Genomic DNA, 72,089 nt, shown 5'->3' on the forward strand with positions numbered 1-72,089 from the left:
AACCCTAGCATATTCCATGTGCCTTATTTCCTATGGCACTTGAAACAAGGTGGGTAGGATACCTGCCATGTTTGTGATAGAGTAACTAATCTTCCAAACTCTAAATAATACCCATTCACTATTACTTCACAACAAAACATAATTCTAATCCTGAATGCTGCTATAAATTATTTGGAAATCAAAATCCTGTCACTTAATCTTATTGTTCCAGTCACCCAAACCCTAATACTAAACCTAATCATTATCTTTTACCTGGCCATAATCTTAACCGCATTATGAACTTTTCCTAAATTCAAATCCTGATAGTAATCTTACTATTCTGCCTATTCCGGTTTTAAAGCTTAGCCTAATCCTTAACCTTAACCTGATTTTAAGCCTAATGCTAAAACTACACTACATGTTTTCGAAATCAAATGCTATCACTTACATTACTGTTCCCACTATCACAACCCTAACTTAAAACCTTATACAAAAACCTAGTTCTAAACCTAGTACTAATCCTAGGACCTACTCTGAATATCTTGAGTCCACATTCTAAGGCTTAATCTTAAAAGTTCTATTAATGCAACTCTAAACCCAACCAATTCCTAATTCAAACCCTAAATCTTTTCCTGAAATCGACTCTAAATTGACCCAAAGAAAAATGTAAGCATGGGCGAATTTTGCGAATTCGCAATCTGCGAATTTGCGGATTTGCGAATTCACAATCCGCAAAATTCGCGAATTTTTTTATTTTTGCGTGTTCGCGGGTGTTCACAAGGCGCTTTGCGTTTTCGCAGAGGTTTTTTTTTTTGCCTGGTTAATCACTGCCACCCTCTCGTTTTTTATGCCCATCTGCCCTCTGTACCACTCGTTTCTGTGCCCTTCTGCCCTCTGCCCCACTCATTTTTTGTCCCCTTCTGCCCTCTGTCCCACTTTTGTGCCCTTCTGCCCTCAGCCCCACTTAGAATGGCGCCGGCAAGCTGCCAGCGCCATTCTAAAATAGCTACAAATAGCTTCAACAAGAAGCACTGATAAATAAAGTAAAGCAGGTGCTTGAGTTGAAGGTCAAATTAAGTTACACAAACATTAATCACCCCAAGTTTGAGGTGATTAATGATTGTGTAACTGAATTTGAGCAGCACCTGCTTTACTTTATCTATTAGAGCTTCCTGTTGAAGCTGACTTTTGTAACTATTTTAGAATGGCTCTGGCAGCTTGCCGGCGCCATTCTAAAAGAGTTACAAAAGTCATCTTGAACTTTTGACCCAATCCATTCCGCTCGCGGATTTTGCGGGAAATGCGCGAATCTCGCGGATTGCGAATTTACCGAAAATCTGCAAAATCCGCGAGCGGAACAGATTTTCCGCCCATGCTTAGAAAAATCCTAAAACTGAAAGCTAATAATAACATTACTCCAAACCAAACTTTATAGCAAACATTTACCCATAACCTAAGAATGATCCTAATCATAATTCCTGCACAAAGGTCATTGTTAAAAGAGCAGAAGGCAATAGTGAAAGGAAATACCTGATGCGGAAACACCAAATGTTTTGTGTTTGATTTTACTCATGTGCTATATTACAATTCTATTCAAGGTTCTAAAATCAGAATGAGGGACAATGTGATAACACTGCAGGCTTTGCCAAGTTCAAAGCTGCAAAACATACGATATTGCAGTTTTGGTCAAAAAAAGTTTCACCTGACCACTTGACAAAATTAATAAGGAGAAGAAACTCATAGTTATAAAATATATATGCCATAGTTGTAATCTCTGTTTGTGCACAAACAACACTTTGGAAATGAGTAGGGATAACATTTTTGCAAGTATGCATTTATGCCTGCAGGTACACTTACCTATTTAGGCACGCTTAATCAAAGCAGTGTCAATCTCAATAAAGGAGTACTTGGATTTAAGAAAAAAATTGTATTCAAATGTGGGCCAGCTCTTGCAAGAATACATTTTCAAACTTCATTCATAAAGAATGTGTGCATTTGTTGTGTGTAATCAGTCAGCTATGTTATAACCCACACCTGGAGCAAACAGGAGATGAAAGACAAAATAGATCTAAAGATACACAGAGAATATTCATTAGGATTCTTGAGCGTGGCAGGAGGCGCTAAGTCATTTGAGGCATGGTCGTAAGGGGGTAATGATTCCCTTCCCCTTCCTCAGTGATTCTAATAAATGGTGCACTACTCAATACAGATCTGCTATAATTTTCTGTTTGACGTATGTATTTGTAATAATACAAATTCTTAACCAGAAATTAGATTCAAATGGTTAAATCTATGCATTGAGTTAAAATCTCATTGTATAGACCCCGTAACTATTAGAAAATTTGCTTCCCTGTGCAAAATCATTATAACATAAAAAAGTGATATTTTCTCAAGACATTTATGTTGCACAGTCGCGATAACATAGATTTTACAATGACACTGAGGTAATAAATGTGTATTTTTTTTATTATTACACTTGTTCCAAATAATGTATGTTACTGCCAATTTATTTTCACTTGCATGACAAATACATAATTACTTTTACTAGAAATCAGTGAAGATGAAATAACTTCAAACATGAGATCTGGACAGATCATTCTGCCTTCTTGATTTTTCACAGGTGAAATTAGAATACATTTAGCCATTTTTGGTAGGTGGTGAGCGAGGAGGAACAAAATACAGGATAACAAGTTCATCTAATTTACGGATTTTTCTCTGCTGTAGTTGCAGCTGATGGATATCTTAAATGTATGAAGAGCTGGAGGAGAGGGGTGTTACCTCCCTATACAGTGACAGATGGTTATTTGTTATTCTACCTTAGTGGAATCTGCTGCTTTAGCCTGGGAAAGTAACAGCATTTGCTGACGTCTGTAATGTATATACAGAGTGCAACATAATACAAAACAATGACATAACACAAAATAAAATAGCACATAAAACATATTAGGGCTTAACAAAACAATCAAACCAAAATGTAACATAACAACCACAGTACAAGGCCACAGTACAAGGCAGGATCAAAACAATGCAATAATGTAAAACAAAAACACAACAGGATAAAAAGCAACATGCTGAATCACTCCAAAACAAAATGGAACTCAATTAGACAAAATAAAAACACACCAACACAACTGACTAATACAGCTTAAAAACACAACACAATATTTCTGAAAAAAACAACAATAGCACAACACAAATGTACTCACTTAAACACAATACTAGCAACATTCAGACACAATAGATACACCAATCACATTCACCAAAGAAATACAAATAATTCACGTTTTCAACAGTACAACAATATGTAACACAACACAACATAAAAAAATGAAAATTACAACCACAACACAACAAGATAACACTAGCCATGAACCATGACATACCATCTCAGTTTAACAACCATGTACATTTCTGTTGTTGTGTTGTTTTGTGTTAGTTTATTATTATATGGTGTTATGTTGTTGGGATGTTGTGTTGGTACTAGCTCTGGTACCAGTGTGTTGCTGTATTGTTGTGTTGCATTTTTCTGTTGCTATTGTATCGTTGGTTTGTTGCATTATGTCTGTCCTGTGTATTACGTTGCTGTGTATATTGCAAAATAAATTGTTGTAAGGTCATGTGTTGGTGCTTAAGTGCGCTGGTGCGTGTTGTCGATACTAGTGATGCAAACCTGAGCAGAGTGGTGATATGGTGTTTTCTTTCCAGTGCAAAATGCTCTTTATGCTAAAATATAGGCTTAAAGTGGTATAAATCATGCTTTGCACTAATTTGCAGTACTTTGTGCTAGTTGCGTCCATAGGTGGTACATAGGTTTTATAGCACTATCACTCATAATGTTTTAACAAAAACACACCTAATAACAATTGTACATAGGGTTCTGCACATAAAACTACTCCTCATCAATGTAGGAGTTACATTTGGAGAAATCTTTTAATTACTTCAAACATTTCCCACATTTCATAAGTGCTTCATTATACAGCACACACATACTGTAGGAAAAGTTTTAAATCTAGTCTAATCATAGCATGTTGAACCTAAAGATTACCCTTCAGATATAGAGACTATGCTAGACTTGTACACTATGTTGCAAAGGGGTATGAATAGCATTAGGCTATATGTTTGAGGTCCGGTGACGGGATGACAAAAGCAGTGCTATATCTTTGTACATATTGTTCTGTGTTGTGTTTTTCCTCTTGTACAATGCAGGACAGTACCTGTGATAGCTGCAATGCATTGCTCAATTATCTCAAAAACCTGCCCCAAATTCTCAACCTCAATATTGATTGTGATATCTAGAGAGCACTTATTTGTATAGCTCATGACATTGAACAAAGAATATTATATGAGCTGCCTGTTAGGGCTTCATTATGATACCGGTGGGACCGCAACTGACAGACCGGCGGTGGCAGTCCCACATACAGGCCATTGGTCCGACTGCTGCATTACAATGCAGGTGGTCGAACCGCAGTGGTTGGGGGAAAGACCGCCACCTCCAGCAGGATCAATTATCCCGTTGATGCAGCGGTCGGACTCGTATCTCTACAATGGGGCGGTGCCTGTGCAGGTTCCATCGTAGGCATTACAATGTACCTTTCTGACTGCCTTTTCATGGTGGTCCAACCGCCATGAAAAGGCAGCCGGAAAATGACTTTGGGGGCTCCAAGCAGGGCCCCTATCCCCCATGGAGGCACTTGTAGGCCCCCTCACACATCCATTCACTATTTGACAGGCACCACATGGTGCCTGGCACACAGTCCATGGATATACACAAAGGGACTTTTTCCACTGTGACTTGTGCTGTGGCCCTTTTCCTGGGCCTCAAGACAAAAAACAGCTGAAAAGGGCACTTTTCCCACTGTTAGCCTGGTGGTAAAATCCTAATTGGGTAGTGGGACCACCACCTGATTATCGCACAGTCACCTGCCTACTGCGATGGCGATCGGTGGTCCGACCCCGACCGCCGTCATAATGAGGGCCTTAGTTTTGATGTTAGATAAAAAAGAAAAATCCTTGTGGATATTAAAAGTAGATCTCTAACACAAATCACTGAACACAGCTCAACAAAACCGCTAAAGAATTTGCCTGCTCGCTTGAACCTGCATTTCCATTATATGTCCCTATGGAACGACTCTGTGTCTTTTTCTTTACATGCAATAAGCAACAACGTGCTAGAAAAATCAACTGTTGAATATAAAGTTTTAATTTTTCTGGGAGTGACATGTAATTCTTTAATGGTAAATCCTGAGCTTATTACAGCCTTTCTAACAAATTCCTCACTCAAGCATATGACTGGGAACTTGATGCTGCCCATTGTGTAAAAGGTGCAATCAAGAAAAGCATGCAGTATGAGACAACCACCTAGTTTTAGCAGTGAAGCCATACTTTTCAGGGCCTTGCCATAGCCTTCTTTATCCTTGTTCAGAAACTCCAGACAAAATTCACTCAAAATGCAGTCAGCTTGAACAGGAAGTCCTGGGGCTACCAAGTGAGGTTCACAAATTTCAGCTTCGGTAACTTGTTTTATGGCTTTTCTTATCTTTTCTTCTTTCTCAAGCCACATTTGCCTGCAAAAAACAGATTCATGCCATAAATATAGTCATGCCATTTTGAATTCATAATTTACACCTGAGTTACTATTTTGCTTATTAAAGCAACTGAGGAGAGTCGCCATGTACTGATTACGGTCTACATCCGACTATAATGTTACCAGATGGGGCTTTTGGAGCCTGGGCCTTAGCTTCATTCCTCTTCCTCCTTCCCCAGTCCGTCCCATCACCATGGCTGACGGTTAGTAAGTACAATCCTTGCTTACAATATCACCAGCTTTCAAATAAACTAGAACATTGGAATGTTGGGAGCTCCATTGAAGACGATGAATTGCTCCAGGCTTCTAATGGCAGGTAAAAGCCTGGAGCAGACAGCATTGCAATGTTTCTCATTCACAGATGTTGCTGTGAACAAAGGCCTCATGGAGCCCAGGAGGATCTAAATCCCCTCGGGCCCACTGAGGCCTTTGTTTTATTTGTTAGAATATTCTGCCATCTAGTGGCGTAATATTCTAATAGCCTTATAGCCCATAGCAGCTGGGCTTTGCTGGCCAGTAAAGGCCTGCCCTCTTGTTAAAGGCCCTTGCCTTCAGCTTGGGCCTTGTAATGCTGGAGCAGGCAATTAATGGCTGGTATAGCCTGCTACAGCAGGCTGTAAGGCTATATTCACAGACTGTCCTTTAAAACCCTGGCTGCTTTCAGGCTACGAAGCACTGCTTTGAAGAACCTACTGCTAACAATGTACCTTCAGGAGGAGAAATTGGTCTTCAGTCATGCACAATTCTGAAGCAAACAATTTTTCCTGCTGAATGCTATGCTTGCACTCATACACAAGCTCCCATACATTGTTGTGGAAGAAGCACCATCGTTGGAACTTGAAATTGTACTTGTCTTCATCATGAAGCCTCATAGATGCAAAGTAGTCATTTGTAGGGAAATCTATCTATCTATCTATCTATCTATCTATCTATCTATCTATCTATCTATCTATCTATCTATCTATCTGAATTCCTTCGAAACGAGTAAACACAAGGCTAAAGACCAAGTGGTCCATTAAGGTCACCAGAAAACTGAGATGGCAACACAGGACCAAAATACATAAAACACAGAATAATTCATAAAATATATAAAATGGATATAAACATGAACCAAAAGAACTGAATAATATTTACAATATATAAGCATATACATTACTCTGTAAAATACATAAAACCGCAATATCAATACCGGACCATAATACGTGTTACCACATATTTTTTCAAAGTACAGCTAAAAAGAGACACTGATTCGAATTAGAAACTTTATATATTGTTTATTTTTCTTTCTTTCTTTTTTTTTTGATGGATAATGGTGAAGGCTGGTGGATTTCAAAAACAATAACTCGCGCCCCCACTATGCTCAATACTGTTGTCAATAATGCCAATTCAGCTGTGATCAGTAATGCTTTAAACATAGTTTTATGTTCTTCAAGACATGAATGGTGCATGGGAATAGCAGTAGAAAATAACAATCAGTTAATACAATCAGGAACGCTGTAGCACACAGAAAATAGAAACAAGCATTTGCAATGCAATAGGGCTCGCATTAGGAAAGTTTGAGCCATTGGTCTTGTAAATGACACATTTTTCATTTATGTGTTGGTTTAGAAAATAGCGAAATTATTAGCTTTGTCATTTACAATGCCAATACTTTTATCTTTTGCAAATGTGACACCTATAGCATTTGTAATGCAGCATGTTTTGTATTTACGTGACTTAGATGTATTGATATTACAAATAACAATGACTTTTAATTTTTTTAAATAATTTATACTTAAATGAAAGTTATTGTAATTTATAATGGCAATAGCTTAAACTTTTGTAAATAACTTTTGTGAAGATGAAGTTCAGTGTATTTTATTGTGACGAAAATCCAAGAACAGAAGTGAAATATTAACATCTTTTTGTGACATTTGTAATAAAGCTTGAAACATTGAGAGAACATATTTGAACCAGTTGTTTTTGAATGGTTGCACAGATTGATAATGGGGTGTTGCTGAGTGATGTTGTGGTGGCGACGAGTGATGCTGTGGCGTTCAGTGATGTTGTGGTAGCGCATAGTGATGTTGTGGTGCACCTGAGTGATGCTGTGGTCCCCCTGAGTGATGCTTTGGTGGTGCGATAGATAGATAGAGTGAGGGCGATAGATAGATAGAGTGAGGGCGATAGATAGAGTGAGGGCGATAAAACCTGTACTGTTCAGCCATCCTTGCTGTCTGTTAACTTGGGTCTCCATGCTAGCAGCTACATCACTAAACACAAACCGCGAAAGAATATAAATCCTTACATCTGCTGCTTCCCGTTCCCAACTCATGCTTTTATCACAGCAGCCAAAAGAAAAAGAAAGCAGAACAGCGATACAGATGGTCCGGTCTCAGCTTTCCCCACCACACTCCATACGTCTAATAACACAGCCGCAAGCATGACTCAGACATGCTCATGTTTATATACATGTTTATTTGAAGGCAAAATGAGATCCAATAATTCTTTTGTGCAATCCACGCACAGCCCCATTAGGCACTGCTAGTCTGCTTTTGATTGGCCAGCACAATTCAGTACGTATTTAGTTACTACTTTGTAGTGCAAAGTAATTCCTACCAACCGAAGAGTGGGAAGTGAAATCAGTAAATTGAAATGCACTAAATAGAATGCATAGTAAAATGAAGTGCAACTCGAACACGACAAGCAGCCATGATTTAATGAAAGAAAAAATAAAACCGATGGGCGACCCGTGCAAAACAAGATACATGGCAAACATGTTTTAATGTTGAAAAAAAATGAGTTGGCTGACCTGCGTGCAACAAGACACGCAGCCGCCATGATTGAATGTTGAAGAAAAACCTAGTTGGGCGGCCCACGTGCAAGTTACAACTTTGTAGTGCAAAGTAATTCCTATCAATCGAACAGACAAGAAAAAGTTCATGTGGGGAAAGGAGGAAGCAGCATAGAGCGCACAAGGATCAGTGCTTGAGAGGGCAGCAGCATAAGGAGGGAGGGTATGCGACGTTTACAACGCAAGCGTTACAACGCTGTACCATTACCACGCGGTCATAACATCGAAAGTTGTTACAACGAATTGCGCTGGGTGGCGCTCAAGGATAGTAAATCATTTAATTTACTATCCCAACACCTTCCCTACTATCCACGGGGACTGGTGTTGGAATAGTAAATAAAATTTTTTTAATTTGCGCTCCCCCCCAACGCAAGTTGTTGTAACGACTTGCGTTGTTACAACCGCGTTGTAATGGAACGCGTTGTAAAAGTATGCGTGGTAATGACGTACATCCGGAGGGAGAGAGCGACCACGGAGGCGGAATAGGCTCGGCTCGCGGACGCAGAAAAAGTGTTGTGGGGAAAGAAAGAGCAGCATGGAGTGTGTGTGAGGGAATATTGGAGGGCTGAAGCAGCAGACAAGAAAGAGATCATGTGGGGAAAGGAGGAAGCAGCTAGAGCTCACAGGGGGCAGTGCTTGAGAGGGCAGCAGCATAGGGAGGGAGAGAGCGACCACGGAGGCGGAGCAAGCTCACTCCCAGACGTGGAAGGTGAAGCAGAATCTTTCGGGTGGCGCATGATGAGGTAGAGGCAGACGCGGGAGCAGGTGGACCAGCACTAAGGAGGCCAGTGAAACCAGTAACAAAAGCAACATTACCTAGGAACATTGGAAATAGTAGAGAGCTAGGCAAAGCTGCAATTTTTTTTTTAACTAAAAGGTGGGGGTTAAATGCTGGTTGCGGGGAAGCTGAGTGCTGAAAGCCAAAGAAAACACAGCTGTGAAAGTGAAAGCGATGGATGGTAATGCGGCCGTGAGACTCGCCCTGTGGTGGGGGAGGGACAGTTGTGAGAGGCGCCATGAGAAAACAAGCTCTCGGATTGCGTGGTGGGGGCGGGGGGAGCAGGGGAGCGGCGTTCCTTTGAAGTCAGAAGGGTGGGAGGGAACGAGCATATGGGGTGTGAGCGAGAAGTGAGGCCGAGCGCGCACTGCCGAAGCTTCGTGCTTGAATGCCTCACATGCACTGGGCATAATCCGCACTCCAAAACTCTCTTGGTAGGATTTGCTGGTGGCCCTCTATATCTCTCGCCAGCAATGCGCAAGCGCATTGGCAGACGAGACCTAAAAAGGAAAGTAAGGCAAGCCCAAAGTCGAACTTTAATATTCATATTGGACCCCAGAGGCCAATCCAGCAACCAATCAAAGACATAAGGCCCTATCCTACAAAACTGGAGTCCACATTTGTCAGAAATATCTTTTTTTTATCTAGATTTCTCATAAGAAGATATTACCCTAACGCAGTAATATCTATAAACTGTTTCTACCAATTAGCTGCTCATGGGGATCTGGTTTAAGTCAAAACCGTGCTGCCTGTATCCTAGCATTGATCATTAAAAAAAAACAATAACCATAAAAACTCTATGGGAACTGGCCCTTCAGTACCAAAAAGAATGAATTGTGGACTAGGATATATTGACCCTTGGATTACTATGGACATTTCCTCAAATACCCTTTTCCAGTAAAGAGCAATCTCACTACATGTTGAAAAAATATGTACTGTATCGGCCATTGACTCACCACACCGTAAGCATTCCGAGCTTGCCCAGCAGCCCTATTTAAACAGTCAATTTGGTGCAATGTAAATGTCTTGAAGAACCTTAAAATGGTGAGCTTTTAACCTGGATATATCCGCACACAGGTTGGGAAGTTGAATTGATTCAATATTACTTCTTATATAATATAAAGTATGATGTGTCAGCAAGACGATCTTCTGTAGAGTAGGCTATCATCCTTTGCAGGATGAAGGTTAGAGTCAGCAGGGCTGCATCCTTGTCAGAGTGCATAGCGTTCAAAGATAAACACAGCAAAACTGCTCCTCTGTTGCTTTTAGTTCAAAGGCAGTTTATAATTGAAAAGCACTGTTCTAATCACACTGTGTCAAAGGTGAAAAGCTGATTGTTAACCTGGAGCCTTAGAACTCTTTCCAACCAAACAACCAAATGCAAAGGCATCAAGTTCAATCTTCCTAGTCAGGGACAGAGTGTACATGCAATGTGATAATAACGCTTAGTAAGAAATGTGCTTCATGCTGAATTATCATGTAATGTGCAAAATTTGTGAAAAGGCGCCATTAGAATAAGATGTCAAGTTAAACATGTGGCTAAAATGGAGACTCCAACGTGGATCCTGTTAAACCTTATAACACCCTGTCCTTTGCCATAGGAGACTTTTTCTCAACTAAAAGCATAAAAATTGCCTAAATGGGTCTAAATAAATTACTGTAAAATGCACTTCAATAACAAAGGCGAATGAAATCCATAATGTCAATAAGAAATCTAAAAGCATGCCACTAATAAAACAAGTAAAAGTCAATTTGGTATAAAATAAGGGGGTGAATTCAAAGTTTAGATTGCGTTTGTTCTTTGTTGATCAGATGCCCGGCCTATAAAGCAATAGTGCTAGACAGCCACAGGGCAGAGTGTAAAAGAAATACGTGTTTTAAAACTATCTCAATAGGTGCAGGCATCTGATATGCATTAAACAAAGAACAAACGCAACATTGGATTACTGTGATAGTTGTGCATCTGTATATCTGTACTCGAGGCTCGCAGCAGTTGCTCTCCAAATATAAATTGCGTGTGCACAGGCCAACTGTTTCTAACAAACATGGTCATATCCAGCCCAATCAGCAGATGCCAATGGCAAGTCAGCCGGCAGTGTAATCATAGTGGAAGAGCTAAAATCCATAAATCCAGGAGCTGAAGCATCCATAGTGAGCATCTAGTAGCACTGGTAGTCTCACAGGACAACACGGAAAATGAGTCCTCAGCGGGCGCACCTACTGAACCATATCCATAGATTAAGCTTGTTGCATTGCAAGACATATGTCCAGTGCACATTCAAAAGGACACAGCAGACAAGTGGAACACGGCTTGCACACAATATAACCATATCAGTCTAAAGGACAAGGACCAGTTGTCATTCAGTTCCTGTCGTAAAGGCACTCCAAAGTACTGTACAGGGTAACAAAGAATCGCAGAGAATAGGAAAAAGGGACAGGAGGGGCACTGCACGTGTTTGGACGAGAATCTTCATTTACCCTAGGGTGACATGCTTCATCATAGGGTCCCTTCCGCACACTGGTACCGCAAGGTACCCAGTGTGAGCTCTGACTTCCCGGTAGGAAAGGAGCACGGATGTTCTATAGCACAAAAACGTATTAATACCTATGGGGCACAGTGCTAGGAGTTTTAAAACTATCTTAATAGGTGCAAAGAACATAGGGGCATATTACCAAGCAATAGCGATAATTATCGCTATTGCTTGGTTTGAGACAAAAATTTACCGCTGAGATGCAGCGATTTTTACCGCAAATAAACCTTGGTATTACCAAGGTTTATCGCAAATGCGATAAAAATCGCCGCAATGCATGAATATCGCTGAAAAGTCAGCGATATTCATGCATTACCGAGCTAATGCTCTTAGCCATGTTATTCACCTCCCATTGGATAACATGGCTAAGAACTGCTCAGGGCAGGTGTTAGCTTTTGGAGATATTCGCGCTTATCGCGAATATCTCCAAAAGTTGGTAATAGGAGATAGCGATGTCAGCGACTGTTTTCAGTCGCTAACATCTTGGCACGCCCACTTTGCATGTCATTAGTGATAAATATCACTGACATGCAAAGTGGGGCCCAAGATGGTCGCTATCTCCTACTAGCTGTCGCTAACTGGTGTTAGCGACAGCTAGGTAATAGGGAGATAATTTTATCTCCGCTTTCTTGGCTTTTAAAGCCAAAAAAGCGGAGATAAACCCCCTTGATAATATGTCCCTTTATTCCTATGCCCTCTCCCGCCAGTGCTCTCTCGGAGCAGGAAATGAAACACGTAAGAGTTCTACGTGTGGAGAGACTCAGTTGATGGTTGAGTCGGATCTTATCCATAGTATCTGGGGCCACCTCACCCACTCAAGAATCTGTTGCTACTCGTCACAGCTGGTCAAGAGTCATGGCCTGAGTATACAAGAAGTAGCACACTAGAGTGATAATATGTATTTCCTTTTATTCGTTGTCCTATATAGCCAAGTGAAATTAATACCTTGGTCCTGAAGAATGCATTGAACACCTCAGTCAAACCCGGCAGAAACATGTTGACATCATACAGGGTGAACATCCATATCCCTATTTTACTAGGCTTTTCATCTCTATCCCTTAGGCATAGGAATAAAGTTGTTTGCACCTATTGAGATAGTTTTAAAACACTTATTTCTTTTGCACTCTGCCCTGTGACTGTCGGGCACTATTGCTTTATACAATAGATGCCCACCGTACGCGACACTAACCAGTATCTTCACGGTCATGTTGTACTTTAGTGTATACTTCTTAGGGCCCCTGTTTTTTTAGTTTTTACTGTCACATTTTTTTGCACTCATTGAATGGTTATCTTGTTGTATATTTGAATGCAAGCACTGCACAGGACTTTTTTCATCTGTATCAATGTTTTTACTGCTGAACCACCATAATGACTTTTTATCCTGACAGCATACAACTGTGCAAAGGTTTTTAATAAGTATGCATAATAAAAATAAACCTGTACCTGAACCCATCAGGGGTAACAAGCGCCATATATATGCAAACCTTTGTCCCTTTTCTATCCCTCTGCTAACCTTCTCAATCCAAATAACTGACTAACATATCCATAACTCAAATTACTTTCATATTTCACTATACTAATTCACCAATAATCCTTTAATGGGTTCCGGAGTAGGGTGCTACTGGCCAAAAATGCCCTTCAACACCCCATTGGGGGTAACAAGCGCTATATCAATGCAAGCCTTTTTTTCTCTTATATCCCTCCGCTATCTTTTTAAATCCAAATAACTGACTAATATCCACCACTAAAATTACTTTCATATTTCACTATACTAATTCACTACTAATCCTTATTGGTTCCGGAGTAGCATGCTACTCGCCAAGAAAGTGTGTCAACACCCCATCAGGGATAAAAAGCTCCATATAAATGCAAACATTTTCCCTCCTTTATCCCTCCACTATCCTTCTCAATCCAAATAACTTACTAATGTCCAATTACTTTCATATTTCACTATACTGATTCAACACTTTATGGGTTCTGGAGTAGCGTGCTACTCATCAAAAAAGCGCTTCGATCCCTCTTCAATACAATACAATACTAGCGATATGCCTCCAAATACATTGAAAACCAAATATTATAAAAAGAATGTAATCACTCCAAATACAGTCTATAACGTGCTAGCAAAGCCAGACCCAATCGCCTTAAAAAGTGTACCACTCCTGTGGTATTTGAAGCATTAACTACTTGGTGCACAAGTTCACCAAAATGCTGCACTAGGTTTGAGCTAGGAGTGGGCGGAATTTGCGTAGTCGCACTATGCAAAGCTCCGCGTAACGGTAAAAAATCTTCTCGAGCACGCAGAGTTCTGCGAACATGTGGAATTGCTTCTTCTGCCCATTCGCGAAGCTTTTTTCCTGTTCGTAAATGCTGTCTGTGTGCTTAGAGGGACATATCCTGCGAACATACATTCTGCAAGCGCGAACAAGCAAAAAATTCTGTGAAGTTGCAGCTCGCAGAATTTTTGGCAATTCCGCGTTCTCCATGGAACGCAAAATTACCCAAATTCAGCAGATTCCGCAAACAGAACAGAATTTACCACCCAGGTCTAGTTTGAGCACAGGAGTGATTGTATTTCAGAGCAAGACCTTGCAACTTAAAGATCAAAAGTTTTATGGGAACATGTTAATGCTACGTCCTTTTGAAGCAATAAGGCTTTGAGTCAGGTTAGCTTATCAAAGTTGATGTTAAAAATAGGAATTGAAGGTCACAAGGTAATGTTCCTAGTCGTGTGTGTTTGGATAAAAATAACATGGTATTACAGCAGGTCACGACTCTGGAAACTGCTACCAGATATGGCACTCCTGGTTTCCTCCCACAACAACCTTGGTCATTTAAGATCAAATAACCTCCATTTAAAAGCAATCTGAACACTGCTGAATCAAGGCAGCGTAGACACCCTTCAGATAAGGCAGACAGAGGAAGAGATTTATGATGAATATAGGCTGAATGCTGCCACAATCTTAGATCTAATTGCTGAGTTAGACCCTATACTGCAGCATCAGACTCGCAAGTCACATGCCATCCCCACTTATGTGGAGGTCCTGCGTTCTCTGCCTCTCCTAGCTTCAAGGACCTCCCAGGAGTAATTGCTGCAGCTGGAGGTGTCTCTCAAAGTGCCCTATTGGGCTTTTTTAACTCTTTCCTAAATGCCATGTGCAGAGGATACACCACCATTTTAGGTACCCCACAACACCACAGGAATTGCTGCAAACTAAATTAGATTTTTATTAGGTTGCACAATTTCTGCATGTCATTGGTTGCATTGATGGGACGCATGTACCCATATGTCCCCCCTCAGTGAATGAGTATATCTACTGAAATCAGAAATCTTACCATTCACTGAATATTCAAGTAATCTGCAATTCAAAAACAATATTCACAGATATAGTGGCTATTTACTCTGGCAGTGCACATGACTCCTACATCTTCCAGCATAGTGGCATACACAGATGTCTACTTGCGAGTGAATTTGGAGAAGGATATTTGCTAGGTAAACGGATGTAATACTGCCTTGCACACCTGTTCGCCATGGTGACACATAGCAGTGACTAATGTATATTTATTTTTCACATTCTGTAGGTGATAGCGCATACGCTGTGAAGTCTTTCATCCTCACTCCATATCTGAATCCTTCTACACAAAGGGAGCAGCGGTACAATGAGGCACACATCTCTACATGCAATGTGATTGCAAGGACATTTGGTGTACTTAAATCAAGGTTTTGGGTCCTCCACAAAACCGGTCGTGCTTTACAGTATAGGCCGGAGACTTGCTGTAAAATAGTCGCCATGTGTGCAGTATTGCACAAATAGCCACTAATAGGGGCATTCCCCTGGAAGACTCTGATAGCGAGCCAGAACTAGACATACAGCCATGACAACCACCTCAAGTGGCATGCAGTACAAATGCAGCAGAGGAGAGACGGAGACGTGTAGAAATCATGCAACATTACTTTTAAGGTGGGTAATCACAAGACAACACAGTATTTGCTCAAAGGTTTATTGTAAGAAGCGTGTGGTTGTCTTAATGCACACATACCATGTGCAGACAAGTGCAGTGACAATTAAATGTAATTGCCTTGGCACTTAAACGTCAGTGTGAACTAGTTACAAGATTCGGGTTACCATACCAGAATTGTACCTGTCCAAATGTCTATTTCATTCTGCCATGCACTCCTGTGGCCGTTTCAGTAGGCTCCGCCACATCCCTCATTGAGCCTTCTGTGCCAGCATTACTCCTGGTACTGTGCCTCCTAGTATTTGTCACAGGTTCCAGTAGGCTGCTAAGGATGGAGACATCTTCACTGTCCCCTATGCATGCATGTTGTTTCCTTTAGTTGCTGCAGTCTGGAGTTGTTCCACTGCATTGGTGACCTGGATGAGGCTCCTGGCCACATCCCTGCAGGAGTGATCATCTCCACTTGCATGCTGATAGCACGCCTGGATAGCTGAGCTGTAGTTGTACTCATCCTATTTATCGCCCTCCTGGTGTAACTGTGCATGTGTCCCATTGAATTGTGTTGCCTCCTGCCATGTGAAGCATGCTCAGCCTGGATGACACTGCACATATTTTGTATAGCTGTTGCAATACTGTCTAGTTTTTGGGTGTTTGCCCTGTGCCCTTTAACTACCGCAGTAGTTAACTCTCTCAGGCAGTCATGTATGTCCCCCATGTGTGTTGCCATTGTCCTCAGTTGACCCTGCATAATCCTCATATTCCTTACTTGCAGGCACTAGACCCTCAGCATCTTGTCCTCAAGCCCACTGCAGGCAGGTGCACCATTGTCCTCTGCAGTCATCAAGCTTGGCGGGGGCCTTCGCCTGCGGAACTGTATTGAACAGAGCCACATTGTTACCTCTGATGGTTGGTGTTTTATGGACAGGCTGCTGTGTGGGAGCTCCTGTTTGGCTCTCTTCATCACTCTCCAAATTAGGCAATAGTTGGACTATTCGCCTGCGTCAAGTGTGAGTAGGTATGGGTGAGGATGGTGGCAGTTCTGGTCCCTCAGCAGGCTGTTCCACTTATTCCTCTGATTCGTGGTCGTCAGCCACATCACTATCCTGTGCTGCATCTGTGATTTTAAACAGTGCAAGTTCAGGTACTTTTTTTTGCACATGTTTGTAATGTAGCACATGCAAAAGTCTAATAAATGTACTTATGTAATGTACAAAGTCTACTTTAGTCACTTCCTTGCTGGACTCTGCTACAGTAAAGCTGTTTTTGTCCCTCCTTGCCTTGCCCTTACATTTGTCCGTATACAACTCCCACAATGCATTTGGGTGTTGCAAGTAAAAAGTGGACTGGACTCTGGTGTGCTACACTAAGCAGGGTATGCATTTGGGGCTCTTTTAGTTACATTTGACATTGAAATATGTTTAGCTGTGGTCCTGCCTTGGGAGGTACCCGCATGTTCAGAGGTGTCGATCTGTGTAATCCCGACGAATGCCTCTGGCTGCAGTGTGGATTCCACCATGTCTTCCAGTGGGGTGTTGAACGTTCAGTAGATGGTCCCCCTCCAGTTTTTTTGCAGCGACTAGCCTTTCTTTAGCTCGGCGGCACAGGTCATACCACCTTTTGTGCCTTTCAGACATTGCATGCTGTGTTACCCCCACAGCTTTGACCTTAGCTTGGATTCCCAGCTAAATATTTCTTTTGACAGACTCAGCAACCTGCAAGGAGTGCTTCCCAAATAGCCGGTCATGGTTCACCACCACTTCCTCAGTGAGGATTTCAAGTTCCTTTACGCTAAATTTTAGCTTTCTCTTCCTGCCTTCTCCTTTATTTTTCTCATTTTCTGTGGCCATGCTGAACAGCCCAAACCCCCACACCTGTGTATGATGTGTCAAGAAGTTGATCTGGTGTAGAGTAGGCTATCATCCATTGCAGGATGAAGGGTAGAGTCAGCAGGGCTGCATCTCCATCGCATCTCTGTCACAGTGCACAGCGCTCCAGGATAATGTCAGCAAAAGTCTCCGTCTGCTACATTTGGCTCAGAGCCAGTATATAGAACAAAAGCACTGTTCTAATTTCACTTTGTCAAAGGTGCAGAGCTGATGCAATGGTTAGTCTTGAGCCTTAGAGCTGTTCCCAAAGGGACAACCAAATACAAGGGCACTGCGTACAATGTTCCTAGCCTTGGACAGAGGTTACATGTAACGTGTTAATAAATCTTACTAAGAAATGTGCTTCATGCAGAATTATTTCTAAGTACATTATTGTATAATGTGCCAAACATATAAAAAGTTGTCATTAGAAAAAGATGTCAAGTTAAACTTGTAGCTAAAATGTAGACTCTGGCGTGACCCCTATTAAATCTTACAATAGGTGGGAATGAGCCTGTCAGACTATGAAGGAAACAATTCCACTAACCTTCAGATTCTGGCCCAGCGAGAGTAATAGATGATAATAGTCAACCAATCCCCCTATGCACTTCTGCGAGCGGGTGAATATTGATACACTTGCTCAAAGTAAGGTATAAAGGAAAAGGGGGGAATTGGATGAGAAAGAAAAAAGACAACTTGCATACTGGTGTTCACGGGAAGACTAAGGAACCTTGATTGTTTCTTCACACGTTTCTAAACAGCCCAACTTTATTTGAGAACGTCTCATTGAATATATTATGCTTCATCTTTCTGGTATTCTGCTCAATTAATTAAACCCTAAATTAAACAATCATTGGGCAGGTGTTCTCCTTATCATGCGTAACATGTAATACAATTTGTCGTGTGTGCTACTTGCATAATTCTCTCTAGCTCAATTCCTCACAATTACTGCAAAGTTACAAGTAAATATGCATAATTGTGTGAGAAGTGTAATCCAGCATTTAGTATTATTTTCCTAGTGCAAAATGCATCCTTGTGTCCAAAATGGGCCTGAGGATGCCTTTTGTGCTAAGAAAATTGCACTAAATTCTACACTACACGTATAACCCCCGAATGTGCCCATTCCGTGTTTGCCAAATCGTAACTCACCCCGTCATTCCACCCCCCCGCCCTACTTCCCACTTGTACCTCCTGCAATCATGTCAGCCAACAATGCCGGTTAAAGTAGTGGTTGTTGTTGGCCGCAGTTTATTAATAATAAAATTGCAATATTAAAATTACAATATTCAATTTTCAATATTACAAACAAATACTGGTTATGCAAGTTCTTCATTTACGAACTGTCCTCATCAATCATACATGAATATTAATAGACCCATGACACCGTCTTGTGAGAAAAAGGTGTCAGTTTTCTCCAGTTCGTAAATGGCACTTTGCAAGCAGTTCCTTGTGAATCCTTATTGTCCCATTGGTTGGTTGCCCACGCCGTCTGCGTGTCGTGGAGGGGAGCTTTTTCCCACTGGAGTTAGGTCCCCAGCTCGCTACCATTTGCGCCCTGCCGTCCGGCTGGGTCTGGGCCGCGAGTGCCATCTCCTCTTGGTACTCCCCTCCTTGCTGCGGCCACGTCACCCTGCCGTGCGGCCTTGAAAAGTGTGTGGCCCTCTTCCTACACACCGCCCGCCGGTGTGTATCCTTAGCCAACCATTGTAGGATATCCACCACGCCGAAGGGAGGCTTACGTCCTTCTGCGGCTCCCCCCATCCTGTTTTTTTTTTTTTTTTTTACTTACAGCCTGCCATCGCCAATGCACCCCACAGGTTATCCCAGAAGACTTACATTCCTCTGTCGGAGAGGTGCACCCCGTCCTGGCCGTACAGCTCTGGACGTCCTGGGTGAATGAGGCCGTGACGGATTGAATCCATGCCGTTCATGGCACAGAACTTGTGCATTGCGATGTTCAGTTTCCTCCTTGCGTTATCCACCGATTTGTGTGTGTCAGCGCCTCTCCAATGTTTTCTGCTGATCATCTCCGGCCAGATCACCGTTGTGGGACCCAACCACGTTGTTGTCGTGGTGCGATCCTTCTGGATGGCCTGCCCCAATACTTTGAGCCCCAGTTTCGTCAGGTCATTGCCGCCGAGGTGGATGATCAGGGCGTCGGGATGCCACACCGAATCTGCCAGTAGGCTGTCCAGGGTTGGCAGCAGCTGCTCCCATCTCATCCCTGGTTGTCCCACCCACCGGATGTACGTCGCTTTGGGTCTGGCTGCCGCTTTGTGCCCCGACCGTCGCCACCATGACTCCATCCTGGACACGAATGAATGTCCCACCACCCAAACCAGCCGCGGGCGTCCCCCTGTCAAGAGAAAATATTCTGTTAAGGTGGCCCGCTGCGCACCCGGGTTTATCTTCTTTCGATGCAGTTATTCATACTTTTTCCTTTTTTTTTTTTGATATAGTTATTGAGCTCCGGTGGCCTCCTGCGCACGGGAGTATTGGCGTGTCGGTGGAAAGTGGGCATTGCCACAGCACCCTGCCGTGCGGCATCCCAAGGTGCTCCCTTTTTTCGTTTCGTGCTCCCCTTTTTTTTTTTTTTTTTTTGGGAACCTTTCCTTCCCTTTTTTTTTTTTTTATATCAGGTGTGGCCGTATGTACGATTTGTAGGCCCTGAATCGCCATCTGCCCACAGCCCGTATCCGATCCTCTGGCATGCCATGCTGCGATGCCGCGGTTGCTGCCCCGATCCTGAAGGAGTGCGGAGTGAAGGCTGCTGGGTGGAAGCCCGCTCTTCCGAGACCTTGGCGCATCACAGCTGTGAATTGGAACCTGCTCAGGCTCCTCCCGTCGCGATGCCTGAAAAGAGGGCCGTCGCCCGCCGGGCGTGCTATCAAGTAATTGAACAAGCAACACACTGCGCAAAGCCCCATCTCGGGGATGCAGTGCAACCTAATTGTTACCCCTTTTCGTGCCTGGTCTGTCTTAGACTGCCTTAATGTAATCTCCACCGCTCTTGCCAAGGGTTTAATGTCCCTGGCCTGGAGGCATCGCTGTGCCGGGTCCATCTTGTTGGGGGCCACTAGCTCGCTTATGCGGAACGCGCCAAAGAAAGCTGTGGTGAATGCGGCTCTAAATAGTAGGAGCTCGTATCTGTCTGAGATGATTCCATCTAAAGCTCTCAGGAGGAGGCCCAGCTTACCAAAATCAATGGGGCGCCTTGCATCTGTATTTTTTCCTTCTACTCTCCTCCACCCCTTCAGGGCTGCCTTGAGATATGGGGAGGCCGTGGGGGCATCTCCCGTATGAAGCCTGGCAAAATGGGAAATGGCTGACAGGTGTGCCTGTGCCCATGACCTTGATTTATTGGCATTGAATGCCCACTGTACAAACTTCTCAACCGCTGTCCGTGTTCCTAATTTGTCATCCAGTGTGCTTATGCCGCCCACGCTCATTACAGTACTTGTGCATCTCTTGTATCTCCTGGTGGCTTCAGGGGTTAGTGAATAGGCCCACCAGTCTGGATAGGTCTACCCCCCCAGGTCCCACAGGTATGTTGGGAAAAGGGTCATATCTCGGTCCGCCCCAGGGACCAGGTCTCTGAATCGCTCCATCTGTGACCGGGACAATGCGTCCTCTGCCATGTTCTCTGCCCCTGGGACGTGGCGTGCTTTCAGCTCCAGATTCCCTTCTAGCTGCAATTTAATGAACTGGCTCATTAGCCTCAATGTGTCTGGGCATCCCGCTGCGCCCCGGTTAATGGCCTGCACCACCCCCTTGTTATCTGACCACAGTGTCAGCTTCATGTTCTTCAACTCCTGCTTCCAGATGGTCAATGCCACTATTATTGGGAAAAGCTCCAGGAACGTGATGTTCCTGGTGACTCCCTGTGCGTGCCATTTGTCTGGCCACTGGCTCGCGCACCATTGATTTCCAAGGATGGCCCTGAACCCCAGGCTCCCTGCTGCATCTGTGAATAGGGCTATCTGCCTGGCTGTCACCCAACCCTCTCTCCAGATCAATAATCCGTTAAATTCCTGCAGGAACTCGTCCCACATCTGGAGGTCCTGCTTCACCCCCGCACCCAACCGAATGCGGTAATGTCTGTGGGTGACTCCCGCTGTTAGCTGTGTCAGGCGCCTGGAGAAGACCCTGGCCGCGGGTATGACCCTGGCCGCGAAGTTCAGCTTGCATATCACCCCCTGTATGACCCGGAGGGTGGCCTTGTTCCGCCTGCGCAACCTGCCCACGTCCTCCCTGAATTCTTTTACCTTTTCCGGGGGCAGCCTGGCTGTCCCTGCCACGGAATTCAGCTCTATCCCTAGGAAAGTTAGTCTTGTGGTTGGGCCTGTTGTCTTATCTGCTGCCAGGGGGACCCCTAAGGTCCTGGCTAGCCTTTCAAATGCCGCCAGAGTGTTGCTGCACGTGGGGGATCCCGCTGGACCTGTGAATAGGAAATCGTCGAGGTAGTGTAGTTTGCCGCCTTCCTGATTGTAATCATGAAGGGCCCATTCTAAAAAGGTTGTGAATTGCTCGAAGTATGCGCACGATATGGCGCAGCTCATGGGCATCGCCTTATCGACAAACAGGTCACCCTCCCACTGAAAACCCAGCAAGTGAAAACTGGATGGGTGGACGGGCAGCAGGCGGAACGCCGATTCAATGTCCACCTTGGCCATGAGGGCGCCCTTCCCCGCCGCTTTTACTAAATCTATTGCGCCATCCACTGTTGCATAACCTACTGAGCAGGCTTCCGGGGGAATTCCATCATTCACTGATGCCCCTTCGGGGAATGAAAGGTGGTGTATCAATCTAAACTAACCCTGCTCTTTCTTGAGGACCACCCCTAGTGGGGAGACCACTATGCCTCTGCGTAGTTCCTTCGGTAGTGGACCCTCAATCCTACCCAGGGCTTTCTCTTTCGCCAGCTTGGTGCATACCACGTGTGGGTGCTGCATCGCTGATTTTAAGTTCCTTGCCCCCTCGAGTGGTAAGGTGCCTTTGAATGGAATGACGAATCCTTTGTCAAAACCTTCTACCAGCACCCTGGCATCCGCCCTGTTCGGGTACTTATTCGCCAACCTGCGCAGCTGTTGTCTGTTGATAGGAGACCTGGCCAGCTGGCACTCTTGAATGTCTACCAGGTCACCTCGTCTACTAGGCCCGGGGCTAGTGCTTTTTGCTTTTCTCTTTTTTGTCCCCTTTGGATTCGCGCTTGCCTCCCCTGCACGCCACTGCCGCGTGCTTGCCCCCACAGCTCGAGCAAGCGTGCTGGAATTTACATGACGAGCCCCACGAGCAATCCCCTGCGTCGTATCTCCAACAAATGGCCTTGGTTTTGTTTGAGGAATGGGATCTCCCTGCGCTCTGCTTCTGGTAAGTTCCGCTCCTGCCCTTCTGGTGGGAACTACGAAAGGAATGGTCATACTTGCCCGCCCAAGATTTTACCTCCTTCGCTGTGAGCATTTTATGGATGAACCCAGATACGTCCTCCTCGTTCCATTCTATCTCTGGATGCCTCTGCATTTTGAGCCTAAAACCCTTGTCGTATTCCAGCCACGCTTCCCCTGGGAACTGCCTATGTGCCAGGTCAATATTAGCCTCATATAGCCAAAGGTCTGCTGCATAGTGGGGGAATTTCTCTACAATGATGCAGGCCATTATTCTGAAGGCATCCAACCAATTTTCAAAATTGCGCTCCTTTCTGCTGCCGCGCCTCTCTCTCCTATCCTCCTCTTTCCTGTCACAGGTGGTGAGGTCTAGCCCCGCGAGTTGAATTTCGAGCAGACAGAATATATCGATAAACTCCTTCCGCCATATTCTTTCTTTAACGGCTAGTGGGATAAGGCATGCTAGGCCGGTGGCCTTTGTTGTCAAAGATGCCGGGCCGGGGGATGGCCTGCTGTATGGATCGGAGGTTATGCCTCCCAGCGCTGGGCTCCCTGCCGCAGATCCGTAACCCCAACCCATGACCGGAGAAATTTGCTCGCCCTGTGCCGGCAGAACCACGTGTTCCTGCTCCCTAGCCTGGTGCGCCCAACCCGGGTCGACCATGTGCCAAGATATGCCTGCCGCCTCATCTGTGCGCTGCTCCCTGGGCCCGCCTGATACCCCATGTCCCGTAGTGTTAAGCAGTGCTGGCGCCAGTGATTTTAAGCATTCCTTAACTATCTCGCTGATATGCTCACCATTCGTGCTGGCCGATGTTTCGCTCTGATCACCATCATCGCGTCGCGGAGGTAGGGTTTTTTGGGGCTCCTTCCTCGGGGGGTTCTTCCTGGAGGACTTCCTTATCGGTGTCTTTTTGCGCCTTTTGGGATCCGATGGGCCTGGTCGACCGGTCTGTTTTCTTTCCCGTTGTCGATGTGGGGCTGCAGCCACTCGCTCCCGTGGATGGCTATGACCTCCCGGATCCTCTTCAGCAACTCGGCCACTTCCCCAGGCTGGCCCTCTGCCATGGCTCCTAGCGTAGCCGACGACGGTTCCTCTGCTCCGCCCAATGCATGGGTTCCGATGAAGACGGGAGGGGTCGTGCTACGCAATCCCGCTTCGCTTCGGCTGCATGACTCCGCCGGGGAATTTCTTTGGTGAGCCTCGTCGCAACTTCAGCCCCGTAGTGGCACACTGCGCACCGCGGGGCGGCTGGTACGATGGTGCGGGGAGAGGGCTTCGGCCCGTCGGTTCTTCTCCCTCGAAGTCCTAGTGTTCCGGAAGGTCCCGTCCTCTGCAAGGCTCTGCCGTCCGATTCTGCAGATCTTCTTGTCGCGCCGCTCTCCCAGCTCCACGAAGAAGTTGTGGCCTAGCTGGGAGAGTCGGCGACTTAAATCCCCCTGACTCTCCTTAGGGGGCTTCGGTGTATCCCCTGATTGGGGGATTTGAATGAGGCGGGAGGGGTGCCATTGGGCGCCTCTTAGGGGCGCCCAGGCAAAAGGTTACTTCCGGCCGGGCAAGCTGGTGCGCTGCCCGCTTCCGCTGGTCTCCGGGTGCTTTCGGCGCCCGGAACAAGTTTCACCACTGGTCGGGGCACCACGTGGGTTATGGCGCCGGCCTTCTAGGGGGTGCGGCAGCCTCTGCGAGAGCAGTAGCCAGCAGCCACTCCCTCTCTTATAGTTTGTAGTGCCTGTGCTCCTGCTGTGAGATTTTTGCCCCAAAATGGCACTTAAGTAATCAAGCTGGATTATTAGTGTAATTTGGGATCAAAAGAGTATTGGGTAATTATTAGAATTACTCCAATTACTCCGGCATAACTAATATCTCTCCCAGGACTAAATATAACATTAAACTATGTCAAAAAATATACCTTTTTGTAGGAAGCTTGTTGCCTTGCAAGTGGGATTGTTTTTAGCAGTTGTTTTGGACAACCTTTGGCTTAGACTCCAGCTCAATAGCTCTCTGACACTCGGAGTCTACTTCGCACAGTTCCAATTCTCTTTAAGTTCCTAAGCACTGAGCTCGTCTTTCTCTTCGAGCCACAATGCTCATTTTGTTGTGTCTTCAATTGAAATAACTGTGTTGCAGTCGCCCAAATTTGTTCCCATCTGATTATGCTATTTCTTATTTTGACTTCTAGGTTGTCGAATAATATTGTGGATGCGTTGGGAAGAGAGTCTGATCTGTACTGAGGAGTGCTGAAGCCACAGATGAAGAACCGGACATGGATTCCTTGGATACTCAGAAGTAAGCATAGAAGATCTGGCTGGCAGCTGCTGAAGGAATGGAGACTGTTGCCAAGCTAGATGAAGTCCACATGGCATAGCCATCATGGAGTTGATTCCAAAATGGTGGCGTCCTGAGTGATTGGGCTTTTTGTGTATCTTTGAGCTCTCTTTGGGCTTTCTGTATGTGGAGAATGGAGCTCCTATTATAACAGATGTGGCACACAAAGCACTTTCCTCCAACAGATGTAGTGCACCAAAAATCTACAACATCTCTATGCTTCTAGGTGAACATAGTGTTCTTTTACATACACAGTTTTTCTAGACATGCTTCTTTGTAGTCCAATCTCCAGGAACATGATGGGGTTTAGCGCTATGTACATAAGCTATAATGTAGGTTGTGACAGAGCTCTGAGGATTCTCTAACCAATGAAATAAAGGTTCCCAAGGCTCACTGTATGTGACATTTAACTTACTGAACCAAATACATGGGACTAATAGCTAAGTCAAATATACCAATCAGGTGTATGCCAATTTCATTATGTTTAAAGGGGATACACAGCACTTTACCACAGGTTAGCAGGAGTAATGTGTACACAAGGCAAAAATCAAGGGAAAATTCACACAAAATATGTTTTTTTCCAACACATGTGAAAGAGAAAAGGGAAGCAAAGAAACAGGACAGGCCGGCTTGAAAACATATAGGAGATGGGATATGTATAGGAAGAATAGAACACCTACCCGAATGGGAAAACATGACATTTTAAGATTCATATACTCATGTAACCTATCTGTTGCATTCCCCTATCATGACTTCATTCAAATTGCGTATTCCTTCATTCCGTTGTTGATGTTTTTATGTTTTATTTGACTGGTCGTCAAATAACTCTTAAGAATTCAGGCTTAGGAATGTTGATGTTTACATATTTCAGGAGATTTGCAGTGAGGGTTTAAATGTCTGACTGGGTATATTAGAGCAGTAAATCAGCTGAATCTAAAAATAGAGTTATGGATCTCCTATAAATGTTCTCAAAACAAGAGGAACAGGGAGCTTGTTTATGCAGGTCCAGCAAACGTACTCCCTAACTGGAATTAAATATGCAAAATTGGTGTGCAGTTCCTTAGAGAGAGTGTGAGTGTTCAGGTCTGTGGAATAGCCTCCTTTTGGAGGAAGTGACCTCACACACCCAGAGGGATGTCATGCTTCATCATATGAGCCTGCTCCTCATCTGGCTATTGCTGCAATGCCCGATGGGCACACGTCAAGAGGCTCTTTGGTGGAGATCTTTTTCATGAAGCCATTTGGTGCGTGGGTGTACAGAATGAAGTGAGTAGTGTAGTGAAGTGCAGAATAGTGCGCTAAAATAGGTTTTGGGAAGGCCCTACTTAATATATTTGTATTCATGGGACTCACTAACCTAACTTAAAACGAATGTGGCCCTAACTGGATACAATGGTCCTATAGGACATGTGTTTTGTGAACAAAGGTCGACATGTTTCTTGCCATTGTTAGCCCCTAGAGGGTCTCTCGGCAATCCATCAGGACCAGGTAATTCAGAAAATATCCGTAGGCTTACACTACTGCAAGGCTGGTGCAAAGGGTGCAAGAAATGTTATAGTTACCAGCTTTGCGAGAAAATACAGGGTGAGATTTACCTAGTATTGTTTGACCTGAAAGCGAAAGCAATATAAAAGTGAAACCAATGTAAAAAGGTGTGACAAAATGGCTCAAAGGTGCATGATTATGTTTCAGGGGGGGATCCCCATCATTGTACGACTAGCAGTGCAGCATTATATTTCACGGGGGATACTAATCTGTTTCCAACTAACAATGACCCATTGTGCCACAGTGGGATTTCAGGGGTTAATTGCAAAAGACAGGACCATCCCCGAAATTCGGGTGGGGTCTCGGTGATCGTAGCATTAAAAATGGAGGCAGAATTTGTTATACCTACAGTTAAATGAGGGACAAAACACACAAACACATAGGTAAGAGCAGCACAAAAGGCTGTCATACGTGCATAACTCCAAACAGGAGTGGGTGAAGTTAACAATACCATGTGTAGCAGATCGCCGTTTATGTTGTGGGATTATGGACAAGGAGAAACAATCACCCCACGCTGTTGAGGTCTGAGCTGATGGGAGCGTCAGCAGAGCAGAGCATTGTTACTCATGACCCGTGTGGGAGAGAGAACGTTCAAAGCAGGATAGGCAATCAAGTCTTAGGCAGACATACTCTTAACGGGAGAATCAGCAACCTTCACAGTTGCATACTCACAGAGAGGCGGATTGGCAACTATCCCTTCTCCTACCCTGGCTCTGGTTCCTGTACTGGGACATGCTAAGGGCGGGTCTTAAGTACGCTTTTCCTGTTCATGGGGAGAACCACTAGAATGGCGACGAGTGCGGCCATCTTGAGTTAGTCGCCCGATTGCGAATAGTGTACAATGTTTTTACAGAGGTCATGGCTGTGCTTGCAAAATCTGGATTATTTTTAATGCCTAAGTAGGATTGTGTGTATTACTTATGAAAGGTTCCTTTCACCTAGTGCGGTGATATTTGGTATCGGTGTTGGTTAGGACGGGACACAAAGAGGCAATACTCTTAGATGTCATCCCAGCAGACATTGCTTCGCTAGGGTAGTGTGGGCTCTCTTAGGGATGTGGAGTCAAGTTTCATGGCGGTTCTATTGTAAAGCCAAAAGAGGTTAAAGTACACTACCAGTGAGAAGCTCCGGTCACATAATGTAGTGATGTTATGTGCCGGGCATGTAATGGAAGTGCACGAGAAGGCACAGCCAACAGATATTGTCCAAGCGCTCCTTGCCCCTCTTGGGCAGGGTGGAATCATTAGGAATGTGTAAACAGATTGTTATGAATCACTAATGATTGACAAAAGACACAAGGTGTTGTTATGTTGTCTACGGAGCTCGTCAGGTAAATCGCAAACATGCGGTGTTGTGGGCGATAGCTGTTGCGGAAAATACTCTGCTAAGGTGGTGTGGATTTTCCAAGAGAGTTTAGTCAGGTGATCGTCTATAGCATCTGACTCACATGTGACTTCTACTGATGTTTTGTGTTAGCTGGTAGGACACGTGTGGACTGATACAACCATGTCTGTGGAATAGCCTCGTTTTGGAGGAAGTGCCCTCACACACCCTGAGGGATGTCATGCTTCATCATATGGGCCTGCTCCTCATCGGGCTGGCACTGCAATGCCCAGTGGGCACCCACAAAGGGGCTCTTTGGTGGAGATCTTTTTGATGAAGCCGTTTGTTGCGTGTGGGTACGTGAAATGAAGAAAGTAGTGTAGTGAAGTGCAGAATAGTGCACTAAAATAGGTTTCAGGACAGCCCTACTGCATACATTTATTTTCATGGGACTCACTAAGCTAACTTAAAAGCAATGTGGCCCAACGGTTGACATGTTTCTTGCAATTGTTTGCCCCGAGCGGGTCTTGGCAATTCATATGGTCCTGGTGATTCAGAAAATATCCATAGTCTTACACTACAGCAAAGCTGGTGCTTACGATGTAAGAAATGCTATAGTTAGCAGCTTTGCGAGTAAATACAGGGTACGATTTACCTAGTTTTCAAAAGGAGGCTACTCCACAGTCCTGAACACTCACACTCTTTCTAAGGAACTGCACACTAATTTTGTATGTTTCCTATAAATGTGTCAGCAATCATGTAATCAGGCCTACCCAGTTCTTATTTAGGACAAAGTCTTGAGGCTCTCTTCCTCCAAGGTACTTTATTTGAGTCAATTAAGCAAACTAAAGGGCTAAATAAGTGTACAACACAGAAATGCAGCATTATGTGCAGACTGGTCACACTTAAGGGGTTAAGATTATTTTTCTAACATTTTCCCAAAAACTTCTGCTGTAATATTTACCATTATTGTTTGCGTATTTGGATGTGTGAAGTTTTTCTTATGTAAACATACTCCCATGTATTTCCAAATTATTGGCTTACCCATAGTTCATAGACCTTTCCATTTTTACCATTCTCACATACTATTGTAATATTCGCTTCTGTGAGCAATAGTTGGTACTTTATAATCTCAAACATTTTGCATGTGAGTATATAACTTCCTCCTCCTTTAGTAGTGAGTAACGCAACATAATTAACACTTTCCTCAAAAATTGCTTCTGAAAGTCCTATTTTCATGTGAAAGCCCACCTTGGGAAGAAATATGTGCAGCTGTTGTTTTTTGTATTTTCTCCAGGAATACAGGAAGTTCATGAGAAAAAGTATAAATAGTAAACAGCAGTAATACTTGTCAGGATTGCTACATTGGACTCATAGCAGACCACTGTATTTTGAAACTAAGTTAAGTAAACCCAAAAGAAAGTAAGACACAAACACTGTTCAAACAATAATCATACCTGTCCTTTTCAAGTTCACATGGAATGAAAGATCCAGGCTCCTGTTTCAGCCATTGATCAATCATTTTTAGACCACCGTTCAAAAAATCAATTATGATGATTTCGTTGAAGAATTCACAGGCTGGTAAAAGTGAAGAAACTACGAATGATCCACCATACTTGATCAGGATATTCCCTTTTACGTTACCTGATTAAAAGAAAAACACAACAGATTGAATATGTTGCCTATTTGTCTTTAATATTTAGTTTATAAGAGCGCTTTTAATGTGACCATGGCTAGAAAAATATCCTTGAATGCACACATAGTAGGCACCATTGTCAATGCTTCAATCAAATAAAATGGATCAAAACAAAATTGATTTTAAACTTTGGCTTTCATTCAAGGATTTTGGAAATACTCATATATGCCAATACACCTGATTCAGACGGTGTACTCCTGATTCTTTAAACAAAAAATAGCTTTATTTCAGGTGTTTCCTGCATAAAACTGCTTTTGTCTCAATATAAGCTAAATGAAAAAATACAATCCATGAAATATTTTCAAAATCAACCACTTTCTTGTTTGAAAATATTGGCATGCATGAATACTTAATTCTGTCAATGTATTTATTTATTCATTTCTGGATCTTGTGAAAATACAGAGGGCCATGAAGGGTATATTCTCATCTCCACTGCCATCTTTATAAGTATTTAAGCTCAGGATAACATCTATGTGCATATTTTAAAACAGTCATTGGAATGTAACTTGTGACTTCATGTTTATAACACTGTCATAGAGTGCTGCAATCTATGCTACATCTGAGGGTTTACATGGGGTATGTTGGTATTCTAATTCAGTTTTTTTGGCGCTGATATTTTCTTTTTAAGGCAGCTAATGAGTAATCATTAAAAGTTGTTATACATTATGCTAGTGTCTGTGCTGTGGTTATGCCTCAGACCAATGGCCAAATAGTACATGATCTCTATTTACCCAGCATCCAGCAAAATAGTACATACTCTCTGCTATTTAGCCAGAGGCCAGCTAAGTATCTGAAGCTTCACTTTTTATGTGGCACAGGCTAAAAAGTAGAAATCACGAACTATTTGTTCAGTTTCCAGATTATTAGATTGAAGTAGGTCGACGTGGAGAGAAAAGGGACTCCATGAAATTGCAGAATGTCCAAAGCATTTGAAAGTTAATACATATATAAATATACGAAAGTATGTACAAAGGTATGTGCATGAATTAAGGTACGTGTTTTACAGATGAAAGAACAGTAAAATTAATTTTGAATATAACATTTTAAAATAAGAAATGTGCAAATCAAACTTCTGTTTCCAAAGGTTTAGGCTATTGCACACAAATACTTTGGGATGCAGTATAAGAGTATTCAACTTTAGGCAAAGAATATTGAGCATGGTTTTAAAGCATGTTAAATAAATGTTGTCTTCACTTATGTGAATACAATGTTTTTTTAACCCTTTTGGTGCTTGCGTTGGCCAGAGGCCCTCGCAAGCACTACCTCCCTGGTGCGTCGCACATCCATTGGCTGTCACCAGGGTGGCAGACCTTTAAACCTTAAGCACTGGAGATTGTTTTAAGAATAAATTCCCATGGGGAGACACAGAAGGCTTTCCGCGTCAATCCCCCGTCCCCCCTCCCTCCCATCTGTGACGTTAGCGCGCCGCGAGGCGTTCTGACGTCACAGATTTCCCGACCAGAGCCAAGGACAGCCTCAGGTAAGGTTGCGCACAACTCTGATAGGGAAATCAGGCCGCAGCTTTCAAAGAGGCCTCATTTGAAAGGGGAGAGTCTCCCCTTTCAAACACAGCCTTCCTGGCCGTGAATCGCAGCACTGCTGCGATCCATGGCTAGGAAATCCCACTATACACCAGGGATGTCTTTGGGGGGGTCAGCCCTCGTGGTAATGGGTCACCCCCTCCGGGGGCATATTTTGTAGAAAAAAGAATGTTGGCTTTCCTTGGGGGGGGGCGAAATGGCCCCACCCATGTAAAAAAAAATAATAATAATATGAATTCAAAAATGGCGGCAACATTGACAGGGGGGCGGTCCACCTGCTCAGTGGTCGACCCCCAGTCGGGGCAATTTTTTTTATAGCTGTGTGCTTTCCGTGGGGGCCACAATCGGCCCCTATTGAAGCCATAGCTATAAAATAAAATGGAGACGGATATATATTCTGAATTTCTGTAGAATGCGTAGAAAGATTTTTTAAGAAAATGCTGACATGACAATACATAGAGTCTGGGTATGTGACTATGCACTTAAACTCACTGAGAGTTTACGTGAAAACTCATTGATTATAGTTATAATATACACAATGCATGGTTAAATATGTGTGGCCAAAACGCAAAAGCTAGTCATACCAGCATTTAATGTGTTTCAACTCACTTAGAGGATATGAGAATCACAATGCTCTAAATAAGCTTAGAAATGTGAAACTCAAGAGATAGGTGTACTGACCAGTACCAGTAAATAATGCAATGTTTCAACACTGTGAAAATGAATTGATAAAAAAGTAATGACGTTATTAATGTTCAAGTAACTACCAGTACCATAATGCATCATGATAATGTGACTATGACTTCCTGGTACATAATGATGAAACTAAGGAGGGACAAATGTTTGTAACCGTGATCAAGATCGAAAGATTGAAACGCGTTGGTTAGAGATAGCATGTTGTAATGACATGCTGTTGAAATAAACCTGCTAGAAAAATAATCCTGGTGGAGTGCGAGTTTACTTTTGTTGGTGATCGTTTGTTTACAGGGAGAGCCCGTCCCTGCAACTCGCACCGGCTGTGAAAAGCTGTTCCTTCTGTAACGGGATCAAATTGGTGGATAATATATATATATATATATGTATATATATATATATATATATATATATATATATATATATATATATATATATATATATATATATATATATATATATATATATATATATATATATATATATATATATATATATAGAGAGAGAGAGAGAGAGAGAGAGAGAGAGTGTCTGAAGATGATATTACCTACTGGCGGTCGCCAGTAGGTATATATAGTTAGGATTTTTTCCCTATGGGATTTTTGAAAATTCTATGTCTAATAACTTTGGCGTTTGTGGACGGAATTGGCTGAAATTTTCAGGAAAATTGAACATTTTGTTTCTGAGCAGCCCCTGAAAATTTGGGGGGGTTCGTCAAGGGGGGGCCGAGAAAAAAGGGGGGTCCCAAAACGCGTTTTTCCAATGTTAATTTCCATAGGGCGGTTGGCCTCACTTTTAGCTCGAACGGCTGAATGGATTTGCACGAAACTTGGCAAAATTGTAGGGACTGTTAGCCCGATGTGCCTTTGCTAGGTCTCAATATATGTGCTCCAGTGGATTTTGAGAAATTAACGTTCAAAAAAAGATATATATCTGTGACAGCGCTCCGGTTAGCGCTCCGGTTCGCGTACTTTTCGCGTAACGGAGCTTTGCGAAGCGAAGCTGATTGGCTCTTCGGTGTCTGTCAACATTCTAAACAGTCCGGAGCGGCCGCCATCTTGTCTCTCGGTAGGATCGAGAGACAAGAGGAGGCCAAAACAAAGGGGGAAATTACCATAAGGGGGCATAGTAGATCCTCGTTGACCCCCTAGGTTTTATGTGGAGGTTTTAAAAGGGCCCGGCAGAGCAAAAAAAAAAAAAAAAAAATTTATTTTGCGTGGGGAGCGCCCGGTTTGCGAACCGGGAAGCGTTCTGGGGAGCGTACTATAAGGAAAAAAGAATGATAGACTTTTCAAATACTGTATGTTAATTGATTGTTGGTTTTGTTGATTATTTTTTAATTTCTTTATTTTTAAAGCAATTATTTATTATTGTGATTGTGTTTCAAAATTTAATAAACTTTACAACATTTCACTGTCTGAAATGTCATTATTTTCATTGAACATAGTTTGTAATCTCTGAGGGTGTAAAATGTCCTCATTTTGAAGGAGGTCATCTACTGCTTTCACACATTGCAGTAGTTCTTAGTCCCAAGTTTCATCCATAAATTCTATATAATTTCAATTATTTCTTGGCTGCTCTCCTGCAGGACAATTTGAAATTCAACTTTGTGTTCGCCTTCCATTTTGCCTGAAATTTGGATAAAAAAAAGATATATTAGTAGAGATAGGGCACTGTTGGGATTAATTTTAGATAGGCAGTTTTTATCAGTGAATTTATCTTTGGGCAGTGTATAGTATCAGAGTAGAAGTAGGAATATAAAAAAGTGTATGTGATTTAACGTAAGTAAATTCATAATTATACAAGAGAAGCCTAACTCCATCCATAACTATAACAGAGAAGTTTATCTAAATCTATAACTACTACAGAGGGATAGTATATAACTATCAGAAAAAGTTTACCATATTAACTTATAGTGCACAATATACTTCAGTTTTAAAAATAACAACTTACCTTTACAAAGAAGGAGAAGTGATTAGTGAAAATCCAACTGAAATGTACAACAAGAAGTAGTAGTCAAAATGGCTGTGTTTCCTTCTCTTCCTTTATATATATTCAGGTATATAACCAATCAAATGTCAGGTAATAAAAGTAGAAAATGAAAGTAACATTTTCATTGGTTGTCAATTCCAACACTTCAGATGTGTTTTGTGAAGTAATTTACCTCACGGTATTTAGAGAGGGCTACAGGCTAAATGGCTAAATGGAATTTCAATCAAAATGTGAAAATGAAAGGGATTGGTATGTAGTATGAGCTAATCTATATTTGGTGAGAGTGTCTCCAGTCATTTTTCTGTAAATTACTTTCCCACCTTTTTTATTGGACCGCTTCCCGGGAAGCGTCCCGGTTCGCGAACCAGCAGCGTTACGGGAGTCCACCATTTTGTGTTTCGGTCGAATTAAGATACAAGATGGAGGGCAAATAATGTTCAGAATGGGTAGAAGGGGGCACGGTAGACTTATCTTGACCCCCTAGGTTTTCTGAGGGTGGCTGAGGAGGCTTATATGTGCGGGAAAAAAAACATTTTTTTTACAAATTTCGCGCGGTTAGCTTCTGGTTCGCGTACCGGGTAGCGCTCCGGGGAGCGTATTTGGTTGAAAATTAGTGAAAAAAGTTAGAGTAAAATAATAATTGTGAGTGATCAGATGTAGGGTAGCTCTGAGAAGAGCTTTTGGGTTTATGGTACATTTAGGTACTTATAAGTAGGTACCAATGCACAGTCTTAAATTCAAAATTAAAATTCTGTTGCCCTCATCTGAGAAGTGAACTCCATCTCCTCTGTAGATATCTTGCATGCAGTAACGCAAGTTATATATATATATATATATATATATTACCTACTGGCGGTCGCCAGTAGGTATATATAGTTAGGATTTTTTCTCTATGGAACTTTTAAAAATTCTATGTCTAATAACTTTGGCGTTTGTGGACGGAATCGGCTGACATTTTCAGGAAAATGGCACATTTTGTTTCTGATCAGCCCCTGAAAATTAGGGGGGGTTTCGTCAAGGGGGGGCGAGAAAAAAGGGGGGGTCCCAAAACACGTTTTTCCCATTCATTTTTCCATAGGGCGTTTGGCCTCACTTTTAGCTTGAACGGCTGAATGGATTTGCACGAAACTTGGCAAAATTGTAGGGACTGTTAGCCCGATGTGCCTTTGCTGGGTCTCAATATGTGTGCTCCAGTGGATTTTGAGAAATTAACGTTTAAAAAAACAGGTATATCTGTGACAGCGTCCCGGATAGCGCTCCAGATCGCGTACTTTTCGCGTAACGGAGCTTTGCGAAGCGAAGCTGATCGGCTCTCCGGTGTCTGTCAACATTCTAAACAGTCCGGTGTGGCCGCCATCTTGTCTCTCGGTAGGATCAAGAGACAAGAGGAGGAGAAAAACGAAGGGGGAATTTAATGAAAGGGGGCAAGGTAGCTCCCTCTTGACCCCCTAGGAATGATGTTGGGGTTATTAAAGGGTCCCGTGGGGCAAATAAAAAAAATTAGATTTTTTGCGGTAGAAGCGCTTCCCAGTTCGCGATCTGGTAGCGAAACGGGAATTCGCCATTTTGTGTTTCGATTTAATTAAATTACAAGATGGAGGAAAAATAATGTGAGAAATGGGTATAAGGGGGTACGGGAGACGTATCCTGACCCCCTATGTTTTCTGAGGGTGGTTGAGGAGGCTCATATATGTTGATACTTGTCTTCCAGCGGCTGCGCGTTAGCGTTTTTTTTTTTTTGCTGCGTGACGTCTGTTAACGTTCGATTCGAAGGAAATCAGTGTTGACCGCCATTTTGACACTGCGAGTAAATATATTGTTAAAAATAAAGAAAGGAGAGGTAGTAATATGGCAAGTTACAATCGTTTTAGTTCCAGTCAATTTTGACGAACACCTTTGTGTTCGAAGAGACCCAATTAGGTTTGAGCCGGTGGGGCACAACGTTACCACACAAGGGAAGATGGAACAGGGGGTCCCTCGGAGAGAGAGTCGTCCGCACTCTAAACGAACCATTCGGTACACGTACGACATGGAGAGAGAGAGAGAGAGAGAGAGAGGGAGAGAGAGAGAGAGAGAGAGAGAGAGAGACGTGTACAATAATAGGCCATTTAGTGCGCACACAACACAGAACAGCAGGGGTCAAGTAATATGGAAACACAGGCAGAGGGACGACGTAGATCCATACATTACGTACACACAAACTTGGGCGGGGGGAGACAGTACATGTATTATATACAAAAATCCAAGACAAAACATAGAACAGTTGCTGGCCAAAAAGATCTCTTTCTGCATGCTGCGCATCCTTAGCATCCTACTTAATTCATCTGGGGGCTGAGCTCTTTTTACCGTTTTCTTCTCTCTTATCGTCGGCTGCCTTCGCTGGTGGCTTTGGTTGCAAATACTTACACCTTTGTCAATTGGTCGGGAACTAACCTGGTCGGGCTAATACTCAGGGGGGATCTTCGAATCATTTTTAGCGAATGGGTTTCCAGGCTGAGGCAACGGTAGGTGTCAGTCGGGAGAAAAATGGGGCAGCTTTGAGTTTCATATCTATGAGGGTGCGAGAAGGAGGTGGTAAATCTTAAACATTGGCAACATTCCTAGTCCTCCTGACGGAGGGTACTTGGGTAAACCTCACCTCGGAATATTCCTTAAACGTTCCCTATTTAGTTAAACGTAGGAATTTATTCATTGGTGCACGTCATTCTTGGTTTTATTATTCGGGGTGCCAAGCGAAGTCATATGTTGTCATCCTGTAATAACCCGTCAAGTTTCTGCTTCAGGCTGCCCTCCCAAGCGCTGGGTTCAGAGAGAGACATAGTCATTGTTTGCTCGTTGTGTATAGGCACCATATTCAAAGCCTTTTTCCCATCCCATCGGCCGTTAAGTCACAATTTTTCCGTACTTTAATCGACGTTCCGAAGTGACCTGCAGAAAAGAGGGAAAAAGAAGGGGCGGGGGCAGCGCTTAAAACACATCAGCGCGCATAAACCCGAAAAGGCTTTTACTTACTACATACTCGGCCTATCTCCACGGGATGCTGTCCCTACCATCTCGGCGTTTAAGCCCAGGGCGGACCGGTAATGTGGGAGAGATAATTATCGGAGGCCTGTGGATAGCATAGGTCGCCCAAGTGTGGCATTACGGATCGTGTGCAGGGGAGGGTCAAAACAAAGGGCAGTCGGTGTAAAGTGGGGGCGAGCTCGTGCTCTCCTTTGAGGAAGAGAGATAACCTACAGTGGTACGGGGTCGTTTTCGTTCGTACTAGGGGGGCCAGGTGACATTCGTTCGGGTTGGCTTAGGGGCATTTAAAACAACTTCCCTGATACAGGTAGCATATAAAGTAGAGGCTAAATACCAGGATCTTTATCGATTGCTTTATGCTGTACAAAAATGAAAAACACATACAACAAACCTGGACCATTCATATTTGCAATGTTTCTGCGTACTATACTTTTTAACCCTTAACTAATCGAGCTGCTTCATTTCACCTGCTTTTTTTTTTTATATATCGGAAACAGTGGCCATTTATTCGAAACTTACCAATCTACGCGTTACAACTACGTTTGCTTTTTCAAAAACCTTTAATAAAAATGTTGGTGCACAAATACGGGCCTACAACCCCGTGGGCCGGCCACGGAGCAGGCTGGAACTGTAAATGGGGGGGGGGGGTATTTATTTGTGGAAAACATAACAGAGTAAGTGGTCATTGATTTCATAATAAAAAGTGCGACAAGTGCAACAAAATCATATCGATAATTCATTGTGAGCAAGTACCAAAAGTGTCGACAATTCGAACCTTCAATAAATACAGTAATCAATGATGCATTAGAACTTAATATCAATTCATTTTCCGAACGTGTAATCAGTACCCGTCCCATTTCAATTTATTGTTCGAACGTATAATCAATACCCATCCCGGATCAATTCATTGTCCGAACATATAATCAGTCTTATCCCATATCAATTCATGTGCTAAAAACTGCATACATATCTTATGATATCAAGGCTGAGCAATTGGGGCACAACAAGGAGTTGAGAGTTTCATTTGTACCGGCGCCATTTTGGGTGAGGTCAGGAAGGTCCAAGTATAGTCAAAATGTCTCCACCAACTCGTGGTTGGACCGGGACCTCTTTCGGCAGTCCAAAAGTTTTCGTTGAAGGGTAGCAGAGGGGACTGGCGACATGAACCATCAGTGAAAGTGGGGTGGGAGGCAACAATCTCTCCTACCGGGTCATACTGGTGTCCCACCGGAACTGATCAAGTTGGTAGTCTTGTAGGATTTTGGTCATTTCAAGACTGAGGCCGGCGCCGGCATGAGCGCGCCGACGTCCCGCGGCTACATCGTGGTCGTTCCGTGGGTGATCATGGCAGTCATTCCCCATCGGGGGTGTCTGCAGGGGTCGGGGGCCCCCGTGGCTCTTATAGAATCTTCAAAGTCGAGGAGAACATTTTTGGACGCAGGACTCATTTTCTAGCTGAACTCAGAAGCGTTGTTGCACCGCAACAGTGGACGAGGCCCCGCTGGGTGAGTGGAGCGCCGCTGCATCGCAAGAGTGGACGAACCCTTGTCGGGTGAGTGGAGCGTTGGGGGTGCAGCTGGGGGCCTCCACCTGGGGAGGTGGGAGAGGCTCGTTCGAGCCGCCTCTCCTTCCCAGCTCACCCCACGCCGACACCGGGCATTGATATCCGTGATGTCCGGACCAGGCGATAAGAGGGGGGGGTCGGAGGCATGTGCAAGACATCCCCCCCACCGTTGTCGCAGCCATTATTGAAGAAAGAAGAGGGGGGGGTCGGAGGCAGAGGCAAGACATCCCCCCGTGGCCTGTAGGGCGCTGCTTCAGGGCCGAACGGGGAGCTCATACCAAGCCGGGGCCAGACCAGGAGATACGAGGGGAGGGGGGGGTCGGTGGCATGTGCAAGACATCCCCCCGTGGCCTGCAGGGCGCCAGAAGAGGATGGGAGGACCAGTACATTCCGGGCCGACCATCCCACGACTTCTCCGGCTGATGGCGGCTAGTCGGGCCCCGCCCTGCACGTGTCAAGGCCTCATCTTCCGGATGGGCGTAACCGTGGACCTGTTGCACTTCGGGAGTTTCCGGAATGGGGGTAGGTATCTGCTGATTTGTATCTATTTCATGTTACCGTTATTGGGCGTGGCGGGCGGTGGGACAGACATGCTTGGAGCAGTGGGGGGGTGGCGGAGCCTAGCTACCTCGTGGCTGCCGTAACGTCAAGCTTGGCTTCTCTCACCACTTTCATGTTTCTTATTTCTAGCGAAGTCAAAAACTCATCAGTGACCTACTGATTTTGTTCGATTTCTTTCCCTTCCTTTTCAAGTGTGTTTCATGCTAAAGTTTCTGTTTAACAGGATACTGTGATCACTTCGTATTTTACATATGTCTTCTTTATTAGGGGTACCCTCCGGTTGAGCCGGATGATGTACCTCTAATAAATGGTCCGGGTGGAACTAGTTTATCAATCAGTGGGGAGTAGATGGGCATGACAGATTACAACGGGGGACAAAGGTCCGCATTACCCACCCTTCACTACTTGCAAAGACTAGACAGAATATTTCTATTCCATGTTATTTGCAAACAGAGAAAACCTCGAAAGAACTATTCTTTGAACAATAAATGTCCAACCAATCAATCAATCAGTGGGGAGAAAAACAGGCATGACGGATTCCAACGGGGGACAAAAGTCTGCATTACCTATCCATCACTATCTCCAAAGGGAGACAGAATATTCCTATTCTTCTCTGTTTGTAGACAGGGAATATCTCAAAGAGCAATAATCGATAAAAAATTAGTAGGATTATAACACTTTAATAACTTATAAATATATACATCGCAACAAAAACAGTACACACCTTAAAACATTTTTTATTAAAACAGAAGCAACAATGACAACTAACAGTAGTGATATCCTGGGCGGGTGATGGAACTGGGATTGTTAATGGAAAAACATCTACAGAGAAAGCTATTGGTGAATTATACTTCTCCGGAAATTTAAAACTCACAAATGTTTCATTTGTGTAATCGTTTCATAAACATGTACATTAAAAAACTAAATACGCTCCACTGTTTTAGAAAATCTTTACAGCTTGCTAGATCACCCTTTAAAGTTATAACTACGAAAACCTACTTACTTAAGCTGTTGAATTCGGCTTCAAATGTAAAGCATAAGTTCAAGCTAGCATATCATATGTCTAAAAGGTTTAACATAACTGATATGCAAATTTAAATACTACCCTTTCTTAATGGTGACACCTTATCTCTCCTATATCCCACAATTTTCATGAGCAAAGCAAAAGAAATTCTGAGGCCCTGAAGAAATAAGGCTTACTGTGGGGTTCAACTCAATCTGGTGTTTGGGAGATTCCATGTTTTAGGGTGATATTCTGTGACAGGGTGCAGGCACCAGAAGAATTTTAGCCTAGTTCATCACATTGGAGAATGAGGGTCTGGGTAAATATCTAATCTGGTGAAGAACCATCCCTTCTTTAAACCCCATGGTGACCAACTATAGTTTATTCTCTATTTCGTTCCCTTGCCATAACAAAATAAAAGTCTTGGGTTATTTATGGAAGGGAATACTTTTTGTTTCTTCCAATTTTTGAAAGAAAAGAGGAGGGGGGGGGCAGCGTTCAAAGCACATCAACGTGCATAAATACGAAAATGTTTTTACCTACCACGTACTTGACATTTTACAGCTTTTCATATTTGCTATTAAAAAAACATTGAAATTCACTGAAAAAACCATAGGTTATAGACCATATATAGTTAGGAATTAGCATTTACAAAACCTTAATTTACTCGCACAAAACCATTGAAATTCGCATATATAGTTAGTTGCGCTAACTATATATCGCGCACCCGCAACCCACTGCTGATGATGTCACATATTACATCATTCATGACATGGTCAGTGACATCACTGATGACATCACTGATGACAACATCCAGTGACTTATTGTTTCTGTAAAGTTAAAATATGTCTTACATATTGAAGAATGAGTGGATGTATAAGTGTCTGGATGAAGGATTTAGTAGGTGCATGACTGACTGTATGAGTGAGTGATTAAATGTGTCTCACTGAGTGCATGGGTTAGTGACTAAACTGTCTTAATTTGTGCATCATTATATCTGTTCTGTAAACTGCTGCATGTGTTGATCAGTAGCTATATGAGTAACTATATGGGTTATTGATTGGTTGCCCAAGTATTTGTATGGGAGACTGAGTGTGTGTGTGGGTGGCTGGGAGGTGTATGACTCTGTGCATAGATGTGTGAGCAGTTGATTCACTAGATGTATGGGTTCAAAAGTGCATGTGGAAACAGCTGTATGGGCGGTTGACTGTCTGCATGAGTGTATTGGTGAGTGAATGGATATCTCAGTGCTACATGTCAAAGTAAGTACATATGTAAAACACAGTACATGTGAGAGTTGACATATATAAATAACTGTGCATAAGAGCCAGTGAATGTGTGAGTGGCTGCATGGATCATTGTGAACTTGTATCAGGGATTGTATAAGAGAGTAAATATGTGTTAGTATATGTTTGAATAAGTAAGGTGCGTATAACTGTATAGTTGAGGAAATGGAGGTGTGATTGATTCTTTGCATGACTGACTAGGTGTGTGAGTAACTCCATGGATGAGTGACAGTCTGTGAGTGTCTGTTTACACTGAGTGTATCTAAGATTATATTAGAGTCTGAAGAGGTTCATCGTATTATCACATGAATTATGTCATCAGTGATGTGATCAGTAATGTCAAATGAGATGTCATCAGTGATGTCATCAGTGATGTCATTTGAGATGTCATCAGTGATGTCATCAGTGATGTCATCAGTGATGTCATTTGAGATGTCATCAGTGATGTCATTTGAGATGTCATCAGTGATGTCATTTGAGATGTCATCAGTGATGTCATAAGTGATGTCATTTGAGATGTCATCAGTGATGTCATCAGTGATGTCACTGACCATGTCATGAATGATGTAATATGTGACATCATCAGCAGTGGATTGCGGGTGCGCGATATATAGTTAGCGCAACTAACTATATATGCGAATTTCAATGGTTTTGTGCGAGTAAATTAAGGTTTTGTAAATGCTAATTCCTAACTATATATGGTCTATAACCTATGGTTTTTTCAGTGAATATGTATATATATGTATCTATAAACATATATATGTGTATATAGATACAAAAATATGCATAAGTCTACAGAGTCAATGATATATGTTTATATATATATATATATATATATATATATATATGAATATGGATCCATATATATAGTTATATCCATATATATAGTTATATGTAGAGGTAAAATGTATATATATATATATATATGTGTGTGTGTATGTATGTATATATATGTTCACTGAAAAAACCATAGGTTATAGACCATATATAGTTAAGAATTAGCATTTACAAAACCTTAAAAATTCACTGAAAAAACCATAGGTTATAGACCATATATAGTTAGGGATTAGCATTTACAAAACCTTATTTTACTCACACAAAACCATTGAAATTCGCATATATAGTTAGTTGCACTAACTATATATCGCGCACCCACAATCCACTGCTGATGATGTCACATATTACATCATTCATGACATGGTCAGTGACATCACTGATGACATCACTGATGATATCTCAAATTACATCACTGATGACATCTCAAATGACATCACTGATGACATCACTGATGACAACATCCAGTGACTGATTGTTTCTGTAAAGTTAAAATATGTCTTACATATTGAAGAATTAGTGGATGTATAAGTGTCTGGATGAAGGATTTAGTAGGTGCATGACTGACTGTATGAGTGAGTGATTAAATGTGTCTCACTGAGTGCATGGGTTAGTGACTAAACTGTCTTAATTTGTGCATCATTATATCTGTTCTGTAAACTGCTGCATGTGTTGATCAGTAGCTATATGAGTAACTATATGGGTTATTGATTGGTTGCCCAAGTATTTGTATGGGAGACTGAGTGTGTGTGTGGGTGGCTGGGAGGTGTATGACTCTGTGCATAGATGTGTGAGCAGTTGATTCACTAGATGTATGGGTTCAAAAGTGCATGTGGAAACAGCTGTATGGGCGGTTGACTGTCTGCATGAGTGTATTGGTGAGTGAATGGATATCTCAGTGCTACATGTCAAAGTAAGTACATATGCAAAACACAGTACATGTGAGAGTTGACATATATAAATAACTGTGCATAAGAGCCAGTGAATGTGTGAGTGGCTGCATGGATCATTGTGAACTTGTATCAGGGATTGTATAAGAGAGTAAATATGTGTTAGTATATGTTTGAATAAGTAAGGTGTGTATAACTGTATAGTTGAGGAAATGGAGGTGTGATTGATTCTTTGCATGACTGACTAGGTGTGTGAGTAACTCCATGGATGAGTGACAGTCTGTGAGTGTCTGTTTACACTGAGTGTATCTAAGATTATATTAGAATCTGAAGAGGTTCATCGTATTATCACATGAATGATGTCATCAGTGATGTGATCAGTAGTGTCAAATGAGATGTCATCAGTGATGTCATCAGTGATGTCATTTGAGATGTCATCGGTGATGTCATCAGTGATGTCATCAGTGATGTCATTTGAGATGTCATCAGTGATGTCATTTGAGATGTCATCAGTGATGTCATAAGTGATGTCATTTGAGATGTCATCAGTGATGTCATCAGTGATGTCACTGACCATGTCATGAATGATGTATTATGTGACATCATCAGCAGTGGATTGCGGGTGCGCGATATATAGTTAGCGCAACTAACTATATATGCGAATTTCAATGGTTTTGTGCGAGTAAATTAAGGTTTTGTAAATGCTAATTCCTAACTATATATGGTCTATAACCTATGGTTTTTTCAGTGAATAGGTATATATATGTATCTATAAACATATATATGTGTATATAGATACAAAAATATGCATAAGTCTACAGAGTCAATGATATATATGTATATATATATATATATATATATATATATATGAATATGGATCCATATATATAGTTATATCCATATATATAGTTATATGTAGAGGTAAAATGTATATATATATATATATATGTGTGTGTGTATGTATGTATATATATGTTCACTGAAAAAACCATAGGTTATAGACCATATATAGTTAAGAATTAGCATTTACAAAACCTTAAAAATTCACTAAAAAAACCATAGGTTATAGACCATATATAGTTAGGGATTAGCATTTACAAAACCTTATTTTACTCACACAAAACCATTGAAATTCGCATATATAGTTAGTTGCACTAACTATATATCGCGCACCCACAATCCACTGCTGATGATGTCACATATTACATCATTCATGACATGGTCAGTGACATCACTGATGACATCACTGATGATATCTCAAATTACATCACTGATGACATCTCAAATGACATCACTGATGACATCACTGATGACAACATCCAGTGACTGTATGTTTCTGTAAAGTTAAAATATGTCTTACATATTGAAGAATGAGTGGATGTATAAGTGTCTGGATGAAGGATTTAGTAGGTGCATGGCTGACTGTATGAGTGAGTGATTAAATGTGTCTCACTGAGTGCATGGGTTAGTGACTAAACTGTCTTAATTTGTGCATCTTTATATCTGTTGTTCTGTAAACTGCTGCATGTGTTGATCAGTAGCTATATGAGTAACTATATGGATTATTGATTGGTTGCCCAAGTTTTTGTATGGGAGACTGAGTGTGTTTGTGGGTGGCTTGGAGGTGTATGACTCTGTGCATAGATGTGTGAGCAGTTAATACACTAGATGTATGGGTTCTAAAGTGCATGTGGAAACAGCTGTATGGGCGGTTGACTGTGTGCATGCATGAGTGTATTGGTGATTGAATGGATATCTCAGTGCTACATGTCAAAGTAAGTACATATGTAAAACATAGTACATGTGAGAGTTGACATATATAACGCCACGGAGAAACGTGTGGAAGAAAACTCAAACACTCTTCTTAATTTGCTTCTAACTCCAACACAAGAGATCCAAGGAATGGGGTCGCAAATACAACAGAGTGACAATGTATCTGCAATACAAATACGAGATCCGAGCAATCTGAAAAATAAGTCTAAAAAACTGCCTAACGCTCTTCATGACGCAAATTGATGTTTTCAATGAAGCTGTACTTATGGACTTGGAAAAAATTGCAAAAGAGAAAATGGATATGAGAACTTCAAATATTACGAGGAGAGAATGGGATGCAATCAAGTCCCTAAAGAATGATAAAACTATTGAGATAAAGCCATTGGATAAGGGAGGAAATATAGTGATTTTCATTAAGGAAAATTATGAACAGGAAGCACTAAGACAATTAAAAGATACAGAATGCTACACTATCATAAAGAGAGCCGAGTATGTCAACAGCACAACAGAGTACCAATCTATGTTGGCAAAATGGAAAGAAGAAGGCATGCTTAATATGGACGAATTTTTATTTTTACAGTGTGAATCACCAATATTACCTACCTTTTACCATCTTCCAAAGATCCACAAGAATGCCAAAAGACCACCAGGGCGACCGATCGTGTCGTCGATTAGCAGTCTTTTGGAAAATACATCCCGCATTATTGAATCATATCTTGCTCCAATCGTGAAAGACTTACCCTCATATGTGAGGGACACACAAGATTTCCTCCGTATGATGGCCAACATCTCTTGGGAACCAGACATGCTTTTAATAACACTAGATGTGGTTAATTTATATACTTGTATAGCCCATGAAAACGGCCTAGTAGCTACTAAATGGTTCCTTGATAGGAAACCGGACCGATATCATTCACATAGTAGCATATTATTAAGCATGATGCGATTTTGTTTGTACAATAACATCGTCCTTTTCTCAGGCCAACTATATAAACAGACTAGGGGGACCTCTATGGGCTCCTGCTTCTCCCCCAGCTATGCGAACCTGTTCGTAGGCTGGTGGGAGAAGCACGAGACATGGGGAGGAACCGATGAGGTGTGGAGTGACAAGATACTTTTGTGGACAAGGTATATTGACAACCTTTTCATTGTGTGGCGCGGCGATCGAACCTCGGCTGAGGATTATATCGCCGTCCTCAACAATAATGACTGGAACCTGAGATTTACAAGCACAATAAGTGCGACCAGCGTATGTTATTTGGATTTGGAGGTATTTGTACACAACAATATTCTCCAAACTAGACTCTATAGAAAACCCACAGCGGGGAAAGCCGTACTGCACGGGGCAGGTTACCACCCGAAAAGTCTAATCAAAAATGTCCCTTACGGCGAACTTTTACATTTGAAAAGGAACTGCTCAGCGGAAATAGATTTCCAACATGCTACAGCTGATGCCAGTAAATGGTTCCAGAGTAGGGGATGTTCCAATAATATACTTGAACAGGCTGCAGAAAAGGCGTCAAAAGTAAATAGGAGGGATCTCCTGGTGGTTAAAAGTGCACATAAAGATGACAATCAAGTAAGAATGATCACCAATTTTAACGCCAAATCTGGTGATCTGGTCCACAGTTTTAAGAAAAACTGGCACATTTTAACCACTGACAACGTCCTGAAAAAACAACTCCCAGAGAGGCCTCTGATTACCTATCGACGTTGTCAATCACTATCAGGCCATCTAGTCCGCAGTCATTTCTCCTCAAAAACTCAGCCCCATAATTTAACTAGCTCAAAGGGGTTCTTCCCTTGTCTACGCAGTAAAGCATGTAAAGGCAGCAAAAAAGTATCTGAATACCCAGGTAGAACGGGTGAGGACAAACCGAACAGGAAAATAAAAAAAACTGCTAAATTGTAATTCGGAATAAACCATTTACTGCCTAGAGTGGCCCTGTAAAAAGCGTTATATAGGGAGCACTATTAACCCCACAAAACGTAGGATCCTTGAGCATATGCGAGTAATCGTTAATAAAGATAAATCCTATCCGGTTGCCCACCATTTTGCAGAATATCATCAAAGCAACAGGGATCGTTTAAGTTTTTACTGTATAGATCAAGTAAATCGTCTAGAACGAGGTGGAGATAGGGAGAAGGCACTCTGGATCCTAGAATCTAGATATGTCATCGACCTAAAAACTATGACACCATGGGGTCTTAACAATGATGAGGAGATGTGGGTTCACCTGTAAACCGATACATGGGATCATGTACAATAAGCCCGTCATACCCAGTAACTATCTGAGAAATATAACATCTAGTGTAATTCCCAGACACCCGGGTGTCCTACATAAGACACTACAGCCCATAGAATTATGAAATGAGATTTTGCCCATACAGGACTACACAGCCAACGAATATTACTGGATAGTGATCTAGGTCCTATATATGAATTATAAAAAACACACATGGGGGATATAACCCCTCAAGGTACAGAAATCAAATAATGAGATATCGTTATGGTACCATGTGGGATCTGGTCATAATTCCCATTTAACTATATTATTGGTATGTACATGAATTAAAAACTGTTTGATGTTACTATGTTTTTCTAATTGAGCACTTGAGCACTTTATTATTCGCCAGGTTAAACGACTGTGATGTATGTAGTTACATATATTTAAAGATGGCCACCGCTTTTGACATTTTGACCATCTTCTATGTTGATGAACTGAATAGAGACCAGTGGGGTTTAAAATGGCACTCTATCACAAACACAAACTGAGACTGACGAAGCTTGTATAGCGAAACGCTTCTGCCTGGGGTGAGCGGGTTTGCAATAAATGAACTTTGAAATCGGATACCTGAGTGCTTACCGTTCTTTTCGACGACACCAAGTTGAAAAACGTGCTGCAATATATATATATATATATATATATATATATATATATATATATATATATATATATATCCAACACAGTGAGGGAACCCTTCAGGAAGCTGCCACACACGAACTCCATAACAAACTCTTTATTTTTCAAGAACCTGCCAGCAGGAATTCAAAGGAGACGATCTTCCAAGTAAGTCAGCTGCCAAATGCATTTCGAGAGACGAGCTCTCTTCTTCAGTGGCATGTACGTCATCCGCCAGAGCTCTCCCCTTTACATAAGCAGTCCCCGCCCCCTGGGTGTTAGCAATCAGTGGCGTTTTGGGTTCTGTAGTCCGTGTCAGGTAGGGATTAATCCTGGCGAAATGGATCCAAATTTCAAACCAAGTGGGAAAGGAGGCACATCTCGTTCGTTTCCCTGCCATGATTCCAGTTCTTGAATAGAGTGTTTAAAAGGGCAACCCCTGCAATTGTCCTTAAGAACGTTCGCGTCCACTTGCCCACCTGTAGTGAAGAGGGCTGGCTCTGTGACAACAGTGGGCAGCTTCCACGACCGGGCTCTAATATAACCTTAGATACACTCAGTGTAAACAGACACTCACAGACTGTCACTCATCCATGGAGTTACTCATACACCTAGTCAGTCATGCAAAGAATCAATCACACCTCCATTTCCTCAACTATACAGTTATACACACCTTACTTATTCAAACATATTGTAACACATATTTACTCTCTTATACAATCACTGATACAAGTTTACAATGATCCATACAGCCACTCACACATTCACTGGCTCTTATGCACAGTTATTTATATATGTCAATCTCACATGTACTGTGTTTTACATATGTACTTACTTTGACATGTAGCACTGAGATATCCATTCACTCACCAATACACTTATGCACACAGTCAACCACCCATACAGCTGTTCCACATGCACTTTTGAACCCATACATGTAGTGAATCAACTGCTCACACATCTATGCACAGAGTCACACACCTCCCAGCCACCCACATACACACACTCACTCTCCCATAGAAATACTTGGGCAACCAATCAATAACCCATATAGTTAATCATATAGCTACTGATCAACACATGCAGCAGTTTACAGAACAACAGACATAATGATGCACAAATTAAGACAGTTTAGTCACTAACCCATGCACTCAGTGAGACACATTTAATCACTCTCTCATACAGTCAGTCATGCACCTACTAAATCCTTCATCCAGACACTTATACATCCACTCATTCTTCAATATGTTAGACTTATTTTTACTTTACAGAAACATACAGTCACTGGATGTTGTTATCAGTGATGTCATTTGAGTTGTCATCAGTGATGTCATCAGTGATGTCACTGACCATGTCATGAATGATGTAATATGTGACATCATCAGCAGTGGATTGCGGGTGCGCGATATATAGTTAGTGCAACTAACTATATTTGCAAATTTCAATGGTTTTGTGCGAGTAAATTAAGGTTTTGTAAATGCTAATCCCTAACTATACATGGTCTATAACCTATGGTTTTTTCAGTGAATTTTCAAGGTTTTGTAAAAGCTAATTCCTAACTATATATGGTCTATAACCTATGGTTTTTTCAGTGAATATATATATATATATATATATATATCTATATATATATATATATATATAATATTTTTACATTACTCTTTTCACCCTAAAAACGAATTCTACCCTGCTCCCTTAAAATACCCCAGCACCCCTAAATCCTACCCCATCCTTACTCCTTAAAATACCCCAGCACCCTCAAACACTAACCCATCCTGACCCTAAAAATACCCCTGTACCCCAAAACCAAAACCTAGCCCTGAACCCTAAAAATACCCCTGTACCCCAAAACTCAAACCTAGCCCTGAACCCTAAAAATACCTCTGTACCCCAAAACTCAAACCTAGCCCTGAACCCTAAAAATACCCCTGTACTCCAAAAACCAAACCTAGCCCTGAACCCTAAAAATACCCCTGTACCCCCAAACCCAAACCTAGCCCTGAACCCTAAAAATACCCCTGTACCCCAAAACCCAAACATAGCCCTGAACTCTAAAAATACCCATGTACCCCAAAACCCAAACATAGCCCTGAAGCCTAAAATACCCCTGTACCCCAAAACTCAAACCTAGCCCTGAACCCTAAAAATACCCCTGTACCCCAAATCCCAAACCTAGCCCTGAACCCTAAAAATACCCCTGTACCCCAAAACCCAAACCTAGCCCTAAAGCCTAAAAATACCCCTGTACCCCAAAACCCAAACCTAGCCTGAACCCTAAAAATACCCCTGTACCCCAAAACCCAAACCTAGCCCTGAACCCTAAAAATACCCCAGTACCCGAAAACTCAAACCTAGCCCTGAACCATAAAAATACCCCTGTACCCCCAAACTTAAACCTAACCCTGAACCCTAAAAATACCCCTGTACCCCAAAACCCAAACCTAGCCCTGAACCCTAAAAATACCCCTTTACCCCAAATCCCAAACCTAGCCCTGAACCCCAAAAACACCCCTGTACCCCAAAACTCAAACCTAGCCCAGAACCCTTAAAACACCCCTATACCCCAGAACCCAAACCTAGCCCTGTACCCTAAAAATACCTAGAAATATGGCTCACACCGGGAGCCATATTTCATGAGAATATTCTATACACAGAGACACGCAACAGGGTTGTCCCCTTTTCCCATTTTTATTTGTCCTTGCCCTAGAACTATTAGCAATGGGATTGAGGCACACTGCCGGACACTTGGGGATACCAATAGGTGGCACTGAACACTTAATTTCAATCTACGCCGACAACATAATCCTCTACTTGCGCAACTTCTCTGCTCGGGTGGAGCCCCTCCCCACCGTTTTCTCTACATTTTAGCGTATCTCAGGCCTTGCCATTAACAAAGAAAAGTTGAATGTTTTCAATCTCTGTGACGGTCGCCACCCCAACGTGCTGCTTTTTGGCACATATACCCTACCATTAACACACCACACATTTAAATACCTATGAATCCATATATACAGGTCACAGACGGACCAACTTGACCGTAATTTGTCCAAGGCGATTACTGCAGTCCGCTCAAGTGTCTCTTTTTGGACATTCCAATCACTGCCAGTGATGGGACGGTTGGCCATCTCTAAGATGGTGGTGCTCCCCCGATTCTTATATTTTTTGGGTGAATTTACCTTTAGTGATTCCTCAGTCCACTTCTTGCACACTTGACACAATCCTACTGGAGCTTATATGGGGGATGGGATGGCAAATGGTGAGCCTCAAGAAATTACAGATAGAACCCCACAAGAGCGGATTGGGGGTACCTGATTTTAGGGCCTAATATTATGCTTGTCAGTTTCAATGGTTATCGTATTGGACAGCAGACAGGAACCTGCAGGAAATAGGATATGGGACCCAAGACTTAGAGAGGGGAGACTTACATACACTATTATTGCCGAAAGTAAAACCCCCACTGCAGCGCCCCGCTACTTAAAACGGCACTCCATTGCTCAAGGAGTGTTCTGCAGTACACCTCAGATGCGATCCCATACACCAATAACATTCCCTTATTGGGAATACCAACCACTGGTGGCAGGCTCACAAAGGCTCGGCTTCGAGTCTGGGCAGACGCTGGTGTAGGAGAGGTAGGGTCACTGTTTAGAGATGGAACCCTCCTTGACCATGATGCCTTTGTACAGGCCACTGGGGTACTGGATCACCTTTATTTAACCCATGCTGCGGTATCCACTACGTTAGGAAGACATGGGCACCTCAGCGTACTGGACCTCAATAACACTAACTGGTACGGGCACTCTACTTCATGGGGGAGGGCAGCCATCTTATTAGATGGTTATATGTTGGTATTCTGTCACAAGTTTCCATCCCAATTGATGTTCTTAGGATAAAATGGTCCAAGGCAACTGAAGCTGCACTGACTGATAATGTATGGACAAGCATTCAGGAACACCCCAAGCGTGTATCCCACAATGCCAAATTTAAATTCATGCAATGCATGGTGCTACACAGATCCTACTTAACCCCAAAACAAATTCATTGCATGTCCCCCGATGCACAACATCACTGCCTCACCATGAGATGGAAATCTCCTAGATGCCCTTCTCTTGTTGCGTTGCAGGAGGAGGTGGTACGGTGGTGCGTACTGAGGAGGCTCACGGGCTATGCAAGCACCCCATCTCAATGGAATGGGACCTTATGCTGGAAGGTTTTAAAGCATTAGATCTTCACCCCACACATATCACCCCTACTCCATGAGTTATGAAACTGAACGTGACCCTCGAACCCAAGGGCTGGTAAGGGTCACAATCCCCATGGTAATTGCTCACTAGGAGTGACTCACAGCAAGTATTATATACACACACACACTAGGTCGTATGGCATATAGAAACCAACAGGCCATGAGGGAGGGTGGGGGGCGGGGGTGATATTAATGGGTTGTTTAAATTTATATTTTGTATTATACTGAACGGAATTTGTATCCTATGTATGCACTTATATCTCTTTATTATCTTGTTATAGACACAAGCTTGTCCTATTAATTTTGACATATATAGGACGATCTCTCATCTCCATGAAGGAATTCTGTGTTACAATTCAAAAACGGAAATACCGTGATAGATTTGTTACGACAACTTGAAATCACTATGCGGTGCCTATTAAAGTTTGTTTTAAAAAACAAATGTGATGTGGAATTAGGTGGTATGGAGTGAAGTGAAAATTTATGTTTTTTAATTTTTAGGATTGTAATTATGTGGTATGGAATGTTGTAGGGTTACATTATTTCTAGTTGAATTCTGTGGCATGGAATTATGAGATGTTCAAATGTGCTGTGTGTGGTAGAATTTGTGTGGATTTGGACAAGCTGTGCACGCTAAGGCTTTTATGTCATGGGCTATAAAGTTGACAATTGTCTATTTTTCTTTGTAAAAATAATATGGGCTGTTTCTTTACCTTCCTGTACATTTTTGACAAATTGTTAAGCTAAATTGTATTGTTGCATTGTGTGCGTATGCAGGGAAGAATCATCCTACTTCTTAGTATTAACTTCCACACTTCTAAGCTGTAATTCCAATCCTAGAATGAGTTACCTGTTGCTTTACGACAGTTAGTAAAACAAGTAAATGCTTTGCCAGCCTGTATAAGTAGCAAAGATTTTAAAGGGGCTTGTTTTTGTGCAAGGTATTTCTTTTCCCAGTTCACAGAAGGGATTAAAAACATCTCCAGATAATAATAAGGGGGGTGCCAGGATGTCTGCATCTGGTGAGGACTGCAGGCAGCAAGTGATTGATACGCTATTTGCATAAGAAAATACTATAATTTTCTTCTTGTTATCCTCCATAAGTTATTAGTAAGGAAGGGGGAAGAGAAGATTTCACTGACAGCATTCGGTTAGTCTTAGGGAGACAAAGAATGCTGTGGTCTGTGGTAGATGCCTCCCAGAAGGCATAGGTATACGTATTAAGAGCTGCCAATGAAAGGAAGTGGAAATGGGCTTTAGACGTTGCCGATATTGATGGCTACTGTGCGGATACAGACTTCGCTGGCCTGACATTGGGTGGGGAAATGCAACTTTGTCACTGTTGGTTTAATTATATGAATCGCGCATTCTCTCCGGTGTTTGTCCTTGGGGTACTTGTTGACTGTTGCTACACATGAATCAGGTTTGCCTTTGACAGGAGGTATGGTTTGGTGGGGTACATATTATAAATTAATGTTGGCGATAGGGAACAAAAATCGGACCCTTTGTACATTTAATATTATTATGTGCATCATGCAAAGGATGAAAAGTAGCAGGAATGGCTTTGGTGCTGTAAAGGCTAGCAGGAAGAACTATTTTGCGGTGGTCAGTTGAAGAGATTGTTTAACATATTTTAAACTACCTCAGTGGCATTGGGGAGGGCAGCAGCAGAAAGGCTCCGTCTGTATTGGTAGGCAGTGGTTAGATGGGGACTGGCTATCAGTCTTTCTGTCAATGGGGGACAGAAGAGCAGTGGGCGGTGGTCACGGGATCACAGTGACATCCGAGGGGTGGTTTTTAAGGTGGACGGAAAAGCATAACTGCGGGTTTTGTAGGGTGAGGGTAGAGCGCAATGGATGTATTAAAAGCAGGCACAACGGCAGTGGTCTGTGTTTGAAGGTGATTAACTGACCAGGTTTCGCTTGGAGGTGGGTAATCAAGTAGGAGGATGTGTTTGGCGGGCCGGCTGGAGGCAGTGTGATGTAACTTTGCTGGAGGGGGCAGCAGCAGTAGTATTTATTGATGTATGTAAATGGCTTGATAAGAGGCTGAATGTGACCAATGGATGAACCGGAATCCTTTTTCCTTATGGCCAAGGTGATCCCCAGCTCTTGACTGGCACAGAGAATGGAGGGGGGGGCACTCCGTGTACCTTGCAGGGGGGCCCCCTCAAGTTTCAGTATTCTGCTTGCCATGTCTTGTCGCAGGCACTATGCCTACCCACACAAGTGAGATACTATTGTTACTGAGAGACTTACAGAAACACAGAATAGTTGAACAAGTGTTTTTGCCAATTGACTTTCTATGAATGTATCCATTCCAAATGTAAGACAGTGTGTAAAAAATAATTTGTTTAAAAAAATGCCCTCTAATTCACATGCTGTTATGGGTACCAACATATACAGAGTTGTGCAAATAAACACTGCTTCTAAACTCCATATGTTGTTCCCATTTTGGAAATACATAGTTTTCCTTGATACCTATTTTCCCCCTTTTTATTTTACCACGTGAGTTGCTTAATACCCGGTACACAATGAAAAACCAAAGCAAGTTGCAGCTCAGTTATTGGCTCTGGGCACTTCGGATTCTTGGTGAAAATACAAGTTCTATATATCCCTGCAACCATAAGGCTACAGTTGACACAAAGGTATATTGCTTGTAAAAATCTGTCATACTTTTTTCAACTTATTTTCAATATGTTTTAATTTGAACTGTTACTTTCCATAAGATAACCTTGAAGTTTCTACACAAATGACCTCATGCTGAATTCTAATTTTTTTTCTACATTTTGAAAATGTATAGCTTTCTGGGGTCCATTATTGGTTTTACATCAATTTCTAGCACTAGCTGAAAGGAGGTTGAAAGTCCAGAAAATCGAAAAAAATAGGCTATGTCCCACTAAAATGCCAAAACTGTGTAGAACATTTTGGTTTTCTAAAAAAGTCTGCCTGTTCCTGAAAACTGGGAAAATGGTGATGTTATCACCACAAACACTTTACTGATACCATTTGCAGGGAAAAATACAGTGCTTTCTTCTTCAGCACTTTTTTAACATTTTTCACCCAAAACACCAAATTTAGCTGTTTTTTCGGCTAATTTCTGGGTCCCCTCCAGGGGAATCCGAAAACCTTTTAGAATCTTCAGGATGTTGGAAGAATAGGACGCAAATTTGGCATGGATACCTTATGTAGACAAAAAGTTACAGGGACCTAACCGAAAACTATCCCAAATAGCCAAAAAAGGGCTCAGCACTGGGTGGAAGAGGCCCAGCAGTTAAGGGGTTAATCTATGTTTCAATACTGATCGCTTTATTTCAAAAAGTGTAGGTACTTGCTGCGCACATCATATCATTGATCACAAGCAGTAATAATAAGAAAAAGACTACACTTACCCGTACTGAAGAAGCTGGCTAAGCGCTCACCTCGCTGGGTGACTATATCCTGCTTTAACTCAGCTTCCGGTATGAAATATTGTGAAAGAACGGTTTTTGCGTCAAAATATTTCTTATGAAGTTCCATCACAGTCAGCCCTGATGCCATCTTAACAGATGTAAATGGTGTATTCTAATTATGTGACGATCTCACAAACACTTCCTCCAGAGTGAAAATGTCAAAGCTAAGATGCTCCGGTGGGATATTCTAGGGGTTTATATGTCATGTGCATACACCTTTTAATCTTCACGTCTGCAGTATATCCCTATTCTTTTCATGGGAAGTGAGTCACCTTCCTTAATTGTTCTCTTGTGCTCCTGCTGGCATCGCTCATCAGTGATTTGCATGCATATTCATTGTGCATTTTCATCTGCACTGTTTACCAGATCAGTGCAGTCTCCTCATCTGGTGTTTGATTTTAGTTTATTGCTTCGAAAAAGTCTGTTTGAGAAAATGGTAGGTGCCCTGAGATGTATAGAATATGGAAGAGCTAAAAAACGCGCCTTCTGCATACAGACAGTTCTAGGACAGACCTTTCATTTTAGCAAATGTTGACGAGTGAAAAAACATATTTTGAGACAAATGTTTGCAATAGGGATACTTTATATTTTATCAAATTATTTAGTAGTAAAGTTGTTTTGTAGAGCGGTACAACTCCTATTTACTTAGTTCAGAGCTCTGATGATGTGCCAGAGACTCCCAGCCAGGGAGGTCAGGTAAGATGTTAGAGGCCAGTTGGTGAAGACAGGGTCCCAATCTCATTTGAGTCAATATTTAGATCAGTTATGAACAGTGGTACGGCTAGTTCCAAGATAGGGTGCCCTCCAATGGCGACAATTCCCTAGAATGACAGGGGTTTTGATCAATTATTGCACTATTATATGAGTGAGGGCAACAATGGTGCTCATGTAAAGTGCTCTGATACCTTCAGGTCGAGTTCGCTCTATATAAAACTGAAAAAAATGAGAGCGACAACCCTCCTCAGGACGAGCATCCTTCCAGGCCTTTTTGTAAAAATGTGGTCCTGTGTTACATTGCGAATAAAATAGTTCCTCAATTTATGAGTAAAATGGGACACAAATGCAGCATGGTAGTGTGCCTTCACTCATGGTGACAAAACTCCTAAAGAAAATTACAACATGGAACTAATAAATCTCCAAGAATACCCATTTGACATTTGCCTCCTTTGGGTTTATGGAGGGAGACAAAAATAACGGAGAACTCATGAATTTATCCAATCCTTCACAGAGAGAAGGACCTGAGCTTGTTGCAAGTTTTCTGCAATAATATAGCAATGTTCATCATAATACAGTACAACCAAGCATGCATAACATTAATGGGCCGATTCCGATTCGGGAAAAACCGCTCCGAATAGCCGTTCGGAGCGTTTTTCCCGTACGAATCGTACCCTGCAACGTCCCCCGTACGTACGACGAAGTACGATTCGTACTAGGAGCTGTACTCCGTATGAGTCGTACAGAGACAGTATGACTCTAATCTCCATACGATTCTCCCTCGGAACCCGCTGTAAGCGACATCTGTACGGTACGCGGCTGGTTTTTACAACCCAGCAAGTACGATACGTGTCGGGTACGCACCATACGACCTTTTTTCTACGGGAGCTGAAAACAGCCGTAAAAGCAGAGTTTGCACCGAAACAGGTACGGAACGGCCCCCCCGGGTATGGTGCGTACCCCCCATGATCGCAGGGGTACGGTGCGTACCCCTGCGATCATGGGGTGTACGCACCGTACCCCATGTACGATGGGTGTACGCACCGCACCCCATGTACGATGGGTACACCCATCGTACATGGGGTACGGTGCGTACACCCATCGTACATGGGGTACGGTGCATACACCCCATGATCAAAGGGGTATGCACCGTACCCCTGCGATCATGGGGGTATGGACCGTACGGTGTGTATGTGTTTGTTTGCTTTTCCGTATGACTCGCCCTTACCTGACGTGGACCGTATGAATCGCCTCCTCATACCCTGGTCCGGATCGTACTCGTTGGGTCGTACAGTATGTGTACGAGTCATACGGCACGTGTACAAGTCATACGGTTCACGGTTCCAGCCTTGCAATACGTACGGATCACGAAGATTCGGACGGATTCACGGAATACGGATCGTGCTACGCGACTCGGACGGACGGGTACGATTCGTACGGAGAAGGCTCTGGATACAAATCATACGGATGTTTTTTTTCCCGAATCGAAATCGACCCCTAAATGATATTTGCTAAAAGTGTGAACGTTCAAAGATTGTATAGTTGAAAGAAGCACAATAGTTTGGTGTGTACATATCAGAGGTGAGTGAGCTGCTGGGTACTTAAGCTAGGCTCGAGCCAAAAGATGGGCTCTGGCTCAGCTCGAGAATCTCTCAGGGGCAGCTCCTCCACTATGGCGTTGGTGGCGTTGGAGCATCGCTCCACTGCTTTTAAGCAGTGAGAAACATAAAACGACATTAACTTAGAGTTATTGTCATTTTATGTTTCGTGTCCTGCAGATGGGCGGTGGGCAGGTGGACAGGGCTGCTTTGTTCTCTGAGCATGGCAGGGAAGGAGTGATTTGTTCACTCCTAAGTGTGCAATGACTGTTTGGTCGGCCCTCTCGGACCACCCACACCACTCATGCACAATTCCCTGTTCTCCCTGCAGGCTGCATTACAGCCTGTAGGGAGAACATGCCCACCCCTCCAGCCCCTGGCTGAGCACCGTGTTACAGCGCTCACACTAATCACAACGCTGCGTTGCAGCATTGTGATTGGCTCAGGGAAGGGAGCCTGGCTGTCCGCTTCCTGTTCCAGTCAGAGGCTGGCAAGAAGGAGCTCAGAAGATGCAGTTTTTGTATTGTTTTATTTTTCGAACCCCCCTCTCTGCCCCCCTCGGTTTCCTTTATTACATATGGGAAAAACTTCAAACACAAGAGTTCAGGATCTCTTGCTTTTGATTTAATAAAGTATAATGTCACTCCACCTGAAAAATTGAATTGGTTATTTACCAGTAAAATAGTATCTCCCCTTAGGAAATCAAAGTTTTTCACTCATGTTCTGCAAACGCTTTTTCAAGGACCATTCAGAATTACGAATATCTGACAAATGTCGATATACAAAATATCAACCTACAAAAATATCGCAACAAAAATATTGGTCAACAATATCGACACCCTATCTCCAACAAGGCAAGTACAAAAATATCGAAGTAAAAAATATCGCAATTAACAAAAATATCATTTTTTTAAAATAAATAAAAATATGTAAAATAAATTAAATAAAACTTATAAATGTAATAAACATAGTTAAGCATATGTTAAAATATTTAAAATTAATAAACAATATACATAATTTAATACAAAAAGTAATTAAACCTATACATATAATACATAATATATACTTCCTTAATAATAACTTTTAAAAATTATTTTAATAACTTATACATAATTTAAAATATTATAAATTACAAATACATCGATACACATAAAATAATAATATAAATAAATATGAATAAAAATGTAACACAAATTTAAAAAAGTAAAAATGTTGGAAAGCGTAGGGGAAAAAATTACTATTCCCACTCCAAAGAGTGCAACAGTAGGGAAAGTGTTGGATAGCGTAAGGGTAAAAATTACTATTCCAACTCCAGAGAGTGCAACAGTAGGGAAAGTGTTGAATAGCGTAGGGGTGAAAATTACTATTCCAACTGCAGAGAGTGCAACAGTAGGGAAAGTGTTGGATTGAAGTAGGGGTAAAAATTACTATTCCTACTACAGAGAGTGCAACAGTAGGGAAAGTGTTGGAAAGCGTAGGGGTAAAAATTACTATTCCAACTCCAGAGAGTGTTGGATAGCGTAGAAGTTAAAAATAAAATGCTTATAAAGATATTAATATTTTAATATATTAAAAAAATTAATTATTAAATAAATCCAAACTATTTACAAATACCAATACATAATTATTAAAAACATAATTACCAATGAATAATTAGGTAAAAATAAATTAATAATGAATACTAATAAATAATAATTAATTACCAATTAATAATTATTACCAATATTATAATTAACAAAAACAATTGATTAAAATAAATTATTACTTAATTACATTTAAATTACTTCCCACCCTACTCCCCTATAAACCCATAACCTGCTACAGAACATAAATATCAATTAATCAATTAATACAAATTAATTACCAATTAATACCAATTAATAATTAATTAACAATTACAAAATGAACAAAAACAATTAATTTAAATAAAGTATTACTTAATTACATTTAAATTACTTCCCACCCTATTCCCCTATAAACCCATAACCCGCTACAGAACATAATTATCAATTAATAAACTAATTAAAATTAATTTATAATTCTTAAAAAATAATAAATAATTTAGTATAATTAAATTACTTCCCACCCTATTCCCCTATACACCCACAACCCGCTATGGTACTAAAATACAAAATGTACTTAAATTACATAATAATATACATAAAAATCATATAAAAATCGATATTAGTAACATCGATATTACTAGCATCGATTTTACTAATATCGATATTAACAAAATCGATATTACTTACCTTCGAAATTCTGTCCCATCATTATTAAAAATATCTATATTACTTACCTTCTTTATTCTGTCCCTTCGATATTTAAACATCTACATTATTGTAAGTCGATATTTAAAAACCGATATTTTGTCTGCCTACCCAGACTTATAACACACTGCAGCCTTAATAAGCAAAACCAGTACCACAATATATAGTTGTGGTACTGGTTTTCCTTGAAAAGGCAGTTTGTGTTGTGTAAGCCAGAATAGTGCTTGAATAAGTGTTTGTAGAACACAAGTGTAAAACTTTAATTTCAAAAGGGGATATTTTATTTTCCTGTTTAATACGGTGCTGCCTCCCCTTGGCTTGTGGGGACTCTCTCTTTTGTTTTATTTGTTATTTACCTACATAAGTACATGAAATTAAGGCCAGATTTAGAAAGGTTTCGCGCAGGTTTGCATTACTTTTTAATGCAGATCTGAAGTAAAATATTTTTGGGGATTTACAAACCAACACAAACTTGTATTTGTGTTGGTTTGTAAGAAAATTTAACAAAAACCAGAGCAAAGCGCTGCATTGAGTTACTCTGCATCAAGGGAGTGTCAAGAGGGCGATCCATGGATGGTATTAGGGCATTCCCATGCTACCACACATGGTTTTTTACGCAAAACCAAATCTACTAACACTAGTAGGCAGGGTTTTGCACCAAAAAGTAATGCTACTTGAAACAGATGTTAAAAGGAGAAATTCTTTCATTTCTCCTTTCGTTTGGGACTATGTATGCATGTTACACTGTACAGCACACATACAAAGTAGTAAACTTTTTAAATTCAGTCTAAGTATAGTATTTTGACAGGAAATTTGCAGTACCTTAAATAATATTTAGGTTACAGAACATACACCAACAATTCATAATTCCTCACTTTCCGGCTGTAAGAAGTTAGATTGATAACCTTGTGTTTACAATGGTTAGATCAGTGTCAGAACTGCCACAAACTTAGACAATCCAGCTCCTAAACGTAAAGCATATATCTGCCTTGTCATGTAAACACAGCATTAAAGTTAATAAATAAGCATGATAAAAGGCCCAAAAATAATTTAGTTAAATAAAGATCACTTTATTGATCCGAATAGCCCAACAATGAGGGAAATATGATGTAGTGATGAAGAGAGGCTACAGGAGGATTAGAAATGAATCCCCATTAAAAGCATCTTCCATTGTGTTACTTTCAATACAACTATGACTCGGATGGCCTTTTGAAAAGGATACACTGAGGGTAAAAATGGCTTTTTCCTGAAACCAAAGAAAATTTCCTAGAAACTTGTTTTCGAGCTGTTCATTTTTTAGGAAAATGACTTCTGTCCTGAAAACATTGTTTTACCCAAATACAGAAGTAGTCCATGTTTTAAAAGATGATGTAAAAACTAAATGTAACGCCTTAGCTGATGACCCCCAAGGTCACAGTTTCTCATGGATAGTTCATAAAAGATCAGGCACAGATTCCTGTGGGAGAAACGCATTACAACCTGTTTCTGCAGGACCACAGACAAACATACAATTCTGCCGCGCACTGAAGGTTTTCTTTTCAGCAGCGAATCCTGCTATGTTCAGGACCCTCTGATTTGTTCTCGCTTCAAGAAATAATCTGACCAACAGAAAAAGTTCCAAAGTTTATTATAGTAAGGAGAACGCCACCAAAATGCTGACAATAGCAGAGTCCAGACCCAACCGACCTGACCTGGTATCTCTGTACCTTAAGAGTCTGCACAGCAAAGTTCACCCTGTAGAATTTCACAGAAAGAAAGAAAAGCCATAACACTCTCATTTTGCAGCAAATTTCAGTGGAATACATCTAAAATAGTTATGTTATGTTATGTTATGCTATGTTATGTTGTCGATTTGTAGAGCAAAACGTATCATCCGTGAGGGTATCTAGCCTCTGAAACAGGACTGTAGGCCAAGGGGAGCTCCAAATGAATAGCCAGGAAGCTGAGTAGAGATGTGTAGTGGGTTCACTGACAGAATAATGACACCTAAAATATACACATACCACAATATTGAGTTATAAATATAGATGTAAAAAATATCCACATCCTATATTTAAAACTGGTAAGTACAAAAAAATTATATAAAAAAATAAATATATATATATATATATATATATATATATATATATATATATATATATATATATATATATTACCTATTGGCGGTCGCCAGAAGGTAGTTATAGTTAGGATTTTTTTCAATGTTAAATCTCAAAATTCTATTTGGAATAACTTTGGCGCCGGTTGACGAATCTGCCTGAAAATTTCATCAAAATGGCCTTGCGGCGCCCCGGTCCTTCTCTGAAAGTTTGGGGGGGATTTGTCAAGCGGGGGCCGAGATAAAAGGGGGGTCCCAAAACGCGTTTTCCCCATGTTACTTTCCATAGGGCGGTCGACCTCACTTTTAGCCCGAACGGCTGAATGGATTTCCACCAAACTTGGCAAAATTTCTAGGGACTGGTAGCACGATGTGCCTTTGCTATGTCTCAAGATATGTGCTCCAGTGGATTTTGAGTAATTTAGGTTCAAAAAAATATATATATCTATGGCAGCGCCCCGGTACACGCTCCGGGGAGAGCTCCGGGTGCGCCACGCGACTTGCGCACGGAAAGCTGATTGGCTCTCGGGTGTCTGTAAACATTCGAAACAGTCCGGAGCGGGCGCCATCTTGTGTCTCGGTAAAATCGAGACATAAGAGGTGGAAAAATTAAAGGGGGAAATAACCATAAGGGGGCAGGGATAGACCCCCCTGACCCTCTAGGTTTGATGTGGGGGCCATAAAAGGGCCCAGCGGGGCAACATTTTTTTTATTTTTTTTGATTTGCGCGGGGGAGTGCCCGGTACACGCACCGGGGAGCGTCCCATGGGGAAAAATGAATAATAGAATTTTTTAAAAATATAGCCTTTTTTTATAAAATGGAGGTAGTTCTAAAAAGAACTGTTTTTTTTCTTCTTTTTGTTGTTTTATATGTTTTTTATTGTTTTTTTGAACATTTTGTACTTTTTGGGGGTTTTCTGAACAGTTTTATATTTTCTTTAGATTTTTCATGGGGAGAAACGAAAAAACAGGGAATTGAAAATGGCTCAACTGGAGCAAAAAAAAAAAATGAAAAGAAATAATTAGGGTTTATTGGGGCATTTATGGTTGTCCCCAGCAAGGACGATGAGCTTTACGCTTTGTTATCCGTAGTAGATGGTCTTCCCACAATATTTACAGATAATTCTGAAATCTGCAAATCGTGGCTGAATGCACAGCATCCTCTCACTTTCCTCGGGTGCAGACAGAGTGGGTTTCTTCCTTTTTGAGGTGGTGCTTGTGGATTGGGGAGGGTTACTGGCCAGTTCCCTCATCTCAGCAGCAGAATAATTTATTGGATGCTTGCGCTGCATGTGGCATATCATCGTGTTGTTTCCAAATGAATATTTCTTGTTCGGGTTTCCCCTGGAAAGTTCCACGCCACAGATTCTGCAAGTCACCTTTGCTGCATTTACTTTTTTCTTCCCCTGTGGGATAGAAAAAAACTCCCAAATAATGTGTGGTCTTGGCTGGTATGGGGTATTTTGTTCTTGAAGCCATCTTGAACTCCCCTCCTCCTCCTCCTCCTCCTCTTCCACCAATGATATCTTGAGGTGGTCCTCTTGGTGGTTGTGGTGGTGGTGGTGGTGCAGATGCACCAGCTGCTGCTACTACTGAAGCCATTATATTGATCAAAAAGGTACAGTGAGGTACAAACAGGTCTTCCTAAGTCAAAGGACAAAGTCAGAATAAGGAAAAAAGGTGGGGTCTTTCATCCTTTTGAAAACAAAAATGTATTGAACCAATGAAAAGTGTTATTTTTAGGTCACATGACCAGGGGCTTCATCATTATGAAACCAAAACTGTTATGAACCAATGAAAAGTGTTATTTTCAGGTCACATGACCCGATGCGCATACGCTACGCGCCCCGGGGCACGCCCAAGGGCGCGTCGCACGCCTATGTTGCGCGATCGTATTCGCTCGAGTACTTCCGGGTGCGTTTACGCCGTGCGTATCACGAGGTCGCGGCTACGCGATACGTCACGATCATGTTTTTGTTCGTGATATTGGCGCTTACGGGACGCTCCCCGGTGCGCTCCCCGGGACGCTTCATAAAACTACGCTTTCCGGGGCGCTCACCGGGGCACGCACCGGGAGCACTCCGAGACAAATTTTTTAAAAAAAAAAAAACAATATATAAAAAAAAAACAATTGGCAAAATTGTCGGGACTGGTAGCCCGATGTGCCTTTGCTATGTCTCAAGAAATATGCTCAAGTGGTTTTTGCGAAAATTAACTTTGAAAAAATATATATTGGGCTACATTGGGCTATATATATGTTAGAGCCCAAATGTAGCCCAAATGTAGCCCAATGTAGCCCAATGTAGCCCAATGTAGCCCAAAGATGGGCACCAGAGACAAAAAAAAAATGTAGCCCAAATATCAGCCAGATGTAGCCCAAATATAGCCCAATGACAGAATGTCACAGAGTGTTCTAAAGAACAACTAGAGCGTTAACAGTCTTACTTATAAACTGAGACTTATAGTTAGGGATTAACATTTAAAAAACCATTGAAATTCACTGAAAAAACATAGGTTTCACACCAGTTATAGTTAGGAATTAGCATTTAAAAAACCTATGAAATTCACTGAAAAAACCATAGGTTTCACACCAGTTATAGTTAGGAATTAGCATTTAAAAAACCTATTAAATTCACTGAAAAAAACATAGGTTTCACACCAGTTATAGTTAGCTGGAAATTTTACTGACATAAAACCATTGAAATTCCACGTTATAGTTAGTTGGACTCACTATAACTTGCGCGTGTAATGCACTGCTGATGACGTCACATATTACATCACTCATGACATGGTCAGTGACATCACTCATGACGTCACTGATGACACCATCCTTGTGACAGAGTGACAGACCTCCTTTCAGTGTAATGTAACCCTAAAAACACATATTCAAAAATAGAAACTAAAATTTTCAAAAAAATAGAGATACCCATACCAGTTACAACAACCAATTCAGTAATACCACCATCTATATACACATCCACTCATTCACCAACAGTTCTATATAGTCACTCATACATATATTCACTCATCATGTGTAGTGAAACACCTATACATCCTGTTACACACCGACAGTCATCCAAAAGTTACTCACACACATACTCACACATGCAAATAAACTATTGAACATCCATTTATTTGCATATACAGCTATACACCCACTACCACTTTACTTCTAAGGAAACTTACACATACTTAGTCTCTAAAACAATCACTTATAGAAACACATACTTACTTAAACAGGAACTCTTACAATCTCTCACTCTCACATATACTCACTTATATACATCAATACTCACATATACTAGATTAAAACAAGTTGTTACTGATAAAGACACTAGTGAGACAGTCATTCACTCACTAACACACACATATACACACTCATCCACCCATACAGTCCTGCACATATGCTGTCTTCAAAACACATACAAACAGTGAGTCAGTCATTGATGCATCTATGTGCTAAGTAATACCCCCACCAAACTATACAGACACTCATACTGATACTTAAAAAACATCTAATAACCCATATACACACACATGTAGCTACTCACCAACCCATGCAGCCAATTAGACACAAAGTGAAACACTGATACATATATTTAAATATTTAAACATTACTCACTAATATATGTATTCACTAAGATACACTTAATAAGCCAGTTGAATAAACAGCCGGTGACCGTCCTGTATCCTGCAGACGCGGTCGCTCCCCCACGCTGCTCCCCGCCCTGCCTGCCTTGCAGCCTGGTATCGTAGCACATCGCTGCGGCGCCTGATGAATCAATTTGCTCAATATAATTGCTAGACTGCCTTAATTGCCTTGTTGATCTTTCATAGCAATATCGTAGCACTAGAGTACCTTAATTGCCTGCCTCTCATTTCATTCACGGTAACATTGCAGCGCTTGACCGCCTTGACTGCTTGTTTAATAGTTATCTATTCAGACTTCGTGTGGCTAGATTGTGAAAGTGCGCTGCTAGTACAAGTTCATCTGCCTGCCCGTAGATTCAAAGGTGTGCCTGACTATCCCGGTGCCACTGCCATTTGCTTCGCATTGGCTTCTAGCTCATTTCAGGCTGCCTGCCATTTTGTTTTTGTTGTTGTTATTGTGTGCCTCCCTGCCCGGGTATCCGCCCCGCTCCCGCCACCCAGCTGACCCTCCCTCCCACTGATACTATCAGGGCCACTCTCGCGCATTAGCGCTGTGCCCGTCCTGTATCCTGCACACACGGTCGTTCCCCCACGCTGCTCCCCGCCCTGCCTGCCTTGCAGCCTGGTATCGTAGCACATCGCTGCGGCGCTTGATGAATCAATTTGCTCAATATAATTGCTAGACTGCCTTAATTGCCTTGTTTCTCTTTCATAGCGATATCGTAGCGCTGGAGTACCTTAATTGCCTGCCTCTCATTTCATTCACGGTAACATTGCAGCGCTTGACCGCCTTGACTGCTTGTTTAATAGTTATCTATTCAGACTTCGTGTGGCTAGATTGTGAAAGTGCGCTGCTAGTACAAGTTCATCTGCCTGCCCGTAGATTCAGAGGTGTGCCTGACTATCCCGGTGCCACTGCTATTTGCTTCGCATTGGCTTCAAGCTCGTTTCAGGCTGCCTGCCATTTTGTTTTTGTTGTTGTTATTGTGTGCCTCCCTGCCCGGGTCTCCGCCCCGCTCCCGCCTCCCAGCTGACCCTCCCTCGCCCCTCCCCTCCACTATCCACATATGACAGATGCTTTTGCGCGCAGCGTTCACGCGCAGCGATCGCGCCCCTTGCGCGCCGAAGGTGCGCCAAAGGTAAGCCTGTCTACGCCCATCCGCGCCTTGACCGCGCCCAGCGCCAGACCCCCTGGCCCCCGCAAACCGCACTACTCCCGCATAACGTATGACGCCGCCACCCTCCTAGCCCTTAACCCCGGACGCACACCACAATGCTACGACGCTGTCCCAGGAATTACCCACGGTCCCTTCGCCTGCCACTCCTGCAAGTTCGCCTGCATCAAGACCCACACCAAATCCACTAACCCCAAACACAGCACCGACTCTAACCACCTGAAGTGCATCCTGCTGAACACCCGCTCGGTCCACAGACACGCCACGGAACTCTGGGACCTACTCGACACTGCCTCACCGGACATCGCCTTCCTTACAGAAACTTGGATGAACGCATCATCAGCACCCGACATTGCCATAGCCCTCCAGCACGCCTACAAGATCATCCGAAAAGACTGCACCAACCAAACAGGAGGAGGCATCGCCATCGTCCATAAGAACACCATCAAAATCATGACCAGCTTCGACGATAACCTTGCAACCGCCAAACACCTCCACTTCCAGATCCACACCGACCCCAGGACCACACTTAGAGGCACCCTCATCTACAGACCACCAGGAACCCGTAAACAATTCAGTGAAGACATCACTGACTTCATCAGCCCACACGCCCTCACCTCCGAGAACTACATTCTATTGGGAGACCTCAACTTCCACCTGGAAAAGAAAAACGACAGCAACACCACCACCCTTCTGGACAACCTGGCCAGTCTCGGACTCAAACAACTTGTTGACACCCCCACCCATGTAGCCGGACATACGCTCGACCCAATCTTCACCTCCAGCAAGCACATCTCCTTCGATCACACCACAGCTCTCCATTGGACGGACCACAGCTGTGTTCACTTCAGCTACAAAACTACCTCGACCCACAACCCCCCACAACCTATTCCGCGAAGAAACTGGAACAAAATCACCACCGACCAACTCCTCACATCGCTCAAACAAAACCCTCCCACCCTCTCATCGGACCCAAACCAAGCTGCCACCAAACTCAAACAATGGATCACTCACAATGTTGACGAATTAGCACCCTTGAAAAACCACCAAACCAAACAGGGTAGCAAAAAGGCCCCCAGGTTCAACGATGACCTTAAAAAATCCAAGAAACTATGCCGTACTCTCGAGAAAACATGGAGAAAAAACCCAACCACTGACAACCTGACCACCTTCAAGACAGCCACCCGCAAACGCCACCAATTGATCCGATCCACCAAGAAATCAGCACTCAAGGATCGACTCGACACCAACGCCCATCACAGCAAGTCACTATTCAACATCGTCAAAGAATTTACCAACCCCACCGCAGCCTCAAACGACATTACTCCCTCCCAAGACCTCTGCGATTCGTTATCCTATTTCTTCTACAACAAAATAGCCGACATACATAACAGCTTTGAGAACATTTCCAATGAACAGTCCACTCCACCCACCTCTGAACCTAAAACGCCCTCTAAAAACCTTAGAGCCTGGAACCCAATCACCACTGAAGACACCATCCGCCTAATGAACTCCATCCATTCAGGTTCGCCAACCGACCCCTGTCCCCACCACATCTACAACAAAGCAGACTCCATCATCGCACCCCATCTCCGTGATGTCATCAACTGCTCCTTCAACTCCGCTACCTTCCCAGAAAGCTGGAAACACGCCAAACTCAGCGCCCTCCTGAAGAGACCCACAGCAGACCCCTCTGAACTTAAGAACTACCGCCCCATCTCCCTCCTCCCATTCCCTGCCAAAGTCATTGAGAAAGCCGTCAATAACCAGCTCGCCGCCTTCCTTGAATCCAACAACTCCCTCGACACCTCACAGTCCGGCTTCCGAGCCAAACACAGCACCGAAACCACCCTCATTGCAGCGACAGATGACATCTGAATGCTTCTGGACAACGGAGAAACAGTTGCCCTCATTCTTCTCGATCTCTCCGCCGCCTTCGACACAGTCTGACATAGCATCCTCATACAACGCCTCAGCAACATCGGCATACAAGGAAAAGCCCTGGACTGGATCATCTCGTTCCTCGCCGGGAGAACCCAGAGAGTCTGACTCCCCCCATTCAAATCAGAGGCCACCAAAGTCATCTGCGGAGTACCACAAGGATCTTCACTCAGTCCCACCCTCATCAACATTTACATGAGTCCCCTCGCATTCATCGCACAACAACACAACCTCAACATCCTCTCTTAAGCTGACGACACCTAGATGATCCTCTCCCTCACCAAAGACCCCAACACCGCCAAATCCAATCTTCACGAAGGCATGAAAGAAGTAGCCGAATGGATGAAAAACAGCCGCCTAAAACTTAACTCAGACAAAATGGAAGTCCTCACCCTAGGATCATCCCCCTCTGCCTGGGACGACTCTTGGTGGCCATCGGCCCTGGGCACGGCACCCATACCCACAGACCACGCACGTAACCTAGGCTTCATCCTAGACTCCTCCCTCTCGATGACCAGACAAGCCAACGCCGTCTCTTCCTCTTGCTTCAACGTACTTCGTATGCTCAAGAAAATCTTTCGTTGGATCCCCACCGAAACAAGAAAGACTGTCACCCACGCACTGGTCACTAGCCGACTGGACTATGGAAACACCCTCTATGCCGGAACCTCAGCCAAACTACAGAAAAAACTCCAACACATCCAAAACGCATCAGCCAGACTCATACTGGACATCCCTCGCCAAGCTCACATTACCGGTCACCTGAAAGACCTCCACTGGCTTCCCGTCAACAAGAGAATAACGTTCCGTCTCCTCACCCACACACACAAGGCCCTTTATAAACTAGGACCCGAATGCCTCAACACACAACTGTCCTTCTACACACCCACCCGCCAACTAAGATCCTCCAATCAATCCATCGCCGCAGTTCCGCGCATCCACAGATCCACCATGGGAGGAAGACCCTTCTCCTACTTGGCTGCCAAGACCTAGAATTCTCTCCCCACTCACCTCCGCCTTACACAGAACTACATTTCCTTCAGAAAGGAACTTAAAACCTGGCTATCGATAAATAATGCTCCCCCTCCCCCAAGCGCCTTGAGACCCTCTGGGTGAGTAGTGCGCTATACAAATTCTTGAACTTGAACTTAGTTAACCAATCAATTTTTTTTAAAGAAAAACATCCTTTTAGACACTTATTTAAACATTTATTCTTCCATCGACCTTTACATATACATATATAAAACATATTTATTTTTCAGAAAGACACACATTCACTGAATGGTGTCATCAGTGATGTCATGAGTGATGTCACTGACCATGTCATGAGTGATGTAATATGTGACGTCATCAGCAGTGCATTACACGCGCAAGTTATAGTGAGTCCAACTAACTATAACGTGGAATTTCAATGGTTTTATGTCAGTAAAATTTCCAGCTAACTATAACTGGTGTGAAACCTATGGTTTTTTCAGTGAATTTAATAGGTTTTTTAAATACTAATTCCTAACTATAACTGGTGTGAAACCTATGGTTTTTTCAGTGAATATATATATACTAGCAGCCCATCCCGACGTCGCCCGGGAGCAACCATGGCTCAGGGCCCCCGCCCACCCTGACGTTGTGCAGTATTATGCATCTATGTTGTTTACTTTGTACGCTTTTGTAACCTGCCCACGTCACTCTTTCCTCCTGTAATGCCTCTTTTGGTACCTTCTCTCGATTGTCATTTTAGCTTTAAGCTGACCGCTCCACTTTGTACGCTTATGTAACCTGCACATGTTTCTTTTTCCTCCTGTAATGCCCAGTTTGGTACCTGACCACGTCAGTACCCACGTCGCTTTTTCCTCCTGTAATGCCCTGTTTGCTACCTTCTCCCGATTGTCATTTTAGCTTTCAGCTGACCGCTCCACTTTGTACGCTTTTGTAACCTGCACACTTTTCTTTTTCAGTTTGATACCTGTGGCTCGCTCACCGCTCCTCTCCACCGCCGCTCCTCCCTCACGTTTGCTTTGCTCACTGCTTACTTGGCACCCTACCTCATCCGCTGCTCACCGCTCCTCCCCACCGCCGCTCCTCACTGCCTGCCCGCCGATCCTCACCGCCTGTCCCCCGCTCATGTCTGCTGCTCCTCCGCTCGTCACTGCTCCTCCCCGCGCTGATCTCCGCCGCTCCTCGTCACTGCTCCTCCCCGCGCTGATCTACGCTGCTCCTCCCCACGCTGATCTCCGCCGCTCCTCGTGCTCGTGTACACCGCTCCTGATGTAAGCACGCACGTCGTGGCCGGCGCTAATTTGGAGGGACTACTTTTTTTTTTACTTATATTTTTTAAATAACGTATTTATTTTTAATTTATATAGCCTATGTCCATCTGCACACCCTGAGGATTACAACAATGTATCGGGTGTGTGAATTGGCGCTGTGGTTCCCGAGTTTACCCTCCTCAAAGCCTCAAAGTTCTTCCTTTATAATAGTAGTATATATATATATATATATATATATATATATATATATATATATATATATATATATATATATATATATATATATATATATATATATATATATATATATATATATATATATATATATATATATATACATATATATATATATATATATATTCACAGAAAAAACCATAGGTTATAGTGGATATATAGTTAGGAATTTGCATTTACAAAACCTTGAAAATTCAATGAAAAAAACATTGGTTTTAGGCCATATATAGTTAGGGATTTGCATTTACAAAACCTTATTTTACTCGCATAAAACCATTGAAATTCCATATATAGTTATAAGCGCTAACTATATATCGCGCACCCGCAATCCACTGCTGATGATGTCACATATTACATCATTCATGACATGGTTAGTGACATCACTGATGACATCACTGATGACATCTCAAATGACATCACTGATGACATCACTGATGACAACATCCAGTGACTGTATGTTTCTGTAAAGTTAAAATATGTCTTACATATTGAAGAATGAGTGGATGTATAAGTGTCTGGATGAAGGATTTAGTAGGTGCATGACTGACTGTATGAGTGAGTGATTAAATGTGTCTCACTGAGTGCATG

General features: G+C 42.4%; 1 protein-coding gene across 1 annotated transcript; it reads right to left on the reverse strand.

The window, feature by feature from the left end:
• Nucleotides 1-2,424: 2,424 nt before the first annotated feature.
• LOC147668728 (nicotinamide N-methyltransferase-like) lies at nt 2,425-55,741 on the reverse strand. Its single transcript, XM_086948471.1, has 3 exons — nt 55,497-55,741; nt 29,563-29,749; nt 2,425-5,543 (listed from the first exon to the last, which is right to left on the reverse strand). The coding sequence occupies exons 1-3, from the start codon at nt 55,642-55,644 to the stop codon at nt 5,087-5,089; spliced, it is 792 nt and encodes a 263-aa protein (XP_086804597.1). The 5' UTR covers nt 55,645-55,741; the 3' UTR covers nt 2,425-5,086.
• Between the last annotated feature and the right edge of the window lie 16,348 nt (nt 55,742-72,089).

The sequence above is a fragment of the Lissotriton vulgaris genome, unplaced genomic scaffold (genome assembly GCF_964263255.1).
Source record: "Lissotriton vulgaris unplaced genomic scaffold, aLisVul1.2 SCAFFOLD_1577, whole genome shotgun sequence".
Taxonomy (NCBI): Eukaryota; Metazoa; Chordata; class Amphibia; order Caudata; family Salamandridae; genus Lissotriton; species Lissotriton vulgaris.

What these genes read in the sequence shown, in the direction of transcription:
- LOC147668728 (XM_086948471.1), bottom strand. Translation starts at nt 55,644, where the DNA reads ATGGCATCAGGGCTGACTGTGATGGAACTTCATAAGAAATATTTTGAC. An exon ending in AGCCAGCTTCTTCAGTACGG is followed by an intron (nt 29,750 to 55,496) that starts GTAAGTGTAGTC and finishes TCTTTTAATCAG; the next exon opens with GTAACGTAAAAGGGAATATC. An exon ending in TGTGAACTTGAAAAGGACAG is followed by an intron (nt 5,544 to 29,562) that starts GTATGATTATTG and finishes TGTTTTTTGCAG; the next exon opens with GCAAATGTGGCTTGAGAAAG.